The following is a 72,089-nucleotide window of genomic DNA, read 5'->3' as shown; positions in this document are numbered from 1 at the left end:
AGATTTAAATAATTTGAGTAGGGTTAGGGTTTTTTTAATATATAATATAGTTAATTTTATTGCTAGTTTAATGTAATTGTTGTATAATAGTTAGGGTAGGTTAATTAATAGTTTAATATAGTTTATTTTAATTCTTAAGGTAAGTTTTAATTTATTTTAAGATAGGGATGTTGTAATTTTAAGGTTTTAGGTTTAGGGGTTAATAGCTTAATTTAGTATATGGCGATGTGGGGGCTGGCGGTTTAGGGGTTAATACATTTATTTAGGTGGCGGCGGGGTCCGGGAGCAGTAAAATAGGGGTTAATAAATTTATTTAAGTTGCGGCGGGGTCCGGGAGCGGCAGAATAGGGGTTAATACATTTATTTAGATGACGGCGGGGTCCAGGGGCAGCGGTTTAGGGGTTAATACATTTATTTCGTCCGGGAATGGCGGGATAGGGGTTACTAACTTTATTAAAGTTGTGGCTGGGTCCGGGAATGGCAGGATAGGGGTTAAACATTTTAGTATAGTGGCAGCATTTAGTGACAGGGTATAAAGTTGGAAAAAAGCCGAATAGCAGCGAGATCGATGGCTGCTAGTTAACAATATTAATATTAATTAATATTTTATAAATATGGAGATCGTATTCAGGTCCAAGGCTGCGATGTTAGGCGATAGTATTGGGTGTAGAGTTTTAAAATTAAAAATATATTCTGCTTCTTGTTTAAGTAGTAGTTTATTCATATTTTCTCCTCTTTTATTGAGATGGGCTTTTTTAATACCCCAACATTTAAAGTGATTGGGATTCCCACTATGAATATCTTTGAAATGTTTATATAATGCAGTATCTGTTGCTTTTTGTTCTATCTGTAAAAGTTGTTCACATATTCTGTCTCTTAGAGGGTGGCTAGTTTGCCCAAAATATTGAAGATTGCAAGAACATTGAATGCAATAGATGACATTCTTATCAGTGCATCTTATTATTTCACTAATTTTTACAAAATGTTCTGTATTGTGTAAGTAATAACACAAAAAAAATCTCTTGATTTACATCTTAGGGGGGAGAAACTAGTAGGTTTTTTCCCATGCAACACAAGCAAGGCATGTAAACATAGCACCAAAAATAAAGAAATTAGATCACACAACACAGAACATTTTGTAAATATTAAAGAAATATATATATATTTTTAATAAAGTTTCTGGCCATTTGAGTGCTCTCCTATACTGTCTTTTGTTTTGTTAATCCTTGCACCCACTGAACTAAGTCACAGGCTTGCCTGGAGTGGTTTGACTGTGACAAATTAATTAAGATGGAAAGGGTCTGTTAACCCTTTCTGTGCCAAACAAGTGACTAGTGCAGGATTGGTTAAACTTGGTTGTCACACTGTCCTTCATACACAGTTCATTGAGGGCTAGATTAAAAGTAGCACTCAATTTAGCGCCTCCAATCGAGCGTAAACTACTCTAGCGGAGGTTGTTTGCGCGCATCTGGTTGCACTTGGTTTGCACTTGGTTTGCATGCGGTTTGCACTTGGTTTGCATGCGATCAAAAACCTAACATGCAGAAAAATATATCACAATCACATTAACTTCTTCTCCCATAGACTTCAATGGAGAGTGAAAACTGAAAAAAAACACCCATACTCGCACTCTAACCCAATCACGTATATTCAAAAGCTCTAAACCCGACATGAAATATTAATATTTCACATTCCAATGCTCTTCACATAGAAGAATATGTTCTATTTATTCATAAATACATACATATATATATATATATATATATATATATATATATATCTCAAACCTGTCTTCAGTCCGACCCTCCTCAGGATATCCACCTGGGTATAATGTTGTAATGCTACAGTCAAACAAAAAATTGTTTTTTTTAAACCAAGGAAATCACTTTTTAATGATGTAATGTTAAAAAGCATGCTGATGAAGGGGACATAGTCTCCGAAAACGTTACATCGTTAAAAAATTATTTTCTTGGTTTAAAAAGACCTGAGAGTGCAATTTTTTGTTTGACTATATATATATATATATATATATATATATATGTATACCTAGGTCTCTATTCCTATAGATATATAGTTATAGATATGTAGTTTAAATGAACAGTATCAGATGTATATAGAAATATATATTTAATAATAAAAAGTAAATTATTTTCTATCGGCTAGATTTGGAGTTTGGCGGTAGATGGGTTGCTAACGCTACGCGTGGTTTATGTCTAACGCACGGCATTGTTTGACTCCGGTATTTAGAGTTCTAACAAAACCTTTTAACGATACTCCTAACGCGTGTATTTCACACGCGGAATCCTGCCCGCGTTTGACAGTCTCCCATAGAGATCAATGGAAAAACAAACAAACACGCTTTTTTCACCTAACACTCGATCTCGCGAGAAATACGCACAGCTCGGTCATATGACGCATACCACATCATGCACAACAATAACACGCCGCAAATGTCACAACAACAATCACTCAACAAAGCACAGAAGCATTACACATTCACAAGCGGGGGGAATTTAAATAAAATTTAATACAGGGAATACGCATATACTTTAAGATGCGGAAATACGCAAAATAACAACAAGGAAAAAAATATATATACATACACTAGCAAAATAATCGCATTCAATATCACTATATATTAGGACAAACATACATATACAACACTTCACTAATACCACACCATCGCAAATTCACATTTAAACATAATACTATTGGACAATGTTATAGAAAACGAGCACTATGACATCATCGCATTCTACACATTCCACAAATACTAACTCCAAATGAGCATGCGCAAATTCACACAACTAATACACATTGCACAAATATTAATTGCTAATAAGCACACCTGAACACAATTTACAACGGAAATTGGTACATCATTAAACATTTACACAGGGTATATAAGCACCACACAAGCATGGCTTCTTTGACTGTGTTGCTGGTGGGTCTTTGGAGATTGGAGGTTTAAGATTAGAGAGTTTGTGCATTATTGTGAGTGAGTTAGTGTTAGTGTGAGAGAGTCAGTTGTTAGTGTTATTGTGAGTGAGTTAGTGGGAGTTAGTGGTAGTGGGAGAGAGTCAGTTAGTAGGAGCGTGAGTGAGTTAGTGGTAGTGGGAGTTGTTAGTGAGAGTTAGTGGTAGTGTGATAGAGTCAGTTAGTGGGAGCGTGAGTTAGTGGTAGTGTGAGTTATTGAGAGTTAGTGGGAGTTATTGAGAGTTAGTGGTAGTGTGAGTTAGTGAGAATTAGTAGTAGTGTGAGTTAGTGAGAATTAGTAGTAGTGTGAGTTAGCGAGCGAGTGATTTTTCTGTACACTTAACACATTTACACGCAAACACATTCAATACATACATACACTTATCAATAACACTACATACACTCCATACCCCATACCCCCTCATACTAGACTCCATACCCCATTCCCTGTAGTCCCATTCCCTTTCATCCCATTTACTCTTATCCCATACCCCATCCCCATCCCATACCCATCCCCTAGTTACATTTAGTTTACATATCCTCCTTTTAGTCTTCTTCTTCTTTTGGTTTATTTAAATACTCCTTACCCTCTTTGTTTTTTAGATCCCTCTCACACTTTCAGCACTTATTTTGTCTTTTTAGTTCTTTATTTTGACCCCCTTTCATTTCATCACACTCACTTTTTGTTTGATTATTTGGGGTTTAGTTTAGGGAACAGATGGAGGGCAGGCAGGAGCTTAGTCAGGGGAGAGGTAGAGGGGGGAGGAGAGGGAGGGGGAGAGGAACAGGACAGGAAGGGGGGCAGGAAGTGGGGGTGGAAGCGGTGGGTGGATACTTGGTTCAAGATGAACAAGTGGCTGGGCCCAGTGGCGGACAGAGTAGGGCTTCACAGTCCGGGAAACAGAGGGCATCATCACAGGGGAAGGCCAAGGCGACTAGGGAGGCAAGGTTTTCGATGGAGGAGAAGGAGGCCCTCGTAGAGACCTATATGGCCAGGTATAGGAGGCTGCAGCACCAGAAGACCATCCTGACTGAGAAGAGGAAGCTCTAGCATGAGATAAGGAATGCAGTCAATGCAGTGGGTGGACGGAATAGAGATATGGACTCTATAAAACATCGATACCGGGACTGCAAGATGGATCTCAAGAAAAAGTTAAGCCTGGAGGCCCGATATTCCGCAGGAACCGGTGGCGGCCCTGCACTGGAAATCGAGTACTGCCGATGGCAGAAAATGTTGCGTCCCAGCATCTCCGAGGTGGATGTAGTCGTATCGGAGGAAATGATACCGGGAACCTGCCATTCTCATCTGACGGTAAGCTCATTTAAGAATAAATTCACATACGAATGTATTTCAAGGGACACTATACGCAAACCTTTACTTTCATGATTGAGGTAGAGAATACAATTTGACAAAACATTCAAATGTACTTATATTACCTAATTTGATTCATTCTTGAGATATACTTTAATGAAGAAATAGCCATGCACACGGTGAACCAATCACAGGAGGCAGCTATATTCAGCTAACAATCAGCATCTTCTAAGCATATTTAGATATGCTTTTCAGCAAAGAATATCCAGAGAATGAAGCTAATTAGATAAGAAAAGTACATTAGAAAGTTGATTATAATTGTATGCTTCTAAATCATGAAAGATAAAACATTGGGTTTCATGTCCCTTTAAGGATCAGATTAATGCTATAACGTTGTTTACACGCATTCACAATTACTTTGCGGTTACATCAGTATCTAGGCTATAGGTTAGGTGTGCATTTAAACAGACTGAAAACAAACGCTAAAACATTCAGATTGACCTGAGATATCACAAACACGGTTTAGAAAATGCGGAAATCGTATTGATTGTTAGATTTCAAAGTGGATTAATGATTCTGCATTTGTAATTGTATCGTAAGCTAAGTCATTTAAAGCTTGATTTGGAAATATGCTAATATATACATTTTTTTATTTTTCAAATATACAGAGTCTGGGGAGGAGGCAGCACAGCAAATACAGCCTCCTCCTTCTCCCCGGGATGAGAGTGGTGGGGAGGAATTTCCACCTCAGAGGGAAGAGGCCCCCCGTGACGAAGAGGGCACGGAAGCAGATGAAGAGGCCCCGGAAGCCGAGGAGGAGGCCGCGGAACCAGAGGCCCCTCAAGGACCCGCACCCCGCCGTGCACGGGCACCCCGCCGTGCACGGGTACCCCGCCAAGCACAACAAGAGGAAATAGCGGAGGTGCGGGTTCTACTAGACTACATAGACCAGATGCGTAACTCCCGGATACAAAATATAGAAGGCCGAACTAGAATTCTTGAAGGACAAAACAAAATAATTGAAGGACAAAACCAAATAATAAACATACTTACCTTTAATCTACACCAAGAGATGTTTAATTTTTTCCGGGAGGCGCATGCTGGTCTGCCTCCTGGTCCGCCTCCTGCTGCTGGGCCTCCTGCTGCTGGGCCATCTTCTCCAGCCGGGCTATCTTCTCCAGCCGGGCCATCTTTTCCAGCCGGGCCATCTTCTCCAGCCAGGCCATCTTCTCCAGCCGGGCCATCTTCTCCAGCCGGGCCATCTTCTCCTGCCGGGCCATCTTCTCCTGCCGGGCCATCTTCTCCTGCTGGGCCATCTTCTCCTGCCGGGCCATCTCCTCCTGCCGAGCCATCTCCTCCTCCTCACCTTGGTCGTCCCAGTACTCTTCCTTCCACTCTTCCCACAACATATCCAATGAGAACTCGTCGGAGTCGGCAGTTGACCCTCCAAGAGCCTCAGCCCCGTGGGAAGAGGGGAGGGAAGAGGAAGTAAGTATTTGTTTTCATGTTTAATGTTATTTTTATTTAATGTGTAATGGATAGGTATGTGATGATGTGGTTTTCATACACTTGTGGACCACACTCTGTATATAATCTACTTCTATGGGACCGGGTCCATGGAGGCAGATTGTTTGCAGAGTGTGGGTTATAAGTGTGTGAAAACGACATCACATACCTATCCTTGTTCATGATATTGATTGGTTTCTGTGATGTGATGTCCAAACTGTTTCCCGAATCGCAAACAAAATTACCATTACAATTATCCATGATGGCATATTACTGTTTGAATGCCAATAACACAGCTTAAAGGGACAGTCAGAAAATTATTGATTACAAAGAAAACACTGTATTACGCATTATTAAGTTGGAAACAACAAAACATGGAGAAATACGTGTGACTTATGTGCTTACCCTTGTATCTATGACTATGAAAAATGACCACTTATTTGTTGTTCTGACATAACAACATTTTAGACATCAATGATCAATACATGGTAAATAATATGCTGTATGAGCACAAGGTTTTAGATATACAAATGCTATCCAAATGCCCTCTAGTGGTCAAATTGCATAATGATTACATGCACTCTTCAAGCTCTAAGAAATGAGCACACGAACCTCATAGGTTTAGCTAGCAAATTAAAATAAACACAGACAAAAGATTAATTGGTGAGAAACCTTTGATATCATTGATATTACAAAATTGACTTTTATAATAATGCAAAACATGATTTGTTTTCTAAACTGTCCCTTTAACAAAATTACATATGCTAACATATATTTGCAGATTGTTGGTATATCTACATGTACTTGTTCAAACAATAAATATTGAAAACAGATTTATATTGACGTGTTAAATAAAGTCTATTTTCTTAAAGAGACATTATTGTGTTCATTTTTTTTTTATAAAGACATTTGTTTTAACAATTAATATGGTTTAAAGTCCTTTTAGGAGTGGGGGGTGAAAATATGGTAACAATAATATATTTGGAGATTAACCAATGTGGAACTCATACATGATACAAAAATAAACATTTGCATTAAAGGGACAGTATACTATATTTTTAACAGAACTGTATGTAATAGACACTACTAGAAACAACAAGATTAACATATACTGATATCAATATTACAAAGCTTTAAACACTTTCAAAGAAAATCGGGTTAGCTCTATTGAAAATATAGATGAACCCCTATTACAACTGTAAAATAAGACAATACCCCATCATTAACATATGAAAAGACCCATTACACAAACAGGAGAAAGCTGGAGATGGTACTCACATGAAACTTAGAGGCTTGGCGAGGAGTCTGAAAATTACTTACATTTTATTTGAACAGAAGCAAAATGAAACGTGTATTTGTTAAACAATGGACTATCTAACTAGAGACAAAAAAAAATATTTTGATTTATAATGTGAGTGTCTAATGAACCTTTAATAAAATATACGACATAATTACATTTAGAAGAAGTCGGCATCATATATTTAGCATATGATAAAGATAAATGCATATTGATTACTTTATTCTAACACAATAGCGCATATTTATGAATTAGATATCTTTAACATTAAACACAACAGTCATTTTTCAGAAAAAGGAACATATTGTTGACAAACATATTAAACAACATGGACTATAGAGATTTGCACTTGCTTCGAAATATCATATGCATGAAAACATTTTGCTTTCGTTCGTTTATTCAACCAGACATCCAGCAAAAGAGAATGTGGTGGTCTTTATCAGCTATGGGTCAACAATGTAACATGATGCAAACAATCCATATTCGCAATGTTTTTAAACTTGGCTTCATTTACAAACGTGTTTAACGTGCACAAACAAATATTGCGGGACTACGTAATACAATCAGACGTTTTTTTACCTTTGCATGTGACGTCTTAATTAACATGGCGCTTCCTTGATCACGTAAGAACGCAATCCAATAAAAGGCACATTCTTGATCACGTAAGAACGCAAACAAAAAAAAGGCGCATCCTTGATCGCGTAAAAACGCCATCCAATAAAAGATGCATCCTTGATCGCGTAAAAACGTCAGTCAATACAAGGAATCATTGGACAGCCTGGCAGGTGACATCTTAAGCAACATGGCGCATCCGCGATCGCAGAAAAAACGCAGCCAATACAAGGACTCAGTTGACAGCTTGGCATATAACTAAGAAACGTATTTATATTTTTGTAACTAGTATGTGTCTAGATTGCTATCTAGGAATGTCACGAAATCATGAATCATCTTTTCGGACTTGACTGTCCCTTTAACTATAGCTATGGTGTATATCTTTAACATTTAAAAGATACATATGAGAAATACATATGCCATTGATGTTTTAAGATATGTTTAGATTGTTTTGGAATAACAATAATGACACATGTATTGATCAAACGTGTCATTTATTCAAGTTGAAATATGGTCAGCCTACCTATAGCCATATATGGGAGGAAAAGTATTTTTTAACAATATTTAGAAAAACATATATAACAATATATATATACATATATAAAATAATTACTATGCTAATCATAATCATGCAATGATAAAGCTTTTAGAAAAAAATATAAAGACAAAAATAAACATTACATTGGAGATGTTAATCTTAAAGTCATTTACAATTGTATTACATATATGATTCAGGAAACAACATTATTTTTGGTAGGTCCCTTAAAGGATCAACAAGATAAACTAGAGATTTCAATCAATGACATGAATAATGAGGACAAAGAATCGTGCAATGACATGTCTTTTATTAGTATGTCATAAAACATCAACAACGTTTATAAATAATATGGTAAAGATCAGGAAAATTGGACCCATATGACAAGGTAACAGAGTGCATCACAGTCCATGAAGAGAGTTGCCAAGGGCCAGCATAGCTCCATTGTAGATATATGACAAGGTAACAGAGTGCATCACAGTCCATGAAGAGAGTTGCCAAGGGCCAGCATAGCCCCATTGGAGCCATATGACAAGGTAACAGAGTGCATCACAGTCCATGAAGAGAGTTGCCAAGGGCCAGCATAGCCCCATTGGAGACATATGACAAGGTAACAGAGTGCATCACAGTCCATGAAGAGAGTTGCCAAGGGCCAGCATAGCCCCATTAGAGACATATGACAAGGTAACAGAGTGCATCACAGTCCATGAAGAGAGTTGCCAAGGGCCAGCATAGCCCCATTGGAGACATATGACAAGGTAACAGAGTGCATCACAGTCCATGAAGAGAGTTGCCAAGGGCCAGCATAGCCCCATTGTAGATATATGACAAGGTAACAGAGTGCATCACAGTCCATGAAGAGAGTTGCCAAGGGCCAGCATAGCCCCATTGTAGATATATGACAAGGTAACAGAGTGCATCACAGTCCATGAAGAGAGTTGCCAAGGGCCAGCATAGCCCCATTGGAGCCATATGACAAGGTAACAGAGTGCATCACAGTCCATGAAGAGAGTTGCCAAGGGCCAGCATAGCCCCATTGGAGATATATGACAAGGTAACAGAGTGCATCACAGTCCATGAAGAGAGTTGCCAAGGGCCAGCATAGCCCCATTGTAGATATATGACAAGGTAACAGAGTGCATCACAGTCCATGAAGAGAGTTGCCAACGGGCCAGCATAGCCCCATTGTAGATATATGACAAGGTAACAGAGTGCATCACAGTCCATGAAGAGAGTTGCCAAGGGCCAGCATAGCCCCATTGTAGATATATGACAAGGTAACAGGGTGCATCACAGTCCATGAAGAGAGTTGCCAAGGGCCAGCATAGCCACATTGTAGATATATGACAAGGTAACAGAGTGCATCACAGTCCATGAAGAGAGTTGCCAACGGGCCAGCATAGCCCCATTGTAGATATATGACAAGGTAACAGAGTGCATCACAGTCCACGAAGAGAGTTGCCAAGGGCCAGCATAGCCCCATTGGAGCCATATGACAAGGTAACAGAGTGCATCACAGTCCATGAAGAGAGTTGCCAAGGGCCAGCATAGCCCCATTGGAGACATATGGCAAGGTAACAGTGCATCACAGTCCATGAAGAGAGTTGCCAAGGGCCAGCATAGCCCCATTGTAGATATATGACAAGGTAACAGAGTGCATCACAGTCCATGAAGAGAGTTGCCAAGGGCCAGCATAGCTCCATTGTAGATATATGACAAGGTAACAGAGTGCATCACAGTCCATGAAGAGAGTTGCCAAGGGCCAACATAGCCCCATTAGAGACATATGACAAGGTAACAGAGTGCATCACAGTCCATGAAGAGAGTTGCCAAGGGCCAGCATAGCCCCATTGGAGACATATGACAAGGTAACAGAGTGCATCACAGTCCATGAAGAGAGTTGCCAAGGGCCAGCATAGCCCCATTGTAGATATATGACAAGGTAACAGAGTGCATCACAGTCCATGAAGAGAGTTGCCAAGGGCCAGCATAGCCCCATTGTAGATATATGACAAGGTAACAGAGTGCATCACAGTCCATGAAGAGAGTTGCCAAGGGCCAGCATAGCCCCATTGGAGCCATATGACAAGGTAACAGAGTGCATCACAGTCCATGAAGAGAGTTGCCAAGGGCCAGCATAGCTCCATTGTAGATATATGACAAGGTAACAGAGTGCATCACAGTCCATGAAGAGAGTTGCCAAGGGCCAGCATAGCCCCATTGGAGACATATGACAAGGTAACAGAGTGCATCACAGTCCATGAAGAGAGTTGCCAAGGGCCAGCATAGCCCCATTGGAGACATATGACAAGGTAACAGAGTGCATCACAGTCCATGAAGAGAGTTGCCAAGGGCCAGCATAGCCCCATTAGAGACATATGACAAGGTAACAGAGTGCATCACAGTCCATGAAGAGAGTTGCCAAGGGCCAGCATAGCCCCATTGGAGACATATGACAAGGTAACAGAGTGCATCACAGTCCATGAAGAGAGTTGCCAAGGGCCAGCATAGCCCCATTGTAGATATATGACAAGGTAACAGAGTGCATCACAGTCCATGAAGAGAGTTGCCAAGGGCCAGCATAGCCCCATTGTAGATATATGACAAGGTAACAGAGTGCATCACAGTCCATGAAGAGAGTTGCCAAGGGCCAGCATAGCCCCATTGGAGCCATATGACAAGGTAACAGAGTGCATCACAGTCCATGAAGAGAGTTGCCAAGGGCCAGCATAGCCCCATTGGAGACATATGACAAGGTAACAGAGTGCATCACAGTCCATGAAGAGAGTTGCCAAGGGCCAGCATAGCCCCATTGTAGATATATGACAAGGTAACAGAGTGCATCACAGTCCATGAAGAGAGTTGCCAACGGGCCAGCGTAGCCCCATTGTAGATATATGACAAGGTAACAGAGTGCATCACAGTCCATGAAGAGAGTTGCCAAGGGCCAGCATAGCCCCATTGTAGATATATGACAAGGTAACAGGGTGCATCACAGTCCATGAAGAGAGTTGCCAAGGGCCAGCATAGCCACATTGTAGATATATGACAAGGTAACAGAGTGCATCACAGTCCATGAAGAGAGTTGCCAAGGGCCAGCATAGCCCCATTGTAGATATATGACAAGGTAACAGAGTGCATCACAGTCCACGAAGAGAGTTGCCAAGGGCCAGCATAGCCCCATTGGAGCCATATGACAAGGTATTAGAGTGCATCACAGTCCATGAAGAGAGTTGCTAAGGGCCAGCATAGCCCCATTGGAGACATATGGCAAGGTAACAGTGCATCACAGTCCATGAAGAGAGTTGCCAAGGGCCAGCATAGCCCCATTGTAGATATATGACAAGGTAACAGAGTGCATCACAGTCCATGAAGAGAGTTGCCAAGGGCCAGCATAGCTCCATTGTAGATATATGACAAGGTAACAGAGTGCATCACAGTCCATGAAGAGAGTTGCCAAGGGCCAGCATAGCCCCATTGGAGCCATATGACAAGGTAACAGAGTGCATCACAGTCCATGAAGAGAGTTGCCAAGGGCCAGCATAGCCCCATTGGAGACATATGACAAGGTAACAGTGCATCACAGTCCATGAAGAGAGTTGCCAAGGGCCAGCATAGCCCCATTGGACCCATATGACAAGGTAAAAGAGTGCAACAGGCACAACAATAAACAGAAAAAAAGGCCAAATGGCAACCATAACAAAAACATCAACATGTGGACGGAGGATTCTTATCTGCGCCCTTGGAGCATCTCCAGATCCTCCACTTACTGGTCATCCCCTTCATCGTCCTGTGCATGTCCAGCTCCAGATTCAGGCATTGAATTTAATCGCATGATCTGCCGCAGAGTCAAATGCTGAACCTGGAGCTGGGCCTGCATGGTGTCGTTCATCCCTCTCAGGACAGCTGCGTTCCTCAACACGGCCTGCTCTACACGTGCTATACCTTCTAGCATGAGTCATGTTGAGTCACAGCCTAAAATAAAGAATAAATAAAATATTAAGGATAATTACACAACAGAAGAAAAAATAAGCAAAGATACATTGTCATCATAAATACAAATCATTCTTTACATCAATTTGTTGAAATTGATTATTTACACATTAAATATGTTATTCAGACAGACCGAAATCATTAAAGGGACAGTTTACTCAAACATGTTGTCCCCTTTAATTGGTTTTCGATGATCCACTTATACAGCTTGAGTGTATAAAATCTTGTTAAAGGATTTACATTGTACTTACATTAGCAATTTAAATATTTTAATTACACTGTGGTAGGCACACCTATCCTTAAACATTTTGGCGTTGAGGACAAGCAGTGTAAACATAGCAACCTGAAGAAATTACATTCCCACTGGGTTAGACAAGAGATAATGTATCAACATTTGTACATAAATTGTTGGATCCAAGTAGTGGTGATGGGTATATGTAGTGATATCAAATTAAAGGCACAATGAACCTAAATATTTAATTGACTGATTCAGATAGAGCATGACATTAAAAATTATAAAAAATTACACATATTCTTTAAATGTTAGAATTCTCTAGCTAGATTTTGAAGGCAAGAATGTAGGTTTATAGGGCAGGCCATATTTGTTTATCAACTTTGGTTGTCCCTGCTGATTGATGGATACATTCATCCAACAATAAATAAATGATGTCCAGACTTATTTTCTATTTAAAATTAATTCTAGCCATTTCTTTGTTTCAATAAAGATAGCAAGAGAATGAAGAATAATTCATAAGAGTAGTAAATTATAAATTTGATTAACATTGCATGTTCTATTTGAATCACAATAGAAACAATTTGCCTTCAGTGTACCTTTAAGTATCTTATAATGTGGAATTTGATTGATACTTACAGCTGTGCCTGGGAAGGACAATCCGACACCCAGTACAATGAAGGTTGAGACAGGGGGGAGGGATGGGATTGTGTTGGGGAGGGATGGGATTGGGTTGGGGAGGGATGAGCTGCTGCTCTGGGGTAGGCCGTACAGCTGGGGAGTGGTGAGTTGGGGTCTGGGCAGCTGGGGTAGCTGTATGGGCCAAAATACGGGGAGAGCGCGCGAAGGGGGGTGAAGGGGTGTTTTTTGGGAGGGACAGGATAGGAAAAATGGGAAGGGCCGGCAGGGGGCTGGGCCTGGGCAGGGGTCTGTGACTGGGCAGGGGTCTGTGACTGGGCAGGGGACTGGGCAGGGGCGGAAAACAGATGACCAGAGGTGGAGGATCCATCTGAAATAAATAATACAAATATATTAACATCTCATACATCATGAAATAAAATCAACGCATTTCAAATTGATTATGTTTGCAATATACTTAGAAGTGTGTTTGAATTTCTAAACAATTATGACATGAGGATATGGTATGCATATAGGCACTCAAATGAATATCAATGACTGTCTGTACAATTATAACATTATTATTGTGATTTGGCCTGGAATATGCATGTGACATAATGATGGCATGAATTACAAATCAAAAAACAAAAAATAATAATCCAAGCATATTTTCATGCTGCCTGATATAGAAAGGGGGCAGTAGTGTATTTGAACAGACAAATAATATTCCTTTTTAAAGTGCAAAAGCTGTAGACTTTGAATGTCTTCAATAAAATGATTTCCAATAAAGCAACATGTTGGAAACATGATAGATATATTTCACATACCATCAGACTTCAAGGGAGCCTCTTCCTCCTCCGTCCCACATGTTAAATCAATCTCTGTAAAACATAACATGTTGTGTACACGTTAAGATCAGATATTATAACATATGTTACTGTTGCTCAAAGACACACATCAATGTTGCATTAAAGATATACACACCCAAAGTTATGATTTACATCATTTTGATGGAGCATACAAATGACATTAGATTTGTTATTCTCAATGATTCAGATTTTCGATGTATTGTTTGTATTAATTTTAATATCATAAAAGCATAGTACATAGAACATTTAAGATTTCTCATGTGTGTATCACTTGATGACTGTTGTCAAAAATGAACATGGAAACAAACATATGCTATACATCTTCTGAATAACAAAGGTGTAGACTAAGAAAGTTTTAATTATTAATCTTTCAATATTCCAAGAAAATTAATATATAATCAGAGGAGTAAATTATATGTTTGTTTCAAATGTTATGCTTCATCAGAATCATGCTCATAAAATTGATTACCAATACACCTTCAATGACATATAAATGAGTCAATGGACTTACCAGGAGACCGCAAAGGCGGCTCTGTGTCAGTGCTGGATTCCTCTGGGCTCCCCACACCAACTCTCTCTATGAATGATATAGATATATATTAGTGAACACATTTGGGATAGCACTAAATCACATCTGTAGCGATTTTTAAGAATAATCAACTTGAAAATGTGAAGAATAGAGCAGTCATTATCCAAAAAAATGCTTGATTGAATAGAGGGGATTCTGTTAAAAATGATGTATTGAACATATGTTTAATTTCTGACTATATTAGACATCAAACTCATCTCATATGATGCTATTGCATATCTAAATATACCCATTGATCAATGTTCTTAAAAGAATACACATACACCACATTTTGAATAACAGCTGTTGACAAATATAAACAAAGACATGTGGCACATCGAGCCATTTGTGCAATGTACAGTAATCTTGTTTAGGACACAACACATATTGATCACAATACCAAACCAAATTGATTAGTACAAATATGTAATCATGGTGCTGTTAGAGTATGCTGATATCTATAAAGTAACTCCAACAGTGAATATGTGAATTATATATCAATATTGTCTAATCCAAAGGGGGGTAGTTATCAAGCCGTCAACCTCAAATACGCTGCGTATTCCGCAGCGTATTTGTGGCGAGGCTGATACGCCTTAGTTATCAAAGGCTCGAGACCGGCAAAAGTAGAGTTTTGTGACGTAAGCTTCGATCCGCCGGACTCAGTCCGACACAGATCGATTCTTACGTCACTCCAGATGTTCCGCACACAAGTGCGGCACATTCTCACTACTTTTGCTAGCTATCAAAAAACTAGCAGGTACGCTCGGCACTTTTACGGCCCAGCGTACCTGGTTTTCAAAGCGCCAGCCTGGAGGCGGCGGATCCCATAGGAATCAATGGGAGTCTGACCATAGCGAAAGTACAAGTTCGCTGCTGACAGACATCCCATTGATTTCTATGGGAGCTGTCTACACCTAACACCCTAACATGTACCCCGAGTCTAAACACCACTAATCTGACCCCCCCTACACCGCCGCAACTAAATAAAGTTATTACCCCCTAAACCGCCGCTCCCGGAGCCCACCGCAAGCTACTCTATACATATTAACCCATAAACCGCCGCTCCCGGAGCCCACCGCAACTATAATAAATGTATTAACCCCTAAACCGCCGCTCCCTGAACCCGCCGCAACCTATATTAAATGTATTAACCCCTATCCTGCCCCCCCTACACCGTCGCCACCTATAATACATTTATTAACCCCTAATCTGCCCCCCCTACACCGTCGCAACCTATAATAAATTTATTAACCCCTATCCTGCCCCCCACTACGCCGCCGCCACTGTAATAAAATTATTAACCCCTAAACCTAACCCTAACCCTAACGCCCCCTAACTTAAATATTAATTAAATAAATCTAAATAAATTAACTCTTATTAACTAAATGAATCCTATTTAAAACTAAATACTTACCTTTAAAATAAACCCTAATATAGCTACAATATAAATAATAATTATATTCTAGCTATTTTAGGATTTATTTTTATTTTACAGGTACCTTTCAATTTATTTTAACCATGTACAATAGCTATTAAATAGTTATTAACTATTTAATAGCTTACCTAGCTAAAATAAAGAGAAATGTACCTGTGAAATAAATCCTAACCTAAGTTACAATTACACCTAACACTACACTATACTTTAATAAATTATTCCTATTTAAAAATAAATACTTACCTGTAAAATAAACCCTAAGATAGCTACAATGTAATTAATAATTATATTATAGCTATCTTAGGATTTATATTTATTTTACAGGTAACTTTGTATTTATTTTAGCTAGTTAGAATAGTTATTAAATAGTTATTAACTATTTAATAACTACCTAGCTAAAAGAAATACAAAATTACCTGTAAAATAAATCCTAACTTAAGTTACAATTAAACCTAATACTACACTATCATTAAATTAACTAAATAAACTACCTACAAAGAACTACAATGAAATACAATTACATAAACTAACTAAAGTACAAAAAATAAAAAAAGCTAAGTTACAAAAAATAAAAAATTAAGTTACAAACATGTTAAAAATATTACAACAATTTTAAGCTACTTACACCTAATCTAAGCCCCCTAATAAAATAACAAACCCCCCCAAAATAAAAAAAATCCCTACCCTATTCTAAATTACATAAATTTCAAAGCTCTTTTACCTTACCAGCCCTTAAAAGGGCCATTTGTGGGGGCATGCCCCAAAAAGTTCAGCTCTTTTGCCTGTAAAATAAAAATACAACCCCCCCCCCAACATTAAAACCCACCACCCACATACCCCTAATCTAACCCAAACCCCCCTTACAAAAACCTAACACTAATCCCCTGAAGATCATCCTACCTTGAGTCGTCTTCACTCAGCCGAGCCACCGATGGAACTGAAGAGGACATCCGGAGCGGAAGAAGTTAATCCTCCAAGCGGCGCTGAAGAAATCTTCCATCAGATGAAGTCATCATCCAGGCGGCGCTGAAGAAGTCTTCGATCCGGCCGATGTCATCTTCAAAGAGGCGCTGAAGAGGTCTTCTATCCGGGCGAAGTCATCTTCCAAGCCGGGTCTTGAATCTTCCTTCCGCCGACGCGGAACCACCTTCTTCACCGACGGACTACGACGAATGACGGCTCCTTTAAGGGACGTCATCCAAGATGGCGTCCCCTCAATTCCGATTGGCTGATAGGATTCTATCAGCCAATCAGAATTAAGGTAGGAAAATCTGATTGGCTGATGGAATCAGCCAATCAGATTCAAGTTCAATCCGATTGGCTGATCCAATCAGCCAATCAGATTGAGCTCGCATTCTATTGGCTGATCGGAACAGCCAATAGAATGCGAGCTCAATCTGATTGGCTGATTCCATCAGCCAATCAGATTTTCCTACCTTAATTCCGATTGGCTGATAGAATCCTATCAGCCAATCGGAATTGAGGGGACGCCATCTTGGATGACGTCCCTTAAAGGAGCCGTCATTCGTCGTAGTCCGTCGGTGAAGAAGGTGGTTCCGCGTCGGCGGAAGGAAGATTCAAGACCCGGCTTGGAAGATGACTTCGCCCGGATAGAAGACCTCTTCAGCGCCTCTTTGAAGATGACATCGGCCGGATCGAAGACTTCTTCAGCGCCGCCTGGATGATGACTTCATCGGATGGAAGATTTCTTCAGCGCCGCTTGGAGGATTAACTTCTTCCGCTCCGGATGTCCTCTTCAGTTCCATCGGTGGCTCGGCTGAGTGAAGACGACTCAAGGTAGGATGATCTTCAGGGGATTAGTGTTAGGTTTTTGTAAGGGGGGTTTGGGTTAGATTAGGGGTATGTGGGTGGTGGGTTTTAATGTTGGGGGGGGGGTTGTATTTTTATTTTACAGGCAAAAGAGCTGAACTTTTTGGGGCATGCCCCCACAAATGGCCCTTTTAAGGGCTGGTAAGGTAAAAGAGCTTTGAAATTTATGTAATTTAGAATAGGGTAGGGATTTTTTTTATTTTGGGGGGGTTTGTTATTTTATTAGGGGGCTTAGATTAGGTGTAAGTAGCTTAAAATTGTTGTAATATTTTTAACATGTTTGTAACTTAATTTTTTATTTTTTGTAACTTAGCTTTTTTTATTTTTTGTACTTTAGTTAGTTTATGTAATTGTATTTCATTGTAGTTCTTTGTAGGTAGTTTATTTAGTTAATTTAATGATAGTGTAGTATTAGGTTTAATTGTAACTTAAGTTAGGATTTATTTTACAGGTAATTTTGTATTTCTTTTAGCTAGGTAGTTATTAAATAGTTAATAACTATTTAATAACTATTCTAACTAGCTAAAATAAATACAAAGTTACCTGTAAAATAAATATAAATCCTAAGATAGCTATAATATAATTATTAATTATATTGTAGCTATCTTAGGGTTTATTTTACAGGTAAGTATTTATTTTTAAATAGGAATAATTTATTAAAGTATAGTGTAGTGTTAGGTGTAATTGTAACTTAGGTTAGGATTTATTTCACAGGTACATTTCTCTTTATTTTAGCTAGGTAAGCTATTAAATAGTTAATAACTATTTAATAGTTATTGTACATGGTTAAAATAAATTGAAAGGTACCTGTAAAATAAAAATAAATCCTAAGATAGCTATAATATAATTATTATTTATATTGTAGCTATATTAGGGTTTATTTTAAAGGTAAGTATTTAGTTTTAAATAGGATTCATTTAGTTAATAAGAGTTAATTTATTTAGATTTATTTAATTAATATTTAAGTTAGGGGGGCGTTATGGTTAGGGTTAGACTTAGGTTTAGGGGTTAATCATTTTATTACAGTGGCGGCGGCGTAGTGGGGGGCAGGATAGGGGTTAATAAATTTATTATAGGTTGCGGCGGGTTCATGGAGCGGCGGTTTAGGGGTTAAACTATTTATTTAGTTGCGGAGAGGTGCGGGATCAGCAGGATAGGGGTTAATAATTTTATAATAGAGGGCGACGGTATAGGGGGGGCAGGATAGGGGTTACTAGGTATAATGTAGGTGGCAGCGGTGTCCGGGAGCGGCGGTTTAGGGGTTAATACATTTATCAGAGTTGCGGCAGGGTCTAGGAGCGGCGGTTTAGGGGTTAGTAACTTTATTGAGTTGCGGGGGGCTCCGGGGGCGCCGGTATAGGGGGTAGAACAGTGCAGTTTAGTGTGAGTGCTTAGTGACAGGCTAGCAATAAAGCTGGGAAAAAGCCGAAGGGCAGCGAGATCGGATGAGTGATAACTGTCACAGTCCGCTGCTCATCGCCCCGCGGCTTTTTGACAGCTTTATTTGATAACTTAGGCGTATTTTTTCAGGTCCGCGGCGGCGAAGGTAGGCGAGCTTAGGCGGACGTATTGGGCCGGCGAAGCCAGAAAAGTAGACGGCTTGATAACTAGCCCCCAAAGAATGTAAAGATGAATGAATCTATTGTTTATTAAAGGGACACTGACATGATTTATTTCAATCATTGATTTCACTGTTCAAACTGTTCAAAATGATTTAACATTGACTCCTATTATAATTGGAATGTTGCTACATTTTAATCTTAAAGGCAGATAAGCAATATTGGATTCAATAAATATTGTTTGTTGAAGGTATCCACCAATCATCAATAAAAACCCAGGTTGGTCAACCAAAATTGAGCTGCAGATAAACGTACATTCTTGATTTTAAAATACATTTAGCAATAGAATATTTCACATATGATTATAGTATTATATTTAAATGTTGATTAATATTGCATGCTCTATCTGAATGACAACATTAATAATTTTAGCTCAGTGTCCCTTTAATATAAAAATATATTGATTTGACAATGTTGGTGTTAATGAATTCTCTACTCCATATGTTGATGTAATGAATGGGATTGAGCATGCAATTCCAATCTAATATGTTATTTAAGGATATCCTAAGAATTATTTAATTTTCATCTATTAAAGGGACATGAAGCTCTAAATTTGTAATTGTATACTTTTTGAAACTATGTACTACTGTTATCTGAACACATGATTTTAACTTTTGGCAAAATGCCAATTTATGCATAAAAAAACAGCCGGATAATACCAGTAATGCATTGTTTAACCTAAACCAAAATCCATTTCTTTTTTTTAAGAATTAAAACAATAGACTGAACCAATGTAGCTCATAAAATGTTTAAACAAAACAATAAAATCACGTTTAAAAATCATTCTATGTAAAATTTAGTTGGCATGTCATTTAAATGACGTGATCAATTTCAAAAATGGAATCTATATTTTTAAAATCTAAACATATGCAAAAGTGTGTGTATTTTTAAAACATGTATACAAATAAGATTAAGCAATACACAAGGGAAGAATATAAATTGGACATTCAAAGAATCTTACATTAAAATTAAGACATCCAGAATAGATGGGATATCTTAAATTCCAAACAAAATCAGAGTAGTCTTACAATGTAATCCTATTTTTTGGTTTTATTTATTCTTATTTGCAAAAAGTTTTAAAATCCATTTTGCAGATACATATAAATATTGAACAATGTGGATTTAGTATGTAATGTTCTGTCCATGTTTCTAAGACAAATGTCAATTAAAATAAGACATACCATACTGTGACAAGCCCTGGCTTGAGGATCCAGCACCAACATCCAGATCTGTAATATATTAAATGAGGATTGGATATCATTAATACAAATCATGCCATGTTTAAAATCTTTACATTATTAGCAAATCAATTAAAAACTATTAATCCTTTGGTAGTCGCATGAGTTAATTGTTTCCTCAATTAAATTAATGATAAATATATCCTGTACTCTTATTTTCAATCAGTTGTGTTGTTTACTGTAGCTTAAATTATTTTTTTGTGTTATTTCATTCTCATCAATTGATGGGCATATGTTATAATTTATTTGGATTCTGCTTTTTTCATTTTTTATTATGTATAATATTGAAAATAAGAATACTGTATTCTTCACATATATAATAATTCACATTTCATTTTGACCAACATGTGTAAAGCAATGCCACTTACAGCAAACCCATGTTAACATGTATGCGCAATTCCATTTTCGCGATCATTGCGCAATGATTCCAAGCGGAATTACGCATCCGTCATTTGACCAACATGTATAAAGCAATGCCACTTACAGCAAACCCATGTTAACGTGTATGCGCAATTCCATTTTTGCAATCATTGTGCAATGATTCCAAGCGGAATTACGCATCCGTCATTTGACCAACATGTATAAAGCAATGCCACTTACAGCAAACCCATGTTAACGTGTATGCGCAATTCCATTTTCGCAATCATTGCGCAATGATTCCAAGCGGAATTACGCATCTGTCATTTGACCAACATGTATAAAGCAATGCCACTTACAGAAAACCCATGTTAACGTGTATGCGCAATTCCATTTTCGCTCTGTGACGCATATTCTGTAGAGCGCAAGAAACATCATTCATATTTCATGTGTCACTAATCTAAAATCAGATATCTAAACATCATATGTAGTGTATGTTGTGAGATCTGTATAGGTTTAGTATCTGACTATATACACATTTTTTTAAAAAAAATCAAATATTAAGATATTATATGAAGTTGGATAGTTACCTGGTTCAGATTCTCCATCAGCTCCTCCCAGGCCACCGGACGGAGAAGCAGCTGCCCTGGCCCCCGAGTCAGGACTTTCAGATCCCGCAGCTGGGAGGGAAGAAGAGGAGGCCGAGGATGGCGAGGATCTAAATCTTTTGGGGACCCAGAGATTGAGGAGCTCGCATAAAGTCACCTCATAAGGGAGTAGGTATAGTTTCCGCGGGGCCTTTCTTTGGCCCCCTCTTTTATGGGCTTGTACCCAGTCCCTTATGAGGTTGACTTTTTTTGTTAAGCGCAACCTCATATCTCCGAATCTCCTCATGATTTGATCCTGGCTCCTCTGGACGTCACACACCAATTGAACCGCATTGGTGATAGACTCCCAGAGGGCCTTCTTAACAGGCGCATCTGTCGACCTCCTCTTGTTCCCAAACAGCTGGGGATAAAAGTCCTTGACGGCGTGGACCAGTGCAGCGCTCTCCTGCTTGGTGAACCTGGGAGGTGACATGCCTGCTGGGTTGTAGAATATATTTTTTTATAAATAATATATACTGCCTGCAGGCATTAGAGAACTGACAAAGATGGCAACGTGTAATTGACTTTTATATGGTGAAGTAAACATGAGATGCACCATGGGAAAAGTTATCTGTACATCTGATTGGATAAAAGTTTGAAATATTGTTAGAATGTCTGTGAGACCATCCTGACTAAAGTTGTGTTTGTGTGATGAACTCTGATTGGCAGTTCCTTAATGTTTCATATCTTAGTAACTTCCTTACACATACCTCCTGGTGGTGCTGTTACTTCATTTTTCATGTAGACTTATTTGTAACTCATGGGCCTGTCATGCGGATATGTGTGACGCAGATTTAATATCCGTGATCCGTTAAATATTAATGTTTAAATTCTCTTTAAAATCTAATACTGTCACATTATTAAATGTTGTATACATTTTTCGGTTTAATAACGGTCTGTTTCTTTAATACAAATACACATTTAATATTGTATGTCTTTATTGTTCATACAATTAATTTGTTGACTTATTGTGAAGTATTGATATTGCTCTATTAAATGTATTTCATAATGCACATTGATTGTGTGCTATTGCGTGACATTAGACTCTAATGTTTAAAGATGCAAATCTGGTGTTTCAAGATCTGTTTCCCACGCAATATTTCTGAATGTTAAAATTCAGGTTATAATGTCAGTAACTTGGATAATCTGTTTATAAATGTTAAACTACAGGTTTGTTTGTTATTAGTAAATAAAACTCGAGCTTGTATTTGTCTGAACTGCTCATATATGTTATTGTGCAATGGCGTCTTTATTTTTAAATAGACATTACAAACAAAAAATTGTATCAAATGATCTGTAGAGATAGAAAATTGTTTAGACTTTAAAATGTAACTCAATTTATCTTAGTATTTAGATATCCTCAACAGAAGAAATTTAAATGCACATGGTTGAGCCAATCACAAAAGGCATCTCTGTGCATCCACAAATCTTCATCTACTGAGCCTATCTCGATATGCTTTTCAAGCAAAGTATGTCAAGATAAGAAGAGAAGTAAATACACTCTTTAAATCTCTTAAAGGGACACTGTCCAAACAAATTTAGCGTTCGTGATTCAGATTGAGCATGAAATGTTAAGCAACTTTATAATTTAATCCGATTCTCAAATGTTAAGAATTATCTTGTTATCTTTCTTTGCAAATCAATAATGATATTTTAGATTACGGACAATTGTTGCAAAAAACCTGGGTTGTCCTTGATGATTGTTGGATAAAATAATTCAACCAAAAAAAAACAAGTTCTGTCCAGAGTACTGAAGCAAATAAATTATCTATTTAATGCCTTATTTTTAAAGTAATGATAGCAACATCACGAGGAACATTCATAATATGAGACAATTTTTAAAGTTGCTTAAAATAGAATACTCATTCAGAATGTATAAATCATTAATTTTTTAACTGTCTCCCTTTAACTATATTTTGAGTTCATGTCCCTTTAAAGAGACATTTCACAATAATGCTTGAAAAATCATAAACCGAGGCACCTTCCTTTTGCTAAATTAGTATAACATATGAGTAAAGCATATTTAGATTAACTTCTGGATTGTTTTACACACTGACTGAAATATATATTGTAAAGGATGTATTTCGCAGTCTTCAGCTTAGAGGGACATTAAGCTATATGTTATGTATGCATTTTGTATAAGATTATAATATTTGAACAATTTAATATGTTTTGGTATTCAATCATTAGATTGTAATTATATATATTCTTGGATTAAATACATATCTACATAGGCTATTTTGATGCTGATTGTTGGTTGCACATAGATGCCTTATGTAATTGACTAAGATATGTGCATTGATGTATATTTTTCGAAGTATATTTAAAGACTGAATGTAATTCTATAGTACTTTCTAAATATGTTTAAATTCTTTTATGATTTTTTTAAAAATCAATACACAATATACTTTGTGAATGTCCCTTTAAGGACCAAAACATTTGGAATGTTGATTTAACATTGTCAAAAGAAACTAAAGGGGAATGAAAATTATATATAGATATGTGATGTCTAACCCAAGAGGTAAGATTTTAAAAACTACATAATATTAATAACTATAGTTAAATGTCCCTTTAAATGACTCCACTAGAAAATAAAATCTATTAACCTGGCATCCAATAACTAGCTTGTGAAAAATATGAAGTAAATGACCTACCATTTATAAATGTAAAAATTTAAGACAATAATGTTTTGAGATACCTAAGGAAGATACAAGATCTTATAAAATTAATTTTACATTCAACAACACTGTCACTTTAATGTAATTGAACCACTTCCCCTTCTTAAAAGTGAAACAAAATAATTTATGTCAAATTTTGACTACATATCCGAAATTATTTTAACATCTAAGAATTTCAAAAGAAAAGCATCGATGGATCTCACTCCCCAATTAATTTAAAAAGATAGTTTAATTTAATATTCTCTGAATCAGTGGATTTTCTAAAATTAAAGCATTATTTGATCTTATGCATGTGTTTGTCAAATAGACAACTACCAGTCATGGGAGTCAAATTGTTTTTTATTGACAGATTATATGGATATTTATTATAATCTGTTCAAAAGAGTGTATTTAATAATAAAATGTTGATTATTACCATTTAAAAAAATAAAAAGTTTCTGAAACCAAAAGAAATTTTTTTTCCTGGAAGTCATCAGATGACAATCTGAAATTATTATTTTTTTTTTTAACAAGGTTAATACACACGTTGTCAAATATTCATAAAATACATTTACAATCATCTTGTGTCTATGCTCTAACTTTGTTCAACATTTTATCAAGATATTTATTAATTAAATTTAAAAATTAATAAAATAAACATACACCATTATATTGTGTAATAAAAATTAAATTTAAATATCTGAATTTCTAATTATACATAATAATGTATATCACATTTCAATAATATATATGTATGACGAACATAAATGTAATATCATGTCCATTCAAATACCTCTATATCAACTATAATATGTATTCCTTTTTCTGATTGTGATCCCTAAATATCTAATTATGAACTAAATATGACTAAAGTATGTAAGCTACTAATATTCGACATTCTTCCTGTGATTCTTAACTAGCATGCATTGGTACACCAACCTGGATAATGCATGGTCTTTGAAAGTCAATTCAGGGGTAAACAGTTGATCTTCAATAGGTGTCTTATTCATCAGTTCATAAAATAGAGGACTGAAATACCATCTAAAAAGTAAAATCATCTAAGGGTCTGATTCTGATCCCTAAATATCTAATTATGAACTAAATATGACTAATGTATGTAAGCTACTAATATTCAACATTCTTCCTGTGATTCTTAACTATCATGCATTGGTACACCAACCTGGTTAATGCATGGTCTTTGAAAGTCAATTCAGGGGTAAACAGTTGATCTTCAATATGTGTCTTATTCATCAGTTCATAAAATAGAGGACTGAAATACCATCTAAAAAAGTAAAATCATCTAAGGGTCTGATTGTGATCCCTAAATATCTAATTATGAACTAAATATGACTAATGTATGTAAGCTACTAATATTCGACATTCTTCCTGTGATTCTTAACTAGCATGCATTGGTACACCAACCTGGATAATGCATGGTCTTTGAAAGTCAATTCAGGGGTAAACAGTTGATCTTCAATATGTGTCTTATTCATCAGTTCATAAAATAGAGGACTGAAATACCATCTAAAAAAGTAAAATCATCTAAGGGTCTGATTGTGATCCCTAAATATCTAATTATGAACTAAATATGACTAATGTATGTAAGCTACTAATATTCAACATTCTTCATGTGATTCTTAACTAGCATGCATTGGTACACCAACCTGGATAATGCATGGTCTTTGAAAGTCAATTCAGGGGTAAACAGTTGATCTTCAATAGGTGTCTTATTCATCAGTTCATAAAATAGAGGACTGAAATACCATCTAAAAAAGTAAAATCATCTAAGTGTCTGATTGTGATCCCTAAATATCTAATTATGAACTAAATATGACTAATGTATGTAAGCTACTAATATTCAATATTCTTCCTGTGATTCTTAACTAGCATGCATTGGTACACCAACCTGGATAATGCATGGTCTTTGAAAGTCAATTCAGGGGTAAACAGTTGATCTTCAATAGGTGTCTTATTCATCAGTTCATAAAATAGAGGACTGAAATACCATCTAAAAAAGTAAAATCATCTAAGGGTCTGATTGTGATCCCTAAATATCTAATTATGAACTAAATATGACTAATGTATGTAAGCTACTAATATTCAACATTCTTCCTGTGATTCTTAGCTAGCATGCATTGGTACACCAACCTGGATAATGCATGGTCTTTGAAAGTCAATTCAGGGGTAAACAGTTGATCTTCAATAGGTGCCTTATTCATCATTTCAAAAATAGAGGACTGTGAAATACCATCTAAAAAATGGAAAATAATCTAAGTGTCTCCAATAGGATGCCTCCACAGCCTTATTCTATCAAATAGTTGGCACTTACCATGTGAACATGTCTTTGTATGTTTTTCAAGGTCAGCAGATTGGAAAGATAATGCCAGACATGATCCCATTGGTATACTTCAATTTCAATCTTGGCTTTTTCCACTGTCAGTCTGGGCAATCTTCACTGTCAGGCTTCTAATTCTTCCCTTTCAGTCTTTAGATTAAGTCAGCTCCCTAATGGCAGAAAAAGTTTAATAAAAATTACTACAAGTGTGTGAATCAGTTCTGTACCCCTCTACCACCCCCCATTTCAGAATAAATTTCTGTCACTAGCTTACTAAGCGTGTGTAGCATCTTGTGTTATGTTCTATCAAGTGTGAATATGAGTCATATCGAGCAGAACGAACCTCTAATGTGTGACATTGAACCATAGTCATGCTAGAGGATAGTTATGCTAGAGGATCCCTTTCTGAGTATGTACATTTTAAGTAATGTGTAAACTAAATACTAGTTTTGAAAATGTATGCCATATGATGTATTTGTGTACAATTCATGCCAGCAACAGTCCATACATTTATACTTACCAGCTGATGTCCTCTTTAAAAACCAGGTGGCAAATACTCGCTACAGGACCCAATGACCAGAGCATCACCTATATTAATAAATGAAACACATTTTTAGCATTTGATGAACAATCCTAACATGTTTGCACAATTCTCTACTTGTCATTTCCCTAGAGTTCACATCTATTGACAATACTCTAGTCTAACGTCTATTATTTACCGTCTAAAGTGGTGGTTGATGATGTCTGCTCTGACATTGAGCCCCTCGTCCCGGAATGGCCCCTCTAGAACAGGATCATCCTCCTCATCTCTGAGGAGGTTTCGTTGCGCCTGGACGCCCTGCAGCATCCCAGCCCGCTGTGCAATATTATGCAGGACACTACAGGCTACAACGATCTTAGCCACCTTCTTTGGGTTGTATTGGAGGGCTCCTCCTGACTGGTCAAGGCACCTGAACCTCATCTTCAGGAGCCCGAACATTCGTTCAACCACCGCCCTGGTTCTCTTATGAGCCCTATTGTAGCGCTCCTCAGACACATCAGTCGGGCTACGCAAGGGGGTAATAAGCCAAGGCCGGCTCATGTACCCAGAATCACCTATAAATTATGAACAGAACATAATTCAAACTGAATCCTCAAAATATTATTTTGATTCCAATAAAAGTTTTTGTACACGATAATCCACTAACAAATGTTTATTTTTTAAAAGAATAATCTAGTTCAATCTTATTCTCTATCTTCCCATTTCAGCTAAGACATGCTACATATGCGTATTTCTCCTAAACCAAACCTTGTGTAAAATGCAAACTAAATGGTTACATTGCATTCTCTATCTGAGCATTTAAGGTAAGACATGCTACATATCTGCATTGAACTAAAAGTAGACATTAGCGGAAAGAGACAATGACATGGTTAAATTGCATTAGCTAATATCTTCACATTTCAGCTAAGACATGCTACATATGCGTATTTCTCCTAAACCAAAACTTGTATAAAATGCAAACTAAATGGTTACATTGCATTCTCTATCCGAGCATTTAAGGTAAGACATGCTACATATCTGCATTGAACTAAAAGTAGACATTAGCGGAAAGAGACAATGACATGGTTAAATTGCATTAGCTAATATCTTCCCATTTCAGCTAAGACATGCTACATATGCGTATTTCTCCTAAACCAAACCTTGTGTAAAATGCAAACTAAATGGTTACATTGCATTCTCTATCTGAGCATTTATGGTAAGACATGCTACATATCTGCATTGAAATAAAAGTAGACATTAGCGGAAAGAGACAATGACATGGTTAAATTGCATTAGCTAATATCTTCCCATTTCAGCTAAGACATGCTACATATGCGTTTTTCTCCTAAACCAAAACTTGTGTAAAATGCTAACTAAATGGTTACATTGCATTCTCTGAGCATTTAAGATAAGACATGCTACATATCTGCATTGAACTAAAAGTAGACATTAGCGGAAAAATAAAATTAATGGTTAAATTGCATCCTATAGCTGAACATTACGCTAACATTTTAAAACTACAGTGGCAATTGTCAAACGAATTAACCATGTTGTGCACAAATACTCACCAACGAGATAACCAGGGGGCATTTGTCTTTCCTCAAACGGTCTCCACAGGGACGACAGAGAGAGGATGTGGGCATCATAACTAACCCCTCCAAAATTCGCACACACATGCATAATCCTCATCCGTGCGTCACAAACATACTGCACGTTGAGGCTATGAAAATGTTTGCGATTTCAGAAGGGCAAGTCATCAATTGGAGCAATGTGGGTACAATCTATGGCTCCCAAGACATTGGGCAATTGAGCAATATCAAAGAATTCCCGCTTCAGGCGCCTCCAATCACCATCATTCTGTGGGAATCCTATGTATTGCTTACTGATACGTACCATGGCATCCAGAAAGTTATCAAACACCACAGAGAATGTATCTTGAGCCAGGCCATGCATGTACATTTCTCCGGATTGAAAACTCCCGGAGGCCAGGACGTAAAGACAATTTAGCATCTTACTCATGGCGGGAACAGCAGTCCTTATTCTTATACGTGGCTCCAAATGAGGTTTAAGAAGATCGTAAAGGCCAATGAGCTGTTCGCGATTGAGCCGATACTTATCATAAACCTCAAAGTCGCTCATGTTTTCCAAGGTGGGTCTCACCCTGTAGACACGAGGACCTCGAACCAGACGACCCCTTCGTCTCAGTCTGAGCCGCCAAGGCTGCCTGATTCGATCAACAGCTAGTTCGCCAATAGCAGCACCAGCAGTGTCTACCATGTCATCGTCATCCATCTTTCAAAACAGCATAACAAGGTAAGCACTTGATCTGATGTGGATTACAAGTGATGCTTTGGCCATGTTGTTTGGTGGATTTATAGTACAATTAGTCCAATGGTAGTGAGTTTGTAATGATTGCTGATTGTATTCACTTGTTTGTATGTGAGCGGCGCGAATGCTTTCACAGTGGGCGTTTTTTTGTTGTTTGCTGAAATGTTGTTTTCCCCCAATGAATCTCAATGTGAAAGTGTCAAATATCACACATACAGTGCATGTTTGTAATGTTTGATCATATGCGTTATCAATATTTCTTAAACGCGATCTTATAGTAAGAAGCACACGTCCAGGCTAACATGAATGAAAGTGCATAGTTGTGTATAATGTGCATCGAATGTGATCGATCAATGTTGCTGCAACATTGTTTGTAAACGATAAAGTAACATCTGCCATCTGTAGTATTGTATATATAAGTGATTGCCGAGATGTCAATATTGTATGCTTCCCATTCAAATCGCAATAATAATTCAGAACTTCCCGTCTGCCATCTGTAGTATTGTATATATAAGTGATTGCCGAGCTGTCAATATTGTATGCGTCCCATTAAAATGGCACTAATACTGAAGAACTTCCGGCTGTCATCTGTAGTATTGTATATATAAGTGATTGCCGAGCTGTCAATATTGTATGCGTCCCTTTCAAATCGCAATAATAATTCAGAACTTCCCGTCTGCCATCCGTAGTATTGTATATATAAGTGATTGCCGAGCTGTCAATATTGTATGCGTCCCTTTCAAATCGCAATAATAATTCAGAACTTCCCATCTGCCATCTGTACTATTGTATATATAAGTGATTGCCGAGATGTCAATATTGTATGCGTCCCTTTCAAATCGCACTAATGCTGAATAACTTCCGGCTGTCATCTGTAGTATTGTATATATAAGTGATTGACAAGATGTAAATATTGTATGCGTCCCATTCAAATCGCACTAATGCTGAATAACTTCCGGCTGTCATCTGTAGTATTGTATATATAAGTGATTGCCGAGATGTAAATATTGTATGCGTCCCATTCAAATGGCACTAATACTGAATAACTTCCGGCTGTCATCTGTAGTATTATATATATAAGTGATTTGCGATCTGACAATATTTATTAATTGTCCCATTCAAATCTCCATAATAATGCTGTTCAAAACTGTTATTTACGTATATGTTGTATTGTAGTATTGAGTGATAAAGTTTAGAAAGGGGCGGTACAGTCGTGAATCTGTGATGTGTATGGTTGAATCTTCTAATGACGTCATCATATTATTACCCTGCCTATGTAGTTCAGAAATCCTCATTGTGTTGTTGTATTGTGCTACATTGTTATTGTGTGCGGAATAAAATCTAAATGTGTGCTTTGTGGTTGCGTGATGGGTGATGCGTGTTATGTACATGTACGTATATATTGTGATTGTGTCCCACATATGCTGACTTCTATATAGCGGTCTGGCATTGTTGTTCCTTCCCATAAAGTGACATCTGTAATCTGGTGTAATGATGTTCTTCTTGTACGTAATTCCTAATGGTTTATTGTGATGGAATCATGATGTTAAAAGTACAGTAAAATTCATATGTTCTGTTTTGTGATTCCTATAGAGAATGTAATGTGTTTTTCCCCCATCATTTGAATGCACATGTATGAGTGAATGTTAAAAGTAATGTATGTGCATCCATGACTGATCATGTGTTAAGCCTATGTAGATATGCTGTTGAAATGAAATTCAATAATAAAGGTAAATGAGAGGTGTTTCCCATTGTGTACTGTTTGTGAATCCTGAAAAGTTTAAATTATTTTTGTGTCCGTTTAAATGTAATATTTTTTAAAAAAAAGTTTGTTACTAGTGATGTTGATTTGTAGTTGATGTAATATAAAAGTCTGAAACAATTTAATGGTGTTGTGAATATTCAATAAGTACAATCCATAGGTCCACCATAGGGAAATAGTCATTTCTTGATCTATTTATCATAGCTGGGTCTAACGCAGAAAAGCATGTATTTTCTAGCGCTGCTATTTGGAGTTTTTAGGTCTACGCTATTTGTGTGCGTTAGGGAAATCTGTCTTTCGCGTGCACGAGCACGTCTTCCCCATAGAAGTCAATGGAGGCTCTAAATTTTGGTACAAATTTTTCAAAGGCTGGTTTTCCTCGTAAAGTGAGTGACGTCATGAGCTTGTGTGAAAAAGTAACTAAATCATGTTCATTTTGTAATAAATAACTTTTTTGTGTATGTCATGTGGTGTATATTGTTTGTATGCATCGATGAGTGTATGTTTGTGATAATATTATTAGTTATATGAAGCTATATGAGGGTATTTTCCCGTGTGTCAATGTAAGTCAATGGGAAAATGGATTTGGGTTGTTTTTTTTCTAACACCCGAGATCTCGCAACTTTGAGCGTTTGTATTTTGATGAAAAATTATTAAATCTGAAAAATAAATATAGTGTAGTGTTTGTATGAGTGTAAGTGTACTTTGTGTAATATTTGTTTTGTGATTCGTGGTTGTTTATTTTGTCGGTATATGTTAACTACTGGGTTTGAGCTGTCGGTAGAGATTTGTGCGTTGGGTGATTTTTGAGTGTCGGTAACTGAACTCTAAATACCGGAGTCCATAAGAAACCAGCGTTAGGAGCCTCTAACGCTGGTTTTCACGGCTAACGCCAAACTCCAAATCTAGGCCTATGTTAATGACATAGGAATGTAAAATATGCTTTTGCGCATCGTGTTTCGTGATTTAGATTTTACCGTGGTCGGCTTAGCGCACATGAAGAATTCGTAATCTTAAGGCACGTTATTGAAATATTGATCATATATCATCAGTCCACAATGCATTCTTGGGTATTCTGTCATAATATTATAACATAAATCTGTACATTTATTTTTTTCTTGTATATTTTTAATATTATTATTATTATTATTTATTTGTAAAGTGACAACAGAGGCCCTCGGCTCTTTTTGGGGCAAGATTTTTTCTTGTTAAAGTGGAACACAGCAAGATATGGATTTACCTAAATAATAGACCACATGAGTGGGTAAATGGCAGGAGGGTTATACTTTAATGACCATTGATGTAGACTCACTCAATGCGTCAATCTCTCATGATAAAGGCTTAGAAGCTGTTGATTTATTCTTAGAGAATTATTCAACAGTGAAATTTTGAAAAAGTTCATTAAGTTAGGAATAGAATATCTGTTAACCCACATTTTTTTTTCTGTTTGGGTAGGACTTCTATGTCCAGAGGCATGGAGCAGCAAAGGGGCAAAGTTTGCCCCCCCCCCCCATGCTAACCTTTATTCGGGTTGGTGGGAGCTGTTTCACGTCTATGGAGATGGAAATCCTTTCAGAGAATATATCCAATATTTCGGTCACTATATTGATGACCTCCTATTGATCTGGAAGGGTCCAGGAGCTTTAATTCCTAGTTTTTTTTTAAATATATTCAGAACAACAGTGAACTTAAAATTAACAATTTAATATAGTGCTAACTCAATACCTTTTTTTGGATATCAGACTTTTGCATAATTCAATCAAGTGGCGTATAGAAGTAGAATTGTACTGTAAGTTGACAGCAGGGAATACTATCCTGTATGCTTCATTGTGTCACCCTAAACATATTATCAAGGCCATTCCAAAGAGCCAATGGGGCATATTTATCAAGCTCCGTATGGAACTTGATGCCCCTGAAGGCTCGCCAGAAACAGAAGTTATGAAGAAGAGGTCTAAAGACCGCTGCTTCATAACTTGTCCCCCTGCTCTGAGGCCGCGGCCGCTAGCGGCCGATTGGCCGCAAATGTTCAGGGGGCGGCATTGCACCAGCAGTTCACAAGAACTGCTGGTGAAATGATAAATTTGTCGGCATTTATCAATGTGCGGTGGACATCATACGCTACTTCGTATCATGTCCACTCGCACATTGTTAAATATGCCCCAATATATTAGGGTAAAAAGATATTGTACTAATGAACAAAGCTACAGAATGCACTCTGAGGAACTTATGGACAGATTTATTGAAAGAGGATATCCTAAGGAATCTCTGGCGAAAGCCAGATATGATGTTGATCTATTACAGAGAAATGAATTATTTCAGCCGAAGCAGAGTTGTAAACAAGATAGGTTCAGGAAACCGAAGTTTATAACTACTTACAGTGTGAGGAGTATGGAAAGATTTGTGGCATAATTAGGAATTATTTACACATTTTACACAATGATGACAAATTGTCAAAGGTTTTAGATGAGGGGGTCTGTTTCATCTCAAGAAAGGCCAGGACTTTAGGCAACATATTGTCACACAAAAGAACCACAACCAAGTTATCCAGAGATAAGTGGTGCTAATAATGTTTAGTGGGTGGTAATAGAGCCGTTACACTTGCCACATGCAGCATGTGGGAGGAAGTACAGAAGCATCAACAAGCTTAGAGCGATATGCAAACGTGCAATATCACTTAGGCAAAGGGGATTGAGGATACACCTCTCCTACCCCTAGTAAAACCTTCTGCTCTGCTCCTGAAACACAAACAAACACTTGAGAACAAATGCAAACTGCAATCATCAAAATACACATGTACCAGCGGGTATTGCAAAATTTCAGGCTACTGCGGTCATCCACATATAGCTTGTGCAAAAGACCTTCCAAATAGCCAGTCGCCCCCACAAAGTTCATCTTATCAGTGTATAAAGATAAGCACTGTAACGTGTGTCTAGGTAGTATCCAGGATCATGATCTGTGAATGTTCTTTAGGCCACTTGTGCTGCTGTCCACCGTGTAGCTGCCTGTCTCCAGCCAAATCCTAAGCATCTCACTCACACGCTGCTCAGCTCCTAAGCACCACCCATTAGTACAGGACCAGAAAACCCCCGCTATTGGCTCTCAAGGGGTAGGTAGATCATGGTATGGAGTCCCAGTACTCCACTAGGTAATTTAGAAAAAACAGGTGATCGATCAGTTCCACTTTAAGTAAACCAGTGAGGAGCCCAAATATTGTTAAAAAGTAGAAAATACTTTATTCTAAGATCCAATAAAAACGGCAGACTCCAGGGTCATTAGAGAGAAAGAAGTAGTTTGACCGGTTTCGGTCACTCAGACCGAAGTCATAAACTATACTAAAACAATGCAACAGGTGCAAGGCATTTAAAAGAACAGAGCACCTCCCATTGGAGGGGCCCGGATCCTCAAATTAATCCTTTAACGTGATGATCAAATGCAAAAAAACCTGTGATATTGCATACAAAACAGATGATATAACAATAAGATGAAATTGCAAGTACTGAATTGGATAATGGAGACTAAACTGAGCAATAGATATCCTTGTAAATATAAAGGGTACAAATAATATTATTACACTTAATTATTATTGGATATACACAGAAAAAGTACCTCAGTGAACAGAAATTAGTTACGGGAAAATTAGTTACGGGAGGATGGTTAAAAATATACACAATATCATATTATTGAATAATGGTTTCTCAAGATTTCTAAAGAATGCTCAACTCTGGTGGTTTTAGACTAAACTCACCACAAGACGGTAAACCAGATAAGATAAAATATACCCTTGGTGTCACAATAATGGACGGTAATGCAAATAGAGCAGTAAAGTAATTGAACATGGTCATGCTGGTTCTTTAGAGGCTATTGGGTATGGGTATCGGTCTGAATAAAAATCATATCTTACCTATAACCATCATTACAAAAAACCCTTATCCATTGGACCAAAATACTATGTTCATAAATGCAAGTACCTATCAAATGCCTAATAGCACTAGGACCCAGCTCGCAAAGGAAGATCAATGATGCCAGTAATTAATAATGTTGAATTCTGAATTGAACCCCACCAGTAGCAGGCTACCGAGTTTGTGGATACAGTATATTTCCTGTCTTCTTCTTGGGGTCTTGCTATCTGCTCGATAGCCTGCCACCTGAGGGATCCAACCTTCCCATTATGGGTGACAATATCTAACAACCAGACAAGATATATTAGAGGTGCGCCAAAAGTACATAAGTGCCTAAATGGTGTAAAATTAATGTATGTGTCTATGTCTATGAATATCGAAAAGTCTAAAGTTAATATACAGTGAAGAGAGAATTTTACTAAAAAACAAATGTACAATAGATTGGCAATAAATTGACAAAAAATTAATAACTTCAAATGATACTTGCAAAATAAATTTTACCAGACGGTGCCTATAAAACATCAAATGAGTCAATCACTAGGCCGTATAATCCCTGTGACAAATGCTCACAGCAGGATTGCACAAGACGCTGTAGGAAAATGAGGCAGCACTCTTCAAGTGGTCGTGAAGATATTGCAAACAGTGTCTTATATGACAGGGAAGAGAGAGGCGCCCAATAGTGTAAAAACATAACAACTCCGGTGTAAATGAGGTAATACACAGATGGATACTCACAAGAGACGTTGCACATCCAGTGCAATAATGGGCAGACAGAGACTTCTGAGCCATTCGGCTGACTCAGAGGATCGAGCAGGAAAGCTGGATAACCACGGAGCTCCTCTCTGGTATCGTATCTCAAACTGGGCCTAACAGCTAATACAGGTGATCAAGCAGGTCCGGTTGGGTTACCACAAAACTACTCTCTAATAAAGTGTCTTCACCTTGGTATAAAAGTAGCTCCTATGATAGGTCTACTGGAAATGACAATTAGTACCCCAGGACAAAGAGCAAGGTATAGTAGCTATAATAGATTTATTCCATTAAACATTAAAAACAATGTGTTGCACAGTAATGCGTTTCTCGGCCACAATGCCATTTTATCAGGCTGTAAAAACATTAGATAGCTTGGTCTATTTAAAAACCTTCCTAGCCAATTATTGGCAAGGAATCTCACCCCCCCCCCCCCTTTATTGGATCATATGACCAGCAGCCTGGCCAATGCTATATCAGAATGCGGCTGTGTGTACGAGACTACCTGTCAATAGAAAGTAATACAACATAGGATATAAACCGACTAGTATGTGATTCCGAACATAATCAGTCAAATTGGGAGTCGACGATTCCAGTCTAAAAGTATAATAAATATGATAAGTAAATAAACAATTAGCATAAAAATGAACTAGAAAATAAAAGGTCTAATTGCTCATAAACCAGGGGATAATGATGACACGAAGATATATTGAATAAAATAATGTGTAATAAGTGGATGGGCCAACAACTATAAAAGAACATTTTGATTGCTAAGTGACGGGTTTAAGCTAAAGAAATCAGTGTAGTGTATATAATAATGAGAATGTGATTGTTTCCGTCAATCCATGATGACCTGGTGATGTATAATGTGAACATAATAGAACATCAGCAGAATAAGATAAATCTAACATATGATAGTGAGGTTATGTGATAGTGGGATCTAACAAGCGATAACTGCATAATGTATATAGTGTATAGTAGTGCAATGGCTATAAAGACTATTTTTAGCTCGACAAAAGACTAATATGTGATGGTAATGGACGATATAAATATATAATAATTTATAAATTATAAATCTACAATTTATAAACAATTACAAGCAAGTTAAAATTAATAAATATAAAATATATAAACAACATCCTCGAGTCACAATTGAGCAACAATTGATAGAAATTAATATATGTAAATAATCTTAAAAAGATCTCACTACAATACAGATCATATTTAGATTCAATTCATTAATGGTCATATGCATCAAGTATAACAAATTCATTTTAGTACATTAAAATTTAGAAATTAAAATTAAAGACCCCCAAAAATAAAATTAATACCAAAGTAGACACTATCAGTAATAGGATGGAGTGTCTTTAAAATTAGTAGAACTTTCAATAACTCCTTGATTGTTAAAGCGTAGACATAAATCCAAAAATACAATGCTCTCATCATGAATACAACTGGTGAAATTTAAACCTCTATCATTAGTATTAAGATGATCTACGAATTCCTCGGCCAATTCCTTAAGAATTAGGAACTGTAAAATGTGTAATCATATTGGACATGGGCAGACCCATTTTGTCTCTCATATGAGTAAGAAAATCTACCCCATCAAAGATCTACTAACTTGTGCATCACATTCTGTGATTTATTTCCTGCGAATGTGGGATTCAATATATAGGTCGCACCATTAGGCACCTTAGTCATAGATGGTCCGAACACTATTAAATTATTATTAAAACACGAAAATCACATAGTGTTATTCGACACTGTCATTTAAAACTTAGGGGTAATCCTGGTTGTTACACTATTACTCCCATAGAAAGCATAATTCCATCATATCTTTATAATAGATACTTGAGATTTAGGGAGACGTACTAGATCCACCAGCTAAAGACACTCCATCCTTTAGGTTTGAACATGAATGTGGATCGTAGCAGCTGGGGGGGGGGGGTCTCTGGCTTGTGGCTCTGAGAGGCCTTACTTATAGTCTACTTTGGTATTAATTTTATTTTTTTGGGGTCTTTAATTTTAATTTCTACATTTTAATTTACTAATATGAATTTGTTGTACTTGATGCATATGACAATTAATGAAATTAATCTAAATATGATCTGTATTGTAATGAGATCTTTTTAAGATTATTTACATGTATTCATTTCTATCAGTTGTTGCTCAATGGGGACTCAAGGATGTTGTTTATATATTTTATCTTTTATTAATTTGAACTTGCTTGTAATTGTTTATAAATTGTAGATTTATAATTTATAATTTATAAATTATTATATATTTATATCGTCCATTACCATCATATATTAGATTTTTGTCAAGCTATAAATAGTCTTTATAGCCATTTGCACTACTATACACTATATACATTATGCAGTTATCACTTGTTAGATCACACTACCACATAACCACACTATCATATGTTAGATTTATATTATTCTGCGGATGTTCTATTATGTTCACAATATACATCACCAGGTCGTCATGGATTGATGGAAACAATCACATTCTCATATTTATATACACTACACTGATCGCTTTAGATTAAACCCGTCACTTTTAAATCTAAATGTTCTTTTATAGTTGTTGGCCCATCTACTTAGTACACGTTATTTTTATTCATTATATCTTCGGGTCATCATTATCAGATTGTAAGTATAAGGATCTATAAGGTATGTAAGAAAATTACCTTAATGACAGTAAAGAAGATCACAGCTGCAGACAACCTAAAGCTTAGGAATGTATCACCTAGTTGAACAGGCTATTATTTGCATAGACTGTTTGTTTATAGGTGAAATAGTTATTCTTATTTGAAAGGCAAAGATGTGAAAGGTATTCCCCCAGAAGTTATTTCAACTTAGAGAGACAGAACTGCAATAAGAGGTTCCCTTCAGGAGAGTAACAGTTAATCTCAGAGACAGCTGAACAAAGCACTCGGGAGGATCCTTGTAACAGTTCCAGGGACTGAAGATTTCAGTCGTATAGTAACATAGAGGATGAGAGCATTTTGACACCTTCGTAAAGGTAAGGAATTAGTTTTTGCATAAGGAGGCTTCCTATACCTTCCTCTCACCACTGAATCCGGAGTAGGGAGCAGTAAGATAGAATGCACTGCTGAACAATGTGACTGCTATAGAGCGGAGCTGAGCACTGAGAAGTGGGAGGAACACAGTTCTTGAGTGACAGCGGAGCACGCTGTTAATACAACACAGGATCCGTGCTGAAGCGGGCAGATTGGTAATAGCGCACAACTAGAGATACTTGTCAGTAGTGAACGGAGAACACAAGGTCTTTAGTTGAAGTAGCTTGTAGACTGTGGTAGCAGGTGTTATGTTGAAATCCGGAGGAGAGCTGTATATCAAACAGGTGCTCTGTTTGAGAGAACGTTGCAACATGAATCTTTTGGGAAAAGACTTGTTCTTAAAGTACTCCAGTAAAAGGTTACACAGGTAGAGAACATCAAATAAGAACAAGAACAATTTGTAATCCAATATAAGGCTTTGAGGATACACAGAGGCGTAGGTCTGCAGGGATGCAGAGATCTGCTGCAAGTGTAATTACTAAGCACCTGTTTGCAGTCAGGTGACGACTTATAAGCAGGTAGGAAGTGCAGGAAATGTGGAGAGTTGGAAAAGGTGGCCTGGAATCCTTACATACGCCCCCCATCAAGGAAGCCGATCCTCGGCTTGATGTTTCGGACATTGAGGGTAGCGCCTGTGGAACCGGGATATCAGGCGAGGAGCATCTAAATGGGTATAAGGCTCCCAGGTGTCATCATCAGGAGAGAACCCCTTCCAGCGAACAAGATACTGCAATTGCCCATTATAGATTCTGGAATCAAGAAGATCTTGGACCTCGAAAGAATCTGAGTCCAACGGCGAGGCAGCAGGAGGTAAGATACTAGACGTAGGAGTTGAGTCAGTAGCCGGTTTCAACAAGGACACAAGAAAGGTCGGATGGATAGGTATAGTGGAAGGAAGGTCCAGAGTGACTGCATTTCGGTTGACAACACGGGTAATAAGGAATGGACCAATGAACAAACCGGAGAGTTTCTTACAAGGAACTGGTATTTTAAGGTTTTTCGTTGACAGCCAACCCGATCCCCAACTACATAAGTAGGGGCAGGTCTTCTACGTAAATCATAGTACTTCTTTTGAGAAGCTTGGGCGTTTAGAATTTTCCGTCTTAGGAAATGGAAGTTCTCCACGATGGTTTGTATGAGGTCGTCAACAGGTGGGGAGTTAGCCGGTTGACTATTCAGTATCCTGAAGTTAGGGTGGAAAGCGTAATTTGCGAAAAAAGGTGATAGAGTAGTGGAACTGTTGTTGGAATTATTGTAAGCACACTCAGCCATGTATAAGTAGTGTGCCCAATTGGTTTGGTGATAGGAGCAGTAACAGCGCAGATAATGCTCAAGCCATTGATTTAGCTTCTCCGTTTGCCCGTTAGTTTGTGGGTGGAAGGCTGTACTCAGACGATGGTCAATTTGTAAATGTTGAGCAAGATGTTTCCAAAACTTTGAGGTGAATTGAGTACCCCTGTCCGTTGTTATGATAGACGGAAGACCATGGTATCTGACAACAGAATTTAGAAAGAGTTGAGCTGTTTCACTAGAAGTAGGTAGTTTGTGAAAAGGAATGAATATAGCCATTTTAGTCAGGATGTCCGTGACGACGAGAATGGTGTTAAAACCAGAACTTAAGGGTAGTTCCACCAAGAAGTCCATGCCGATATGGAGCCATGGTCTGTTGGGTATTTCAATGGGCAAGAGGTGACCGTAGGGTTTGTTCCTATCTTTTTTAGAAGTAATACATATGGCACAGTCCCGTATATAAGCTTTAACTGTGGAAATCATGTCTGGCCACCAATAACCTCTGTCAAGAAGTGTTTTGGTTTTGTATATGCCTGGGTGACCCAAAAGTGGAGGATTATGATGTTGCTGGATAACATCATTTCTGAGGTCTTTTGGTACGTATAGTTTATCTCCATGGAAGTACATGTTATCTCGGAAGGTAACTTGGTTATAAGGTATTTCAGTATCGGAGAGTAGAGAATGTTGTACTTGTGACTCAAAAGTAGGTAAAACTCCTAAGAATCTTTCTGCTGGGATGATCGAAGTAGGTTCTTGAGTATGTATTGGTCTTGGATCTCTTCTAGAGAGTGCATCAGATTTACCGTTCCTGGCACCCGGTCTGTAAATGATTTGGAAATTAAATCTGCTGAAGTATAAGCTCCAACGGACTTGTCTACCTGAGAGTGTTTTGTTTTTTTGCAGAAATTCAAGATTGCAGTGATCAGTATAAATCAGAATGGGAAGAGATGTGCCCTCTAACAAATGTCTCCAGTTCTCAAAAGCTCTTTTAATAGCTATTAACTCTTTCTCTCCGATGGAGTAGTTCATCTCAGCTGGGGAGAGTAGTTTAGAGTAAAATGCCACAGGATGAAGTGGCTCTTTGAGACCTTTCCGTTGTGATAAAACTGCACCGATAGCGTAGTCTGAGGAATCCACTTCTAGAGTGAACTGCAGAGCTGGGTTTGGAAACTGTAAAATAGGAGCTGAGGTAAAGGAATCTTTAAGTGATTGGAATGCTTTTGTGGCAGCATGGTTCCAATGGAAAGGAACAGAAACACTAGTGAGTGAGGTCAGAGGTTTAACTTTTTGTGAGAAGTTCCTAATAAACTTTCTATAGTAATTACTGAACCCAAGGAAACGTTGTAAATCCTTCCTGTTAGAGGGTTGTGGCCAGGTTTTGACAGAGTCAACTTTATTCTCTTGCATTTGTATGCCTTTTGGACCAATGGTATAACCGAGAAATTCAATCTCTGTGGTATGAAAGACACATTTTTTCAACTTAGCATAAAGTCGATGTACTTGGAGCCGGGAAAGAATCCAGCTTACATGTTTTATGTATTCATCTATGTTATTAGAGTAGATAAGAATGTCGTCGAGGTATACTATCACACACACATCGAGTAGATCGTGGAAGATGTCATTCACAAAGTACTGGAATGTTGCAGGCGCGTTGGTGAGACCGAATGGCATGACCAGATATTCAAAAAGGCCGTACCGAGTACGGAATGCGGTCAGCCACTCGTCGCCTTCCCTTATCCTAACGAGGTTGTAGGCCCCTCTCAAGTCAAGTTTAGTAAAAACCTTAGCATGTTGTAGCCTCTCGATTAATTCCGGGATGAGTGGTAGAGGATAGCGGTTCTTGATGGTGATTTTGTTTAGTTCCCTAAAGTCTATAATAGGCCGTAAAGAGTTATCCTTATTCCTAACGAAGAAGAAACCAGAAGCAGCAGAAGATACAGAGGGTCGAATGAAACCCTTTTTTAAATTATCATCCAGATAGGATTTAAGGTGATCCAGTTCAGGTTGTGATAGTGGATAAAGATGTCCAAAAGGTGGTGACGTGCCAGGTTTTAAGTCGATGGGGCAGTCATAGGTGCGATGTGGTGGGAGAGTTTCTGCTTCTTTTTTACTAAACACATCAGAAAACTTCATATAGACTTCAGGAATTAGTGTGGTTTCTGAGAGATGAAGTAGAGGCAGATGTTGAAAACAGGTCTGCTTACAATAAGAAGAGTTAAAATCCAGTTTTAAAGAACTCCAGGTGATATCGGTTTCGTGTAACTGGAGCCAGCGTATTCCTAGGACTATAGGAAAAAGAGGTGATGTAATAACATCAAAGGAGATATATTCCTGATGTAAACCAATAGTAGTAACGAGAATAGGAATAGTGTGGTGAGTGATAGGACCAGATGATATATCAGAACCATCAACTACTTTAATAGAAACAGGAGACAATTTTTTGCTCAGTGCCTGTTGTCCCACTGCAAAGAGAGAGGTAAAAGACAGTTAGCTGGAGAATCACGCACACTCATTGAAGTCAAAGAGGAATGTGACTTACTGTTTTTATTCTTGTGTAGAGAGGTATACTCACGAATAGAGTGGGAAGCAGAACCACAGTACATACATAAGCCTCTAGTCTTTCTCCTGAATCTTTCTTCCGAAGAAAGTGGGCCTCTGAAGACACCTATATTCATAGGCTCAGGGTGAGTCGTACCAGAAGGATGGGGTACATGAGACGGCATAGGAGACCTTCTAGGACTAGTATCTCCATAATGGCGTTCAGACTTTCTTTCTCTAAGGCGTCGATCGATTTGCATGGAAAGTCTGATAAGGCCTTCCAAGGTATCTGGGAGTTCAGTGTGAGCCAGTTCGTCTTTGACTTGCTCAGACAGGCCAAGACGGAACTGATTTTTTAATGCAATGGTGTTCCATTGAATATCGGTAGCGTATTGTTTGAAGTCAGTGATGTAACATTCAACTGGCCTGTTACCTTGTTTTAACTTCCTGAGTTTTGTTTCAGCGGTGAGCTGTACATTAGAATCAGAGTACAACTCGTCCATGACAGCAAGAAACGATTGCAGCGAAGAGAGAATTGTACTATCAGATTCGAAGAGGGTATCAGCCCATGTGCGGGGTTCCCCGCGTAGGTAGGAGATCATAGTTAAGACCTTCACTCTATCATTTGGATAAGTGAGTGGTTTTAGATTGAAAGTCAAAAGACAAGCATTTCTATACTGTCGATAGAAAGCTCTATCCCCATGAAAAGGTTCTGGAGGGGAGATATGAGGTTCAATTGTAGAATCAGTGTTATGTGATTTTGAAGATGTAATATCCTGAATGGCTTTTTGTAACTTGTCATTTTCAGCCTTTAACTCTCTCATGCCCTGAGTGAGCTCATCCACTCGGTGGGATCAATTGTACACAATATTAGGCAAGTCTGCTGGATCCATACTTGGCTTAGTAATTCTATAAGGATCTATAAGGTATGTAGGAAAATTACCTTAATGACAGTAAAGAAGATCACAGCTGCAGACAACCTAAAGCTTAGGAATGTATCACCTAGTTGAACAGGCTATTATTTGCATAGACTGTTTGTTTATAGGTGAAATAGTTATTCTTATTTGAAAGGCAAAGATGTGAAAGGTATTCCCCCAGAAGTTATTTCAACTTAGAGAGACAGAACTGCAATAAGAGGTTCCCTTCAGGAGAGTAACAGTTAATCTCAGAGACAGCTGAACAAAGCACTCGGGAGGATCCTTGTAACAGTTCCAGGGACTGAAGATTTCAGTCGTATAGTAACATAGAGGATGAGAGCATTTTGACACCTTCGTAAAGGTAAGGAATTAGTTGTTGCATAAGGAGGCTTCCTATACCTTCCTCTCACCACTGAATCCGGAGTAGGGAGCAATAAGATAGAATGCGCTGCTGAACAATGTGACCGCTATAGAGCGGAGCTGAGCACTGAGAAGTGGGAGGAACACAGTTCTTGAGTGACAGCGGAGCACGCTGTTAATACAACACAGGATCTGTGCTGAAGCGGGCAGATTGGTAATAGCGCACAACTAGAGATACTTGTCAGTAGTGAACGGAGAACACAAGGTCTTTAGTTGAAGTAGCTTGTAGACTGTGGTAGCAGGTGTTATGTTGAAATCCGGAGGAGAGCTGTATATCAAACAGGTGCTCTTTGTTAAACAGTTCCTGAGGGAGAACGTTGCAACATGAATCTTTTGGGAAAAGACTTGTTCTTAAAGTACTCCAGTAAAAGGTTACACAGGTAGAGAACATCAAATAAGAACAAGAACAATTTGTAATCCAATATAAGGCTTTGAGGATACACAGAGGCGTAGGTCTGCAGGGATGCAGAGATCTGCTGCAAGTGTAATTACTAAGCACCTGTTTGCAGTCAGGTGACGACTTATAAGCAGGTAGGAAGTGCAGGAAATGTGGAGAGTTGGAAAAGGTGGCCTGGAATCCTTACAGTAAGTTCTCACGGAATAGGGCCCTCAATTCCTCCTGTATGTGTTTATAAATTTTGTCCTGTCTTTTACAAGTTTTATATTATTGTTTTATTTAAATGAATTGTATCCATGGACAGCGCTGCGGAATATTTTGGCGCTTCATAAATAAAGTATAATAATAATAATAATTAGAACTCTTATTTTCACGTTCATTTTTATGCCTATTGTTTATTTAGTTATCGTATTTATTATACTTTTAGACTGGACTCGTTGACTCCCAATTTGACTGATTATGTTCAGAATCACATACTAGTCAGTTCATATCCAATGTTGTATTACTTTCTATTGACAGGGAGGCTCATACACACAGCCGCATTCTGATATAGCATTGGCCAGGGTGCCAGTCATATGATCCAATAGTTTTTAGGCACTCCACAAATCTGGGGGGGGGGGTGAGATTCCTGGCCAATGATTGGTTAGGAAGGTCTTTAAATAGAGCAAGGTATCTAATGTTTTTACAGCCTGATAAAATGGCACTGTGGCTCAGAAACGCGTTGCTTTGCAACACATTGCTTTTAATGTTTAATGGAATAAATCTTTTATAGCTACTATACCTTGCTCTTTGTCCTGTGGTACCAATTGTCATTTCCAGTAGACCTACCGTAGGAGCTACTTTTATGACTGGTACGCTCCACCAAGGTGGAGACACTTTATAAGAGAGTAGTTCTGTGGTAACCCAACCGGACCTGCTTGATCACCTGTTTTAGCTGTGTGGCCCAGGTTGAGATACAATACCGGAGAGGAGCTCCGTAGCTATCCAGCTTTCCTGCTCGATCCTCTGAGTCAGCTGAGTGGCTCAGAAGTCTTGGTCTGCCCATTATTACAATGGATGCGCAACGTCTCTTGTGAGTATCCATCTGTGTATTACCTCATTTACACCGGAGTTGTTATGTTTTTACACTATTGGGTGTCTCTCTCTTCGCTGTCATATAGGACACTGTTTGCGATTGCCATTATAGACCTCTAGAAAATGCTTGGATAAAGCCGACACCGCTCGTTCCTGGGTGATATAGGACAAATGTTCTTTTATGCGGGTGCCAACCTCCCTAGTGGTCCTACCTACATACTGTCGAGAACAGAGGGTACATTTGATTAGGTAAACCACAAATGTATTACCACATTTAACACACCCTTTAGTCTCAATTACCTCCAAAGTGTTGGCCGAGGCAAAAGTAGTGGATATGTTAACGTGGTCACAAGATCTACATGTTCGTTTACCACATTTGAAAGTCCCTTTAAAATACAACCATGAGTTCTGGGCTTTTTTAGGTTTCAGCATACTGGGAGAAAGTATATTATCTAATGTCAAGTTACATTTATAAACAAACTGACATCCTTCTCCTATTGTAGATCTCAGTTGTTTGTCACCCCTCAAGATGGGAAGATTGTTTCTACTAATATTACACACCTGGTAATATTGATTAGAAAATGCTGTTACAAACAAAGGTTTTTTTCTTTCTTAATGTAAGCTCATTGTCCGTGCCTACATTATTGATCCTGGGGCCAAACAACTGCCCCAGCAATGGGGCAATTGCTCCCACTGACAGCAAAGCTAGACAGACTGCTGTCACAGTGGCAGCCAGTGCTAGTGATCAGCACTACAAGAGAGAAAGGTAAGGCACACACTGCCCCAGCACTAAACTGAACCATTTTGATAGTTTGATTTTCTATTAGAGGCCAGCAGATGGGGCTGTTAGATGAAGTGCTTCCTTGCTGCTCACTGGTATTTACTCTGTAAGCACTCTGTAAGCACCAGTCTGAACTTCCGCCTGCAAGTTACCAGTTTGACCTCTCATAAAGGTGGATGGGATTCTACTTTATTAGGTTATCAAAATTGGGAGAGCTGTGCTGTTGTTTGGAGGATTAAGCTGTGATTGAAGAAGGGAGCAGTGTAATTGTAATGTAACGTGTGTGTTCTTGTGTGTATGTGTGTTTATACACTGTGTGTATAATTATTAGGCAAGTGAGTATTTTAAACAAATCATAATTTTTATGGATATTGTCCAACTCCAAGCTGTATAAGCTTGAATGCTCATTGGATTTAAGCATATCAGGTGATGTGCATTTGTGTAATTAGGGAGGGTGTGGCCTTAGGAGATCAACACCCTATATCAAGGTGTGCATAATTATAAGGGCAGCTTCTTTTCATCAGGCAAAATGGGCCAAAACAGAGATTTAACTGACTCTGAAAAGTCAAAAATTGTAAAAAGTCTTTCAGAAATTCTTGAAATTGCTAAGATATTGGGACGTGATCACAGAACCATTAAATGTTTTGTTGCAAATAGTCAAAAGGGTTGCAAGAAACATGTTGAGAAAAAAAGACCCAAATTAACTGCCAAAGATTTGAGAAGAATCAAACATGAAGCTACCAGGAGCCTATTATTCTCCAGTGCTTTCAGATTCCAGAACTGCACCCTACCTGGAGTGTCCAGAAGTACAAGGTGTTTAGTGCTCAGAGACATGGCCAAGGTAAGAAAGGCTGAAACCTGACCAAGACACATAAGTTGAATCATCAAGACTGGGCCAAGAAATATCTGAAGACAGATTTTTTAAAGGTTTTATGGACTGATGAGATGAGAGTGACTCTTGACGGACCAGATGGATGGGACCGTGGATGGATCAGTAACAGGCACAGAGTTCCATTTTGACTCCAGCAAGGTGGAGGTGGGGTACTGGTATGGGCTGGTATTATTAAAGATGACTAGTTGGACCTTTTTGGGTTGAAGATGGACTCAAAATCAACTCCCAAACCTACTGCCAGTCTTAAGAAGACACTTTATTCTAGCAGTGGTACAGGAAAAAGTCTGCATCTTTCAAGAAGACCATGATATTTATACAGGACAATAATTCATTGCAAGTTTCGAAGTACTGCACTGCATGGCTAGCCAGTGAAAGCCTTAAAGATGAAAAATAATGACATGGCCCCCTTCCTCACCTGAACTAAACCCTATTGAGAACTTGTGGGCCCATTTATTTACAGTGAAGGAAAACAGTACACCTCTCTGAACAATTCAGTACACTACGAATGTAACATTCCCAGTCTACCACTTTTAGAGGCTCATTTATCAAGCTCCGAATGGAGCTTGAGGGCCCATGTTTCTGGCGAGCCTGCAGGCTTGACAGAAACATCAGTTATGAAACAGTGGTCTAAAGACTGCTGCTCCATAACCTGTCCGCTTGCTCTGAGCAGGCGGACAGAGATCTCCACAATTTAACCAGATCGAGTACGATCGGGTTGATTGACACCCCCCTGCTGGCCGCGAATATGCAGGGGGCGATGTTGCACCAGCAGCTCACAAGAGCTGCTGGAGCAATGCTGAATACGGAGAGCATATTTGCTCGCCGCATTCAGCGAGATCTGTCGGACCTGATCCGCACTTTCGGATCAGGTCCGACAGACCTTTAATAAATAGGCCTCCATGTCTAAATTTGCTTTTATGAAACACACATGCTGCAGGCTTGGGTTAAATACATTTAAATGGCTGTCCAAGCCCCCAATCACAATTACATCTAAGTGCGTTGCAATGTAAACTACAACATCTTCTTCTTGCCTAGACTGCTTCAGAGCACTTCAGTCTATTGTTGGCAAGGTATAATGCACACACCTGTTAATATTTGCTAGAACTTGGTGATAAAAGACTGCAGCATTCTGTCAATATGTTAAAGCTGTTTATTTCTAGGTAAACTGCAGCCCAAACCCCGACCAATCACAAACTTTCAGCTCTCAAGCAGGACTTTAACCCATTTGCAGCAGTTCAAAAACTAAGCACAGTTATCTAAAGCCAGAAATTAATACATTGCAATGTTTACATCAGACTGTTCCTTTAAAATTATATTGTAGCATCCTATGCAATGCTGGGGCTGTACATTACTAATATGTTATGTCCCTTTTACATTTATATCTTGGAGATTGTAAGGAAGAAGTGTTACAAAATCATTTAAATGTATTCGTAATTTTAATAAAGCTGAAGGTGAACGCTAGATATAGTGATATAGAAGGGATACATACAGTAATGCCTGGCATACTGTATGTCTAAGACTTTCCTGAAGATTATTTAAGTTTACATTATTAAATATATTAATAGTAGATAAACTAGATGAGACATCTAGATTTTATCTTATGACAGCATGAAGCAGCAGGGACCGAGGTCTATATGTTGGGGAAGCTACAGACCGGAAAAATCTCATTTATGCGTTTGAAGATGAGTAACTTAAATCTGATACCCAAAAACAGAACTTCAGATTATTGTAATTTATTGAAACCTATTGGCCAATGGTATTTCACCCTGTCATGTTAAAATAATCTTAATAGAATGCTACCTTGTGGATGGCAACATTCAAAATAGTGGATACAGCTAAGGAATTTGAACTTGTGCTGCACAGTTTGATACTGGCTTTGATGAATATTGAATGGAAATATGCAGGGCCGTTATAGTGCTAAAATGTTGTTTTCTAAATTGTCAGAGTTTGTAATTTTAACATTAGTAACATCCCAACTCTATGTGTTTCACTGACACAAAATGTGTTAAACACATAGTTATAAAGTACCACTCTGAAGCTGCAGAGTACTGTTGATCCCCAGCAGAAACTACCTGTCACCCAATCAGCAGCTGACTGGGTCAGCAGAACTTTCCCTGCGGGTCCGAGCTGTACTTTGCCTATGGGTTTAATCCCTTTGCAAGAGTTAGACATATAGGGCTCCAATTATCAAGGTGTGAATGCAGCTTTGGGGCACCTTCACATAAGCAAGTCTGTAGGTGATAGTTTGAAAGCAGCGCTCATCAGAACGCTGTTTCTTAACGACTCCATCAGATCTGAGCTGGCGGTTTAAAATCATCCTGAACTAGTCGAACCATCAAGGTGTGAATGCAGCTTTGGGGCTGCTTCACATAAGCAAGTCTGTAGGTGATAGTTTGAAAGCAGCGCTCATCAGAGCGCTGTTTCTTAACGACTCCATCAGATCTGAGCTGGCGGTTTAAAATCATCCTGAACTAGTCCAATCAAGGTGATTGACAGCCCCTAATCTCAGGTGAATGACTGTGCAAGAGCAGGGGTCCGTATCATTATAATGGCCTTTAATATAGACACCAAGCTTCTCCTGTGTCTTTGGCTACTGACACCAAGCAGAGATATTGAAATAGTCAATGTAATCCAGAAACATTCTGCTGTCATTTTATGTAGCTGATTTTCTAATGCTCTTTCCAAAGTGAATCATCTGCATAATTTTAAATAGAAACTGGCGATAGCAAAAAGGCTGCAAAGACCACTAAGTACATTTTAAGGGCTAAATTACAAGTGGAGTTCTAATTAAACGTGCGCCCGTAAACAGGCACATTTTCCAATTTACGGGCGCACATTAAATAACCAGCCATTATGAGTGGCTGGTTAATGCTACAGCGAGCTTGCAGTAGCACTTTGCGCTCAGTGAATTAACCAGGGTTAACCAATATTAATCAAAATGTCCCCCAATTGCCCCCAAAATAAAGTGTAGTGTTCCTTTATAAAACAATAAAATATGAGCTTCTTTTTTTTTTCAAATATAACTTCACAAAGCAGTCATAAGGGGTTAAAATGAGCGGATGTGGGGTGCTGAAAAGTGCCTTTACATAGTGGTCTATGGGGACTGTGTTTTCACTTGAAATATATATGTACATGCTAATATACATATCATTATGTGTTAATATGTGTATATTTATATATTTAAACTTTGCTGCCCATTGCTGTGCGACTTACCCCCTTCACTGCACTAGGTTCTCTGCCATGACTATCGGCATGAGAACAAGACTCCGATTGGAGCCTATGGAAGTGAGCTTCCATGCAATGTGAATGTGAGGTCGGGTTCAAATTGTGCTGAACTTCGAATACCAAGGCACATTTGGGCGCGCTGGTATTACGAATTAAGAACAAATATCATGCTTGCAAAAGCGTGATTTTGAGCTCCACTTGTAATCTGGAACTAGATAGGGAGAGCCCTATGCCAGTGGATACTTAAAACTGTGATGAGAGAGAACGTTTAATAACTGTGCATAAAGGAGCAGCATTATTGAGGTGCCTAAACATTTTGTATGTGTTTAAATGCCACCATTCTGGCATCCTACTCATAGTAACCCCCCAAAATTATTAAGATGTATAAAATGTATTGAGTTAATAAGTAAGAAGTACCCAGACATTTTTGTGCAGCAGAAATGTTCCATAATAGAGGGCTCAAGAAGAAAATTCTATTATATACAAGTTTATAGGACCAATCTGAACATATTTAATGACAAATTTGCTTTATAATGTTGTGTAAGTACTTATGAGACTACAAGGTGTATATTTATCGATTCATCATCCAGTAGAACTCCTAAAATGGAAACAGCCTCTTGCTCAGACTGAACAGATTGTGTGACAAGCTGTCAGACTCGAGGCAAATTCCAGTCTGTTTTTTAAAAGAAGGTAAGCGGTAGCTCTAATGGAGTATTGGGGTATGCTATGGACAGTTAAGTGCATGGAAGAGAACTAATGTAGCAGTTCTTCAGGGGAGGGGTATGCTAAGCATGTTGCTGTGTGCATCTGTAGTAGTGCAGTGCATAACAAAAGCTGTGAGATCTGCTTTGAGGACATTGCGATCTGTGACCTTAACTTCTGAAGTAACCCTGCGTCAGAGAGTTGGCAAAAGCACTGCATGAAATTTTAAAAGGCATATGAAATCTCTACTTGGCACTTGGTTATTCATTTATGATGATATTTTTGTTTATGCTCCTTATCCACCATCCCTGTTATGCCATTTTGCTTTGCATCTGGATCCTGCCCTTTGCTTGCTGTATGTTGTTACCTGTTTGGAGTAATATCTGGCTGCTGACTAGAACATGAAATGGTATTATGGACTATTTTTCGTGTAACTTCATGTGCTTTATGATTTGGCAAAAAATTGGTCTCTTGGTTCCTGACCCAGGCTTGTATCCTGAGAAGTCTTCTGAACTCTCCTCTGGCACTGACACCTGGTTGCTGTCTACTTTATTGTCTACAGACACTGACCTTGGCTTGCAGAACATGTCCTGTTTAATTTAATCCTGTAAACCAACAAGATAATATCAAGTTAATACTTACTTAAGTGAAGCTACACAGTGAAGACCCAAGTATCATCCTCTGTGCAAAATTGTTTCTAAACTGTTGTCATAGAAGCCTCTTTGAACATAAATAAATCCTGAAAACCTAAGTAGTATCACAAAAAAATAAAGCAAATGTTATAAAAAAAACTAATGTAATAAAAAGATAGAAAATATGATCAATGTCTGATCCCCCACTATAGAATTCAATGTTCTATACAAATAAATGATAATAATAATACTAATCTTAAAATCAGCAGATAGTAACCCAGTTTATATTCCAAACTATGACCTTAATGGTATATACTTATAAATATATCTAACACAGGCACCTAAATCAATATATAACTCTCATCATAAACAATCTTAGAAAAAATAAATAGTTCCTACAATATATTGCAGTTTTTTTCCCTATTATGTATAGCTCATGCTGTGCACAATAAGAAATAGTGAGTATTAATGTCCCTTTCAATCTATTAAGAGGTACTGCTGCCATAAGCAATAATGATATACTTTGCAAATGCCCTTTAATATTGTAAACCTATATGTTTGGAGTAGTGTACCACCTCTATTCATAAATATATGTAACTTCCAAACCAGTATAGTAGCAAGTAAAAACCTAAGACCAGAGACTGCAAGTTTGGTTTGTCTTGTTCCTGAATATACTAGCACCCTGGCAGTTGTTGGACTAAGTGAGAGTGCACCACATCTTGGTTATATATATATATATATATATATATATATATATATATATATATATATATATATATATATATATATATATATATATATATATATATATATATATAATTACCTAATACAAAGAAAGATTGAGGTGCTTTTTGATTAGAATACCAACTAAGCAGTATAAATGGTGCAGACCCATAGGATAGTTATAATTACCTAATACAAAGAAAGATTGAGGTGCTTTTTAATACAAGTCACCTTTAAAAGACTGGGAATTCAGAACTCTTTTAAATTTAATAATCAACACATCTTAAGTTTGAAGCAAAGTATTGTTAATTCATGCACTGTGTCGTGTTTGGGCTCACAAGACATCCAGAATAGACTGGAATCAACTAGTGCCGTGGTTACATATATAAAGATCTAAAGTGCAAGTGCAAATTGACCTAAAAATAAAACTAATAGTACTTGGACCGGTCCACGTGAAATGACAAGCTGGATCAACTAAAATAACTTCAAATATATTTGATAATACACATTTGCCATGAAAAACACATGAAAAATTGCGAAATTAATTGGAACAGCAATAAAAACCTCTATATAGCAAGATCGCAGACCCAAATGAGGTTTTAATAAAACTGTATCTGTAATAGTGGTTAAAGGGATAGTAAACCCAATTTTTTTCTTTCATGATTTAGTTAGAGCATGCAATTTTAAGAAACTTTCTAATTTACTCCTATCATCAATGTTTTTTCGTTCTCTTGCTATTTTTATTTGAAAATGCAGAAATCTAAGCTAAGGAGCCGGCCCATTTTAGGTTCAGCACCCTGGATAGAGCTTGTTGATTGGTAGGTACCGTTAGCTACCAATCAGCAAGCGCAGCCTAGGTGCTGAACCAAAAATGGTCCGGCTTCTAAGCTTACATTCTTGCTTTTCAAATAAAGATAGCAAGAGAACAAAGACAAATTGATAATAGGAGTAAATTAGAAAGTTGCTTAAAATTGCATGTTCTATCTGAATCATGGAAGAAAAAAAATGGGGTTTATTATCCCTTTAATCAATTGCTGGACAAAGTCACATGTCTAAGTTTAACAAGTGTCGGTAAAGATACAAATCGCAACATAATTTCAAACACTCATATATAGTTTCCATGTAGATGTACTCATATAAGCAATTCATGGGGATGCCAAAGGAGCACAATTCTAGATAAGAAATTCAGCATTTAAATGAAATATTGTATGCTGTTTACTAAAGTCAAATCCTCCAGCCCAGTTGTGTTTAGCGGGAGTCATTTCGTTTGTCAACAGGAATAGTTCTCCAAACAAAGTTTCCAAAGCCAGTCTGTCACAAATATATAGCAAAAGTTAGCAGCATTAAGTTGCAGTAATAGAGGTAAGCCACAGTCATAGTGAAAAAAGATTCAAATGCAGGAAGATATGTTTGGACACAATACCCTTCTGTCCACTGCATCTATCTTATTGCGTAAACAATGCAAATAGCAACAGTCATTAGTAGCAGAAGTGATATGCATTAGTATGAAAAAGTATGAACCAAACAGGAGTGCAGGAGGATACTTAGCTTGTGTTGTCGTATCCCTCTGTCAACTGGACTTGTAAGGTCAATTTGCCTCATGTAGGTTTATTCGAGAGACAAACAGCACGCTAGACTTCCTCCACCATGATGGCAGACAGACCAGCAAGTAAGATCACATGGAGCGGCCAGCCAATGCCGGCGCGTGTTTCACCCCCTCGTCACTAGGGAGACGGGGTTTCCTCAGGGCTTGATGTTTACACCGGATACTGTGAGGGATTTTATCTTCACATTTGCCCCGCCCAGAGTGGAAGGTGAATGCTTTAAATAGCAACATTACAACAAAACAACTTCAACTAATCTTAAAACAGAAAAAAAAAAACCTTTCCATATTTAATTCCACCACATTCAAAAACTCAACAACTTATATGGTTGATTCTTATACATTATCTTAATAGTTCAAAAGCATGTACGATAACAATATACTCCTAGAGGAAACAGGCCATATCCAATTTTTCATTAAGGCCATTATCTCCAGTTGTAGAGAGGTCATAGATCCATCTACACTCTTTTTGCAGAAGGACCTTGTCATTATCTGCGAATCTACCACTGGTGATACCTTTATCGATGCCAGACACCCTCATGCTATCAGAATTAGATTAGTGAAAAATGTAAAAATGTTTTGCAACGCTACTGTTCTGTATTTTATTTTTAATGTCATCTCTATGCTCAAGAATCCTATCTTTTAGTCTTACCTACGTAAAAGCAGGGACAATTGCAATTTAGTAGATACACTACCCCTTCTGAGTTACAGTTAAAGAAGTATCTTATTTGATAGGTTCTTTCTGTTCCAGGTGAAAAGATTTTTGTTTTCGACTTAAATCTACAAGCTACACACTTACTAGGAAAATTGCCTAGGATTTTATGACTCACAAGCCAATTACTTTGTAGACTAATAAATTTGCTTCTTACAAGTTTATATTTTAAGTTTGGTGCTCTTTTTGCTGTCAATTTTGGGATTAAGCCCACCTCTTTTGCTATACCCTCATCGTTAAGTAAAATATTCCAGTTCTTCCTAAGAATATCATTCATTTTATTCCAATGGCAATTATATTTAGTCACAAATCTAATAACCTTACTTGTTTCTTTTTCTTTTTGAACAAGCAATGTCTCTCTATACATTTTTCTAACTTCGCTACTTGTATTACTAAGAATCCGTTTTGGATAGCCTGTAGCTTTGAATCTTTCTTGCATTAATTTAGCATGTTTATCATATTTAGACTTTGAAGAGCAGTTTCTGCGAATACGCATAAACTGCCCCTTAGGGATTCCCCTTATCAAATGGTTAGGATGATGACTTTGGGCAAGTAGAATACTGTTTGTTGCTGATTCTTTCCGAAAATTTTCTGTTACTAGGGTATCATTCTCTATTCTTACATCAATATCCAAGAAGGATAAATTAGTCTTACTGTAGTTCATGGTGAGCACAATGTTTCTGTCATTCAAATTCAATTACTCAATGAATTTGGCTAGTTGAATTTGAGTACCAGCCCAGACAATGAAGATGTCATCTACATAGCGGAGCCAGAGATGCACATTTTCATTAAATTGTTTTTAATGGTACACTTCTTCCATTTCCCAAGCCACAAGATGGAGGCAAGCATGGATTCCTTCAAACACTCTTTGAGTCCCATAAATTTCCCTCAAATAAAAGCAAGTTCCAATTTTAAACCTAAATCTAAATTTATGCCACAACTCTCCACAGTTCCAGTAGTTAATATCTTTGTTAGACAAATGGAGAAAGACATTCAAAATATGTCACTAATAGGAATAACTAACGATAATCTAACTAATGTAGAAAGAAAAGCTTTAAAAGAGTTAACAGCAGCAGACAATGTGGTGATAAAAACTGCAGATACGGGGGAAATGTAGTCCTATGGGATCTGACCAGCTATGTTTTGGAAGTAAAAAGGCAATTACTTGATAAAAAACAATATCTAAGACTTATGACCAATCCTATACCTGACATACAGTGCCTAGTCTTTAATAAACTCAATGATGCAAAGGGTTATGGCACAATAAATTTGGCTGAATTTAATTATTTATATAATGACTTTTCAATTATGCCTGTCTTTTACTGCATCTCAAAAGTGCATAAAAATCATAGAAACCCACCTGGCCGCCCAATCATTTCGGGAATTGGGAGTGCAACAGAAAATCTTGGGAAATATGTAGATCATTTTTTAAAACCCTTTCTTAGTACTATGCCCTCATATGTAGTTGATACAGCAAACTTCCTAAGGAAGATTGATCGTTTATCCATTCCTCATGATGCTCTTTTGGTTTCAATGGACGTTGAGGGCCTCTATTCTTCAATTCCCCATAACATTGGAATTGATGCAACAAAACATTTTTTAGATACTCAAGGCCAAAGTTTTAAAAATCATACTGACTTTATTATGGATCTACTACATGTGGTTCTTGAGCACAATGGTTTTTCATTTGATAATAAATTATACAAACAAATTAGAGGTATAGCCATGGGGGCTACATATGCACCGACATATGCTTGCCTCCATCTTGGGGCTTGGGAAATGGAAGAAGTGTACCATAAAAAACAATTTAATGAAAATGTGCATCTCTGGCTCCGCTATGTAGATGACATCTTCATTATCTGGGCTGGTACTCAAATTGAACTAGCCAAATTTATAGAGGAATTGAATTTGAATGACAGAAACATTGTGCTCACCATGAACTACAGTAAGACTAATTTATCCTTCTTGGATATTGATGTAAGAATAGAGAATGATACCCTAGTAACAGAAAATTTTCAGAAAGAAACAAACAGTATTCTACTTGCCCAAAGTCATCAACCTAACCATTTGATAAGGGGAATCCCTAAGGGGCAGTTTATGTGTATTCACAGAAACTGCTCTTCAAAGTCTAAATATGATAAACATGCTAAATTAATGCAAGAAAGATTCAAAGCTAGAGGCTATTCAAAACGGATTCTTAGTAATGCAAGTAGCCAAGTTAGAAAAATGTATAGAGAGACATTGCTTGTTCAAAAAGAAAAAGAAACAAGTAAGGGTATTAGATTTGTGACTAAATATAATTGCCATTGGAATAAAATGAATGATATTCTTAGGAAGAACTGGAATATTTTACTTAACGATGAGGGTGTAGCAAAAAAGGTGGGTTTAATCCCAAAATTGACAGCAAAAAGAGCACCAAACTTAAAATATAAACTTGTAAGAAGCAAATGTATTAGTCCACAAAGTAATTGGCTTGTGAGTCATAAAATCCTAGGCAATTTTCCTTGTAAGAAGTGTGTAGCTTGTAGATTTATGTTAAAAACGAAAACCTTTTCAGCTGGAACAGAAAGAAACTATCAAATAAGATACTTCTTTAACTGTAACTCAGAAGGGGTAGTGTATCTACTAAATTGCAATTGTCCCTGCTTTTACGTAGGTAAGACTAAAAGATAGGATTCTTGAGCATAGAGATGACATTAAAAATAAAATACAGAACAGTAGTGTTGCAAAACATTTTGAGATTTTTCACAAATCTAGTCCTGATAGCATGAGGGTGACTGGCATCGATAAAGGTATCACCAGTGGTAGAGGCGGGGATAATGACAAGGTCCTTCTGCAAAAAGAGTGTAGATGGATCTATGACATCCCTACAACTGGAGAAAATGGCCTTAATGAAAGATTGGATATGGCCTGTTTCCTCTAGGAGTATATTGTTATTGAACATGCTTTTGAACTATTAAGATAATATATAAGAATCAACCATATAAGTTGTTGAGTTTTTGAATGTGGTGGAATTAAATATGGAAAGGTTTTTTTTTGTTGTTTTGTTTCTGTTCTAAGATTAGTTGAAATTGTTTTATTATAATGTTGCTATTTAAAACGTTCACCTCCCACTCTGGGCGGAGCAAATGTGAAGATAAAATCCCTCACAGTATCCGGTGTAAACATCAAGCCCCGAGGAAACCCCCGAGGAAACCCTGTCTCCCTAGTGATGAGGGGGTGAAACGCGTGTCAGCATTGGCTGGCCGCTCCACGTGATTTTACTTGCTGGTCTGTTTGCCGTCATGGTGGAGGAAGTCTAGCGTGCTGTTTGTCTCTCGAATAAACCTACATGAGGCGAAACTATTGGTAGCCGCTACTTCAAGCATCAAGCCCTGTCTACATAGCAGTCTTTTATGGAAAGCTGGTGAAACAATCATTGGATGTGAAGCTCTGCAAATTGACCTTAAAAGTGCAGTTGATAGAGGGATATCCTCCTGCACTACTGTTTGGTTCATACTTTTTCATACTAATGCATATCACTTCTGCTACTAACGACTGTTGCTATTCGCATTGTTTACGCAATAAGATAGATGCAGTGGACAGAGGGGTATTGTGTCTAAACATACCTTCCTGCATTTGTATCTTTTTTCACTATAACTCTGGCTTACCTCTATTACTGCAACTTAATGCTGCTAACTTTTGCTATATATGTGTGACAGACTGGCTTTGGAAACTTCATTTGGAGAACTATTCCTGTTGACAAACTAAATGACTCCCGCTAAACACAACTGGGCTGGAGGATTTGCATTTTAGTAAACAGCATACAATATTTCATTTAATTGCTGAATTTCTTATCTAGAATTGTGCTCCTTTGGCATCCCCATGAATTGCTTATATGAGTACATCTACATGGAAACTATATATGATTGTTTGAAATTATGTTGCGATTTGTATCTTTACCTACACTTGTTAAACTTAGACATGTGACTTTGTCCAGCAATTGATTAACCACTATTATAGATACAGTTTTATTAAAACTTCATTTGGGTCTGTGATCTTGCTATATAGAGGTTTTTATTGCTGTTCCAATTCATTTTGCAATTTTTCATGTGTTTTTTATGGCAAATGTATATTATCAAATATATTTGAAGTTATTTTAGTTGTTCCAGCTTGTCATTTCACGTGGACCGGTCCAAGTACTATTAGTTTTATTTTTAGGTCAATTTGCACTTACACTTTAGATCTTTATATATGTAAACACGGCACTAGTTGATTCCAGTCTATTCTGGATGTCTTGTGAGCCCAAACACGACACGGTGCATGAATAAATACTTTGCTTCAAACTTAAGATGTGTTGATTATTTAATTTAAAAGAGTGCTGAATTCCCAGTCTTTTAAATGTGACTTGTATTAAAAAGCACCTCAATCTTTCTTTGTATTAGGTAATTATAACTATCCTATGGGTCTGCACCATTTATACTGCTTAGTTGGTATTCTAATTTTCGTGATTATAGAATTCCTCACATATTTAACTAGCATTTCCCACTGCATTTTTTCTATGAAATATATATATATATATATATATATATATATATATATATATATACAGTATATATATTTCTTTCATGTAATTAGCAAGAGTCCATGAGCTAGTGACGTATGGGATATACATTCCTACCAGGAGGGGCAAAGTTTCCCAAACCTCAAAATGCCTATAAATACACCCCTCACCACACCCACAAATCAGTTTTACAAACTTTGCCTCCTATGGAGGTGGTGAAGTAAGTTTGTGCTAGATTATACGCAGCAGGTTGGAGCCCGGTTTTCCTCTCAGCGTGCAGTGAATGTCAGAGGGATGTGAGGAGAGTATTGCCTATTTGAATTCAATGATCTCCTTCTACAGGGTTTATTTCATAGGTTCTCTGTTATCGGTCGTAGAGATTCATCTCTTACCTCCCTTTTCAGATCGACGATATACTCTTATAGATACCATTACCTCTACTGATTCTCGTTTCAGTACTGGTTTGGCTTTCTACTACATGTAGATGAGTGTCCTGGGGTAAGTAAGTCTTATTTTCTGTGACACTCTAAGCTATGGTTGGGCACTTTTATATAAAGTTCTAAATATATGTGTTCAAACATTTATTTGCCTTGACTCAGGATGTTCAACGTTCCTTATTTCAGACAGTCAGTTTCATATTTGGGATAATGCATATGAATAAATCAATTTTTTTCTTACCTTAAAATTTGACTTTTTTTCCCTGTGGGCTGTTAGGCTCGCGGGGGCTGAAAATGCTTAATTTTATTGCGTCATTCTTGGCGCAGACTTTTTGGCGCAAATTTTTTTTTTCTGTTTCTGGCGTCATACGTGTCGCCGGAAGTTGCATCATTTTTGACGTTTTTTTGCGCCAAAAGTGTCGCCGTTCTGGATGTGGCGTCATTTTTGGCACCAAAAGCATTTAGGCGCCAAATAATGTGGGCGTCTTTTTTGGCGCTAAAAAATATGGGCGTCACTATTGTCTCCACATTATTTAAGTCTCATTATTTATTGCTTCTGGTTGCTAGAAGCTTGTTCACTGGCATTTTTTCCCATTCCTGAAACTGTCATTTAAGGAATTTGATCAATTTTGCTTTATATGTTGTTTTTTCTATTACATATTGCAAGATGTCCTAGATTGACCCCGAGTCAGAAGATACTTCTGGAAAATCGCTGCTTGGTACTGGATCTACCAAAGTTAAGTGTATCTGCTGTAAACTTATGGTATCTGTTCCTCCAGCTGTTGTTTGTAATGAATGTCATGACAAACTTGTTAATGCAGATAATATTTCCTTTAGTAATGTTACATTACCTGTTGCTGTTCCATCAACATCTAATACTCAGAGTGTTCCTGTTAACATAAGAGATTTTGTTTCTAAATCCATTAAGAAGGCTATGTCTGTTATTCCTCCTTCTATTAAACGTAAAAGGTCTTTTAAAACTTCTCATTTTTCAGATGAATTTTTAAATGAACATCATCATTCTGATTCTGATAATGATTCCTCTGGTTCAGAGGATTCTGTTTCAGAGGTTGATGCTGATAAATCTTCATATTTATTCAAAATAGAATTTATTCGTTCTTTACTTAAAGAAGTCTTAATTGCATTAGAAATAGAGGATTCTGGTCCTCTTGATACTAAATCTAAACGTTTAAATAAGGTTTTTAAATCTCCTGTAGTTATTCCAGAAGTTTTTCCTGTCCCTGATGCTATTTCTGAAGTAATCTCCAGGGAATGGAATAATTTGGGTAATTCATTTACTCCTTCTAAACGTTTTAAGCAATTATATCCTGTGCCATCTGACAGATTAGAGTTTTGGGACAAAATCCCTAAGGTTGATGGGGCTGTCTCTACTCTTGCTAAACATACTACTATTCCTATGGCAGATAGTACTTCCTTTAAGGATCCTTTAGATAGGAAGATTGAATCCTTTCTAAGAAAAGCTTACTTATGTTCAGGTAATCTTCTTAGACCTGCTATATCTTTAGCGGATGTTGCTGCAGCTTCAACTTTTTGGTTAGAAGCTTTAGCGCAACAAGTAACAGATCATAATTCTCATAGCATTCCATCAGGGAATGGAATAATTTGGGTAATTCATTTACTCCTTCTAAACATTTTAAGCAATTATATCCTGTGCCATCTGACAGATTAGAGTTTTGGGACAAAATCCCTAAGGTTGATGGGGCTGTCTCTACTCTTGCTAAACATACTACTATTCCTACGGCAGATAGTACTTCCTTTAAGGATCCTTTAGATAGGAAGATTGAATCCTTTCTAAGAAAAGCTTACTTATGTTCAGGTAATCTTCTTAGACCTGCTATATCTTTAGCGGATGTTGCTGCAGCTTCAACTTTTTGGTTAGAAGCTTTAGCGCAACAAGTAACAGATCATAATTCTCATAGCATTGTTAATCTTCTTCAACATGCTAATAACTTTATTTGTGATGCCATCTTTGATATCATTAGAGTTGATGTCAGGTATATGTCTCTAGCTATTTTAGCTAGAAGAGCTTTATGGCTTAAAACTTGGAATGCTGATATGTCTTCTAAGTCAACTTTGCTTTCCCTTTCTTTCCAGGGTAATAAGTTATTTGGTTCTCAGTTGGATTCTATTATCTCAACTGTTACTGGAGGGAAAGGAACTTTTTTACCACAGGATAAAAAATCTAAAGGTAAATTTAGGTCTAATAATCGTTTTCGTTCCTTTCGTCGCAATAAGGAACAGAAGCCTGATCCTTCACCCACAGGAGCAGTATCAGTTTGGAAACCATCTCCAGTCTGGAATAAATCCAAGCCTTTTAGAAAACCAAAGCCAGCTCCCAAGTCCTCATGAAGGTGTGGCCCTCATTCCAGCCCAGCTGGTAGGGGGCAGATTACGATTTTTCAAAGAAATTTGGATCAATTCAATTCACAATCTTTGGATTCAGAACATTGTTTCAGAAGGGTACAGAATTGGCTTCAAGATAAGGCCTCCTGCAAAGAGATTTTTTCTTTCCCGTGTCCCAGTAAATCCAGCGAAGGCTCAAGCATTTCTGAAATGTGTTTCAGATCTAGAGTTGGCTGGAGTAATTATGCCAGTTCCAGTTCTGGAACAGGGGCTGGGGTTTTATTCAAATCTCTTCATGGTACCAAAGAAGGAGAATTCCTTCAGACCAGTTCTGGATCTAAAAATATTGAATCGTTATGTAAGGATACCAACATTCAAAATGGTTACTATGAGGACTATCCTGCCTTTTGTTCAGCAAGGGCATTATATGTCCACAATAGATTTACAGGATGCATATCTGCATATTCCGATTCATCCAGATCACTATCAGTTTCTGAGATTCTCTTTCCTAGACAAGCATTACCAGTTTGTGGCTCTGCCGTTTGGCCTAGCAACAGCTCCAAGAATTTTTACAAAGGTTATCGGTGCCCTTCTGTCTGTAATCAGAGAACAGGGTATTGTGGTATTTCCTTATTTGGACGATATCTTGGTACTTGCTCAGTCTTCACATTTAGCAGAATCTCATACGAATCGACTTGTGTTGTTTCTTCGAGATCATGGTTGGAGGATCAATTTACCGAAAAGTTCATTGATTCCTCAGACAAGGGTAACCTTTTTAGGTTTCCAGATAGATTCAGTGTCCATGACTCTGTCTCTGACAGGCAAGAGACGTCTAAAATTGATCTCAGCTTGTCGAAACCTTCAGTCTCAATCATTCCCTTCGGTAGCCTTATGCATGGAAATTCTAGGTCTTATGACTGCTGCATCGGACGTGATCCCCTTTGCTCGTTTTCACATGCGACCTCTTCAGCTCTGTATGCTGAACCAGTGGTGCAGGGATTACACAAAGATATCTCAATTAATATCTTTAAAACCGATTGAACGACACTCTCTGACGTGGTGGACAGATCACCATCGTTTAGTTCAGGGGGCTTCTTTTGTTCTTCCGTCCTGGACTGTAATTTCAACAGATGCAAGTCTGACAGGTTGGGGAGCTGTTTGGGGGTCTCTGACAGCACAAGGGGTTTGGGAATCTCAGGAGGTGAGATTACCAATCAATATTTTGGAACTCCGTGCAATTTTCAGAGCTCTTCAGTCATGGCCTCTTCTAAAGAGAGAATCGTTCATTTGTTTTCAGACAGACAATGTCACAACTGTGGCATATATCAACCATCAAGGAGGGACTCACAGTCCTCTGGCTATGAAAGAAGTATCTCGAATACTGTTATGGGCGGAATCCAGCTCCTGTCTAATTTCTGCGGTTCATATCCCAGGTATAGACAATTGGGAAGCGGATTATCTCAGTCGCCAAACGTTACATCCGGGCGAATGGTCTCTTCACCCAGAGGTATTTCTTCAGATTGTTCAAATGTGGGGACTTCCAGAAATAGATCTGATGGCTTCTCATTTAAACAAGAAACTTCCCAGGTATCTGTCCAGATCCAGGGATCCTCAAGCGGAAGCAGTGGATGCATTGTCACTTCCTTGGAAGTATCATCCTGCCTATATCTTTCCACCTCTAGTTCTTCTTCCAAGAGTAATCTCCAAGATTCTGAAGGAATGCTCGTTTGTTCTGCTGGTGGCTCCAGCATGGCCTCACAGGTTTTGGTATGCGGATCTTGTCCGGATGGCCTCTTGCCAACCGTGGACTCTTCCGTTAAGACCATACCTTCTGTCGCAAGGTCCTTTTTTCCATCAGGATCTCAAATCCTTAAATTTAAAGGTATGGAGATTGAATGCTTGATTCTTAGTCAAAGAGGTTTCTCTGACTCTGTGATTAATACTATGTTACAGGCTCGTAAATCTGTATCTAGGAAGATATATTATCGAGTCTGGAAGACTTACATTTCTTGGTGTCTTTCTCATCATTTTTCCTGGCATTCTTTTAGAATTCCGAGAATTTTACAGTTTCTTCAGGATGGTTTGGATAAAGGTTTGTCTGCAAGTTCCTTGAAAGGACAAATCTCTGCTCTTTCTGTTCTTTTTCACAGAAAGATTGCTAATCTTCCTGATATTCATTGTTTTGTACAAGCTTTGGTTCGTATAAAGCCTGTTATTAAGTCAATTTCTCCTCCTTGGAGTTTGAATTTGGTTCTGGGGGCTCTTCAAGCTCCTCCGTTTGAACCTATGCATTCATTGGACATTAAATTACTTTCTTGGAAAGTTTTGTTTCTTTTGGCCATCTCTTCTGCTAGAAGAGTTTCTGAATTATCTGCTCTTTCTTGTGAGTCTCCTTTTCTGATTTTTCATCAGGATAAGGCGGTGTTGCGAACTTCTTTTAAATTTTTAACTAAGGTTGTGAATTCTAACAACATTAGTAGAGAAATTGTGGTTCCTTCATTGTGTCCTAATCCTAAGAATTCTAAGGAGAGATCATTGCATTCTTTGGATGTAGTTAGAGCTTTGAAATATTATGTTGAAGCTACTAAGAATTTCCGAAAGACTTCTAGTCTATTCGTTATCTTTTCCGGTTCTAGGAAAGGTCAGAAGGCCTCTGCCATTTCTTTGGCATCTTGGTTGAAATCTTTAATTCATCATGCTTATGTCGAGTCGGGTAAAACTCCGCCTCAAAGGATTACAGCTCATTCTACTAGGTCAGTTTCTACTTCCTGGGCGTTTAGGAATGAAGCTTCGGTTGATCAGATTTGCAAAGCAGCAACTTGGTCTTCTTTGCATACTTTTACTAAATTCTACCATTTTGATGTGTTTTCTTCTTCTGAAGCAGTTTTTGGTAGAAAAGTACTTCAGGCAGCTGTTTCAGTTTGATTCTTCTGCTTATAATTTCAGTTTTTTTTATTATAAGATTTAAACTTTATTTTGGGTGTGGATTATTTTCAGCGGAATTGGCTGTCTTTATTTTATCCCTCCCTCTCTAGTGACTCTTGCATGGAAGATCCACATCTTGGGTAGTCATTATCCCATACGTCACTAGCTCATGGACTCTTGCTAATTACATAAAAGAAAACATAATTTATGTAAGAACTTACCTGATAAATTCATTTCTTTCATATTAGCAAGAGTCCATGAGGCCCACCCTTTTTGTGGTGGTTATGATTTTTTTGTATAAAGCTCAATTATTCCAATTCCTTATTTTTATGCTTTCGCACTTTTGTCTTATCACCCCACTTCTTGGCTATGCGTTAAACTGATTTGTGGGTGTGGTGAGGGGTGTATTTATAGGCATTTTGAGGTTTGGGAAACTTTGCCCCTCCTGGTAGGAATGTATATCCCATACGTCACTAGCTCATGGACTCTTGCTAATATGAAAGAAATGAATTTATCAGGTAAGTTCTTACATAAATTATGTTATATATATATATATACATTCAAAGCTTTTGTACCACCTTTAAAAAAATAAAATAGATCCTTTGTTGTAATAAAATATATAGAAACTTGACTGTGCAAAAATATAAATTAACAAAGCATTTATAGCTTGCAGAATTCAGGCAATCCGAAGATATGGTGTTAATTAGTAGTTTTATTAAAATAAAGATTAAAACTATATTGTTTATGTCATATGGGAACTGAAAACAATTAGGTTTCCTATCCTGAGAAAAATAAATAAATAATAACAATGTGAAGTAAAGCGTTGCAATTATAGAAAAATATAACTGCAACAGAAGAAACTAAATCGTGTTTATAAATTGATGGCTTGGCAAATCTGTCTGCCAAATAAAAAATAATTATGAGCCTGTGTTAAACAAAGTGGTATAATCAATGGGGAAAGGGTAGAAAAATGTATTAACAGATTCACAGCAAGCTACCAATAAGGTTCCTTTTAAATGATTATTATCTTTTATGAGCAGGCAATACATTCCGCAGTGCATTAATATGGGTGTTATATTCTAATGTTTGTTCTAATTGTACACATTTCTTTGAAAGGGATCAATCTCTAGCCTTGATTTCCCTGTATCTAATCTAAATGGATTAGAAATGTGCACAAACATAAATTCATTTTCAAACAAATTGTTCATTACAAAAATAAATATGTAATTTAGTCTGCCATTCATTGTTTGTTTTTGAAAATTCATTTATCCACTGGTGATTGGCTAGAAAAGATAGAAAGTGAGCCTCTATTAGGCTCACGTTAAAGATGAGGTTACATTACAAGTGCCTTTGAATATAGCCCATTATCGGCCCAATTATGAGTAGAACGCTAACGTTTGCGCATGAGCAATAAGTGGTTTAGCGCTGCTGTTTATGCTCGTCAGGTTGACCGCTAATATTATGAGTTAAAAGTAAACACAATCTCTTGAGTACAATCGTGATTTACACTAGAATTATTATTGCGTCCTCAGAGCTCGGGTTAACTGTTTTGCAAAACAAAAAAGTCTCACAAAATACATCAAAAATACATTACAAATTAAATGTACACTCATAATAACACCATCTAATAAAAATTGGTAAAAACAAAAATATTGCACAAAAAAGTTATAAGGGCTCAAAGATATGAGATTTCAGGTGTTAGAGAAAAAAAAGGCAAAGGGGTTTAACATTGAGATAGTAGATGAAAACATGAAAAAAACATATTAATTCAGTATTCATTTTTAATAAAGTGTTGTACAACTTACAGCACATTCAGGTAAGTGCTTCGGGACCTGACATAGGTCTAGATTTATTAAAGACCAAGTGGACAAGGGGGATGGAGAAATGCTATTTTATAGTTGGTGTAGCAGGTTAAGAAGCAGCGCTCTGATGTTGCTGAAGGAGCTCCAAAGCTGTATTCACAGCTTCATAAATAGAGCCCAAAGACTTATGGCTAGATTTAGAGTTGGGCGGTAGCCGTGAAAACCAGCGTTAGAGGCTCCTAACGCTGGTTTTTACCGCCCGCTGGTATTTGGAGTCAGTCAGGAAAGGGTCTAACGCTCACTTTCCAGCCGCGACTTTTCCATACCGCAGATCCCCCTACGCCATTTGCGTATCCTATCTTTTCAATGGGATCTTCCTAACGCCGGTATTTAGAGTCGTGGCTGAAGTGAGCGTTAGAAATCTAACGATGAAACTCCAGCCGCAGAAAAAAGTCAGTAGTTAAGAGCTTTCTGGGCTAACGCCGGTTTATAAAGCTCTTAACTACTGTGCTCTAAAGTACACTAACACCCATAAACTACCTATGTACCCCTAAAACGAGGTCCCCCCACATCGCCGCCACTCTATTAAAAAATTTTAACCCCTAATCTGCCGCTCTGTACAGCGCCGCAACCTACGTTATCCCTATGAACCCCTAAGCTGCTGCCCCTAACACTGCCGACCCCTATATTATATTTATTAACCCCTAATCTGCTGCCCCCAATGTCGCCGCTACCTGCCTACACTTATTAACCCCTAATCTGCCGACCGGATCTCACCGCTACTATAATAAATGTATTAACCCCTAATCCGCCTCACTCCTGCCTCAATAACCCTATAATAAATAGTATTAACCCCTAATCTGCTCTCCCTAACATCGCCGACACCTAACTTCAAGTATTAACCCCTAATCTGCCGACCGGAGCTCGCTGCTACTCTAATAAATGGATTAACCCCTAAAGCTAAGTCTAACCCTAACACTAACACCCCCCTAAGTTAAATATAATTTTATTCTAACGAAATAAATTAACTCTTATTAAATAAATTATTCCTATTTAAAGCTAAATACTTACCTGTAAAATAAACCCTAATATAGCTACAATATAAATTATAATTATATTGTAGCTATTTTAGGATTAATATTTATTTTACAGGCAACTTTGTATTTATTTTAACCAGGTACAATAGCTATTAAATAGTTAATAACTATTTAATAGCTAAAATAGTTAAAATAATTACAAAATTACCTGTAAAATAAATCCTAACCTAAGTTACAATTAAACCTAACACTACACTATCAATAAATTAATTAAATAAAATACCTACAATTATCTACAATTAAACCTAACACTACACTATCATTAAATAAATTAAATACAATACCTACAAATAACTACAATTAAATAAACTAACTAAAGTACAAAAAAATAAAAAAAACTAAGTTACAAAAAATAAAAAAATATTTACAAACATTAGAAAAATATTACAACAATTTTAAACTAATTACACCTACTCTAAGCCCCCTAATAAAATAACAAAGACCCCCAAAATAAAAAAATGCCCTACCCTATTCTAAATTAAAAAAGTTCAAAAAGTTATTATTAACACCTAATCTGCCGCTCCGTACACCGCCGCAACCTACATTATCCCTATGTACCCCTAATCTGCTGCCCCTAACACCGCCGACCCCTATATTATATTTATTAACCCCTAATCTGCCCCCCACAACGTCGCCGCCAGCTACCTACAATAATTAACCCCTAATCTGCCGACCGCATCTCACCGCTACTATAATAAAGTTATTAACCCCTAATCCGCCTCACTCCCGCCTCAATAACCCTATAAGAAATAGTATTAACCCCTAATCTGCCCTCCCTAACATCGCCGACACCTAACTTCAATTATTAACCCCTAATCTGCCGACCGGAGCTCGCCGCTACTATAATAAATGTATTAACCCCTAAAGCTAAGTCTAAACCTAACACTAACACCCCCCTAAGTTAAATATAATTTAAATCTAACGAAATAAATTAACTCTTATTAAATAAATTATTCCTATTTAAAGCTAAATATTTACCTGTAAAATAAACCCTAATATAGCTACAATATAAATTATAATTATATTGTAGCTATTTTAGGATTAATATTTATTTTACAGGCAACTTTGTATTTATTTTAACCAGGTACAATAGCTATTAAATAGTTAATAACTATTTAATAGCTAAAATAGTTAAAATAATAACAAAATTACCTGTAAAATAAATCCTAACCTAAGTTACAATTAAACCTTACACTACACTATCATTAAATAAATTAAATACAATACCTACAAATAACTACAATTAAATAAACTAACTAAAGTACAAAAAATAAAAAAGAACTAAGATACAAAAAATAAAAAAATATTTACAAACATTAGAAAAATATTACAACAATTTTAAACTAATTACGCCTACTAAGCCCCCTAATAAAATAACAAAGACCCCCAAAATAAAAAAATGCCCTACCCTATTCTAAAATTAAAATAGTAAAGCTCTTTTACCTTACCAGCCCTGAAAAGGGCCCTTTGCGGGGCATGCCCCAAAGAATTCAGCTCTTTTGCCTGTTAAAAAAAAACATACAATACCCCCCCCCAACATTACAACCCACCACCCACATACCCCTAATCTAACCCAAACCCCCCTTAAATAAACCTAACACTAAGCCCCTGAAGATCTCCCTACCTTGTCTTCACCACACCGGGTTCACCGATCGATCCAGAAGAGCTCCTCCGATGTCTTGATCCAAGCCCAAGCGGGGGGCTGAAGATGTCCATGATCCGACTGAAGTCTTCATCCAAGCGGGAGCTGAAGAGGTCCATGATCGGGCTGAAGTCTTCATCCAAGCGGAAGCTGAAGAGGTCCATGATCGGGCTGAAGTCTTCTATCAAGCGGCATCTTCAATCTTCTTTCTTCCGGATCCATGTTCATCCCGCCGACGCGGAACATCCATCTTCACCGACGACTTCCCGACGAATGACGGTTCCTTTAAGGGACGTCATCCAAGATGGCGTCCCTCGAATTCCGATTGGCTGATAGGATTATATCAGCCAATCGGAATTAAGGTAAGAAAATTCTGATTGGCTGATGGAATCAGCCAATCAGAATCAAGTTCAATCCGATTGGCTGATCCGATCAGCCAATCAGATTGAGCTCGCATTCTATTGGCTGATTGGAACAGCCAATAGAATGCGAGCTCAATCTGATTGGCCCCGCTTGGGCTTGGATCAAGACATCGGAGGAGCTCTTCTGGATCGATCGGTGAACCCGGCGTGGTGAAGACAAGGTAGGGAGATCTTCAGGGGCTTAGTGTTAGGTTTATTTAAGGGGGGTTTGGGTTAGATTAGGGGTATGTGGGTGGTGGGTTGTAATGTTGGGGGGGTATTGTATGTTTTTTTTTAACAAGCAAAAGAGCTGAATTCTTTGGGGCATGCCCCGCAAAGGGCCCTTTTCAGGGCTGGTAAGGTAAAAGAGCTTTTCTATTTTAATTTTAGAATAGTGTAGGGCTTTTTTTTATTTTGGGGGTCTTTGTTATTTTATTAGGGGGCTTAGTAGGTGTAATTAGTTTAAAATTGTTGTAATATTTTTCTAATGTTTGTAAATATTTTTTTATTTTTTGTATCTTAGTTCTTTTTTATTTTTTGTACTTTAGTTAGTTTATTTAATTGTAGTTATTTGTAGGTATTGTATTTAATTTATTTAATGATAGTGTAGTGTAAGGTTTAATTGTAACTTAGGTTAGGATTTATTTTACAGGTAATTTTGTTATTATTTTAACTATTTTAGCTATTAAATAGTTATTGACTATTTAATAGCTATTGTACCTGGTTAAAATAAATACAAAGTTGCCTGTAAAATAAATATTAATCCTAAAATAGCTACAATATAATTATAATTTATATTGTAGCTATATTAGGGTTTATTTTACAGGTATTTAGCTTTAAATAGGAATAATTTATTTAATAAGAGTTAATTTATTTCGTTAGATTTAAATTATATTTAACTTAGGGGGGTGTTAGTGTTAGGTTTAGACTTAGCTTTAGGGGTTAATACATTTATTATAGTAGCGGCGAGCTCCGGTCGGCAGATTAGGGGTTAATAATTGAAGTTAGGTGTCGGCGATGTTAGGGAGGGCAGATTAGGGGTTAATACTATTTCTTATAGGGTTATTGAGGCGGGAGTGAGGCGGATTAGGGGTTAATAACTTTATTATAGTAGCGGTTAGATGCGGTCGGCAGATTAGGGGTTAATTATTGTAGGTAGCTGGCGGCGACGTTGTGGGGGGCAGATTAGGGGTTAATAAATATAGGGGTCGGCGGTGTTAGGGGCAGCAGATTAGGGGTACATAGGGATAATGTAGGTTGCGGCGGTATACGGAGCGGCAGATTAGGGGTTAATAATAAAATGCAGGGGTCAGCGATAGCGGCGGCGGCAGAATAGGGGTTAATAAGTGTAAGGTTAGGGGTGTTTAAACTCGGGGTACATGTTAGGGTGTTAGGTGCAGACATAGGAAGTGTTTCCCCATAGGAAACAATGGGGCTGCGTTAGGAGCTGAACGCTGCTTTTTTGCAGGTGTTAGTTTTTTTTTCAGCTCAAACTGCCCCATTGTTTCCTATGGGGGAATCGTGCACGAGCACGTTTTTGAAGCTGGCCGCGTCCGTAAGCACCGCTGGTATTGAGAGTTGCAGTTGCGGTAAATATGCTATACGCTCCTTTTTTGGAGCCTAACGCAGCCCTTCTGTGAACTCTAAATACCAGCGGTATTTAAAAGGTGCGCCCAAAAAAAAGCATGCGTAGCTAACGCACCCCTTTGGCCGCAAAACTCCAAATCTAGGCCTTAGAAAATATTGAAAGAGACTAAATCTTCCTGCTTCAAGATTTAGCTTAGACAGGTGTCTCCTGGATATGGTGGTCCTCACTCCATCTTCATCAGAACAGTAATTAAAAAGCGCTAACATCTTTTGTGCTATAAATTTGTTGTGATATTATTCCACTTCCAAAAAAGTTACAAGTGCTGGGTGCTCCCATATTAACCTTGTTCTCTTCTTTGAAATTCTATTTCATTCATGTAATTGGCAAGAGTCCATGAGTTAGTG

Source organism: Bombina bombina, chromosome 3 (assembly GCF_027579735.1).
Source record: "Bombina bombina isolate aBomBom1 chromosome 3, aBomBom1.pri, whole genome shotgun sequence".
NCBI lineage: Eukaryota > Metazoa > Chordata > Amphibia > Anura > Bombinatoridae > Bombina > Bombina bombina.
Note: the sequence above shows the minus strand (reverse complement) of the source record.